The sequence below is a fragment of the Leucoraja erinacea genome, chromosome 2, assembly GCF_028641065.1.
Source record: "Leucoraja erinacea ecotype New England chromosome 2, Leri_hhj_1, whole genome shotgun sequence".
Classification (NCBI taxonomy): Eukaryota; Metazoa; Chordata; class Chondrichthyes; order Rajiformes; family Rajidae; genus Leucoraja; species Leucoraja erinaceus.
Window position 1 is genome coordinate 91036917 of NC_073378.1, and position 72089 is coordinate 91109005.

The following is a 72089-nucleotide window of genomic DNA, read 5'->3' on the forward strand; positions in this document are numbered from 1 at the left end:
CATTGCATCATCCAGTTAAATTTCAAATATCTTCTGTGAAAGGAAATGATCACATGGAAGTTATTTAGAAATGTCTATACTGAACATGCGGGTTGAGGCTGTTGACACACAGAGAGTGGTGAATCTCTGGAACTCTCTGCCACAGAGGGTAGTTGAGGCCAGTTCATTGGCTATATTTAAGAGGGAGTTAGATGTGGCCCTTGTGGCTAAGGGGATCAGGGGGTATGGAGAGAAGGCAGGTACGGGATACTGAGTTGGATGATCAGCTATGATCATATTGAATGGCGGTGCAGGCTCGAAGGGCCGAATGGCCTACTCCTGCACCTAATTTCTATGTTTCTATGTTTTTATGTTTGACATTGATCAGTCCACATCCCATTTTTGTGAGCCTGCCTTGAAAGGCGAACTCCACCATACCTGTTGTGCAGTATAAATAATCTTATGTTATCCCAAACCAGTGTAAATATTCAAACCAGTTTAAGCATTACCAACTTGTATCCGTGACAGGAGATGTCATCGATGTGGCTCCATACCTTTATCCGAATGGGAGGACTTATGCAACCCAACCCAGGAGCTGCCTCAACCATGTGTGCATGATTTTGTACTTCTGCTCCTGGGAGGTAGAGGAGCTCGAGTACGGGGTTGGCGCATCTTCCAGGAAGGCCGTTCTGGGCTATGGCCTAAAAAAGACCTTTGTCCTGGTTGTATGGCCTTCAAGCTTTCACCAGCTTCAGTGCATCGTGGTTTGCTGGTGGGTGCATAGGTGCGCTGCCTCCGGAGATGTGAGGTCTTGTGTGATGATGTGGCCTTCCTGAGCCCGATGGCCCTCATCAAGCTCCTGCTGCTGGTTGTGTTATTCCTGCACCCCCTGCACACTTGTGGTTTCTTCAGCCAAAAAAACCCTGTCTTCAGAGTCAGCCCAGAAGTGACTCCTAATGCTCCCCTCTGTCGAGGGAAATGCATTATGCAGCCCTCAATAAGGTGCTGCCTTGGGCGTCCACCCCATGGTGACTAGACTTCATATACCGGAGCATGCCACATTGGAGCATCTGCTCCATCAACCACTCCATGCGGGATATGCGATCACAGTGCTCCCGCCGGTGGTGAGTCTTCACAGCCCAACTTGTCCGAGTCTTCGGGCCTGTCCGACTTTGCTTGGCCTTCCCGTCAGTCTGAGATGTCGATTCCGACTGTGCAGGTGCCAGGTCGGAGACTGATGATCGATTAGCGATCCAGGTGTAGCCAACCGCTGCTGACTGCCCGCACTCCCGCAGTCCTCCGCAGTCAGTCTCCATTTGGACTTAGTCCATGGTTCCTTTCCTGTAACACATGCTCACAGATATAGAACTAAACAACCTGAGAGTAAAGAATTTACCTGCAGGTCCTGTTTTAAACCTTCTGCTGCGGGGGCAACGCTCCACCCCTCTTCGAGCTTGGTCTCGAGGTCCTTGTATGCAGCCGGGGTTCCATAGTAGTCAGGCCTCAGCAGTAACTCAGCAGGACAGGCAGCATCTCTGGAGAGAAGGAACAGGTGACGTTTCAGGTCGAGACCCTTCTTCAGACTGAAAGTCACAGGAAAGGGAAATGAGATAAAACCGATGATGTAAAGAGATATAGATCAAATGAATGAAAGATATGCAATAAAGTAACAATGATAAAGGAAACAGGCCATTGTTAGCTGTTTGCTAGGTGATAAGCAGTGAGAGAGGATGTCCCAGAGCTCTCGTCGGAGAGAGGAGGAGAACTTCTTCAAAGTAGACATACCTTGAGGAGATTTTGCAGTGGAGCAGACCAAATGTGTAGGAAGGAACTGCAGATGCTGGTTTAAACTGAAAATAGACACAAAATACTGGAGCAACTCAGCAGGACAGTGAAACATATAAGATTGTTAAGGGCTTGGAAAAAACTAGAGGCAGGAAACATGTTCCCGATGTTGGGGGAGTCCAGAATCCGAGGCCACAGTTTAAGAATAAGAAGTAAGCCATTTAGAATGGAGATGAGGAAACACTTTTTCTCACAGAGAGTGGTGAGTCTGTGGAATTCTCTGCCTCAGAGGGCAGTGGAGGCTGGTTCTCTGGATGCTTTCGAGAGAGAGCTAGATAGGGCTCTTAAAAATAACAGAGTCAGGGGATATGGGGAGAAAGCAGGAACGGGGTACTGATTGGGGATGATCAGCCACGGTCACATTGAATGGTGGTGCTGGCTCGAAGGGCCAAATGGCCTACTCCTGGGGTAATTTACCTATGCTATATTTAAGAGGGGGATGATGTGGCCCTTGTGGCTAAGGGGATCACGGGGTATGGAGAGAAGGCAGGTACGGTGCAGGCTCGAAGGGCCGAATGGCCTAGGCTCGAAGGACCAAATGTTTCTATGTTTCTATGTTTCCTGCACCTATTGTCTATTGTCTAGAGTCTATTGTCTATACATGCAGCATTTCTGGAGATAAATAACGTGACATTTACTAAGGAAAAGCTATTTGTAAATAAGAGATTGCAGAAAATACACAGTTGAGGACAAAATATTGTTTGGATTTGCACTGACCGCTTCATGGAAATCACATCTTTTCTGATTGAAAATGATATCCAGATATGGAAAGACTGCTTTTATTTGTAATTACAGTCTAGGCAGACTAGAGAAATGATTTTGTTATAACATCTTGGTCGTAGGCTCAGCAACAGGTAGACAATCACGTTCGCAGAATGTGAACACTGGTCTTTTGAGTATCTGACATTAAAAGGAAAGATTATGAATTTTTGGTGTGTCCTTTACATTCTCAGAAAGTCTTGTAGCATTTCACATCTAATAAAGCGCAATCATGAATAGTTCAATTGGTTTCAATTCAATGGTTCAATTGTGCTATTATCGTCACATATACCAAAAACAGTGAGATTCTTTTCTTACAAACAGCCCAGTAGAGTATTGCCATAACTAAGCACATCCCCGATTAGCAAATTGTAATATCATCAATTTTCTGGTCCCAGTACAGACCATCAGAGAGTGTATGTCCTGGAACTTGAAGCTGCTGTGTCTCTGCACTGCTGTCTCACCAATGAAGACAGGTTCATGGTCTCACAATTTTCCCTTCCTGAAGTCAATAATTAGTTCCTTGGTCTTACTAACGGTGAGTGCAATATTGTCGTTCTGCCACCATTCAATCAGATTACCAATCTCCCTCCTGTACTTTGACTCGTTATTACCCATTGTATGGTTGTATTGTCGGAAAATTTAAAGATAATGTAGAGGATGTGCAGACTACACAGTCAGGGGTTTAGAGAGAGTAGCGCAGGGGACTGAACACACAGCCTTGTGCTGATGGTCAGCGAGCAAGAGATGCCATTGCCAATCTTTTTTACTATAATATTCATAAGTCTAATAATATTTTGAGACATAGCTCTCAATGTCTGGGTCTTAAATATCCTTGAATGGAATCACTCCACTATGGTCAAGGTCTGAAATCCCCTTTATAAAACCTTTGGTCTCAGCGCCTTCATTATTTGCTTTCAAACATTACTTAAAACTTTCTAGGCTTCCGCAAGATGAAGTAAGTTCAAATTATCATTTGTGAGCATCATATATTGCATTGAGGAATGTAAAGGACATCAACTTTTTCATAAAGGGAAAGAATGTATAATGGTGTGGCGTAGCTTCAGCAGGAGGGGCGAGGTAGCAATGGTGAGTGGGGCTGGTGGGATTTTCAGCAAACGAGTCTAATAATAGTGCCGTTCACAGTTTGAAACCTATTTTGCTTGCACGGCATGTAGCCTTGATATTAAAGTTTTGATGACCCACAAGTTTGTTGCTTTAAAAAAGATGAAAAGAAAAGTTGATTGACCTTATTTTCCATTTCAAATCACACTGCTGTGGCAAATGAACTTTTACAAATGGTGCAGAATACCTGGGGAGATTTTCTTATGCTCAGCATGGATGCTCAGAGCGCTTCCCACTCCTTGTTAAACCACTATCAAAGTAAACAAAAGTCTTCACAGAATAATACAAATTCCTCTATTGAGGCCAAAGAAACCATTGTGATACATGCACTCACCATTATTCACCACCCTTTGTATCTTTCCTACTAGTTACATCATTTAAAAGTAATTCATTTTCATTGAAACTGCTTGCACCACAGACAATTGAAATCCAATTGAATAAAAATAAATAATTGTGTACTATCTGTTATCCAGCTCAAAGCATGTGTACTTTGCTTTCCAGTCTAGCAATGTTTATTTTTCAGATTCGTTAAGCTTGTATTCAGGACCATTAATTGGTTTCCCTTCCCCGCTCACTATTCTCTTTTAACCTTCAAAATATGGTTTGCTTCAATTCTGGACTGGAAGATACAACTTTCAGTGTTGCATCATGAATTCCTCAATTTCATTTGTATAACACTAATAGTCGTATCTTACTAGGGGGGGAGGGGGGAGGGGGGAACCGCTTTCAGTCACCTCCTCGACTGAGAGGCGACTTTTTTCCATGTTGACTCCCTCACAGCCTAACAGCATGGATTAGAGCAGCGTTTCCCGGAGTCGAGTCCGGACCTTCAGCAGCAGGCGCAGCGTGGACTTTTCCATCGCAGACCGGGCGAACCCTTGCTGGGGGTCGCCAGAGAGGAGTGCTCCGATTGCTGGCCTGGTGACTTTGGCATCGTGGGGCTGTGGTCTGTGGAGCTTCTAGCCGCGGGCATGGCGTGGACTTACTGCGGAGTTTCTAGCACGGGTGGTGGCATGGAATCTGGCATCCCTTGCCGGGGATTGCCGGGGAAGAGCTCCGACCGCCGGTCTGCGACCTATAACATCCTGAAGCCGCGGTCTCCGGTTACTCACTACAAGTACCTCGTGTGACTGCCAATCCCACCACCCCCCCCCCCCCCCCCCCCCGGACACTTATTATTTTTTTAATTCAAATCATTTGCTATGTCGCTCTTCAAGGGAGATGCTAAATGCATTTCGTTGTCTCTGTACTGTACACTGACAATGACAATTAAAATTGAATCTGAATCTGAATCTGAATCTGAAAGTGCCGGTTTGGGCACTCCAAGCTGCAGAGTGTGTTTGACCATCCCAACGTTGGAGGTTTGATCATCCAGACGAGAGGGCCTGTACATTGGGCTGTCTGTAGCGGCGACTACAGAAGGTTTATGGCCCCGACCACGGTTGAACAAAGGAGAAGGACTGACTGAACTGTCGCCTTCCACCACAGTGAAGAATGCTGTGGTGGATGTTTGTGTTAAATTCCATCGTGTATTGTGTGTTCTTTTTAAGTGTTTCGCTGCTGGCAAATTAGTTTCACTGCACCTTCAGGTGTATGTGACAAATAAAATTGACTTTGACTTTGACATTGACCTGAACTCTGGAACTGTAGCCTCAACTTCTGTGATTCTCTTTCACAGAGCTCTCCCCATGAAACACACCTCTTATTCCCTGCCGCATCCATCAAGAGGGTGGATGTTGGGGATGGGGAAGTTGAAAAGTGTTGATTGTTGCAATATTGTTGTTCTGCCACCATTCAATCAGATTACCAATCTCACCTGTTGAGCTGTGGGGAAACACTTCTGCTCCTCATAAAATCACACAGTAGATTGGCAATACTCTCTCACTGCAGTGCTGCTAACTCATTTATGTTTTTTTGTGTAATCATGTGATATTTGTCCAGTCTTTGTAAATATACTGCTTTTTTCCTTGGTCTAATGTCTTTCTATAATCAAACCTCAACTGAAATGCTTAAACTTGTTTATTTTCTAGTGAGATGGACAAAATGCATTATTAGGAGAGAAACCGAATGATATAAGTATAAATAACTTTGTAATGAAAGCTTTTTCTAAAATGTGTCTGTGCTATCATTCACAATAGGAAACCCTGCAAATACCACAGATTCACAAAAATATCAATATGATCGATTTCCAGCTGGAGCTTTGCACAATTTTATGACCTTTTACAACAATACAAGTTATAGAAAATATGCGAAATGGAAACAGTCTCAGTATTTTTCTCTTATTCACTTGCTAAGGTATTGGAGGATGGATGATAAGTTAAATTGATAAACAAAGATATTTATTTATTAACAAATTCAGAGGGTTCTTGGGGGGTGGGGGTGTTAGTCTGGAACAGATGGTGTGTGGGTCACTTGCAAGGCAGTGTTTCTTTAATTTTAAGTAACCCACCTCCACCCTCCCATCCCTATCTCTCTTCTTCTGATCTACCCAGCAACTCGCCTGCCCCAGCCTCCTATCACTCAGTCTTCTCCCCAACCATACCTATTCCATCTGCCAATCACACACAGATCATTGGCTCCCCTCCCCCATCTCCCACCATTTCCATATTGCCACCATCCCTCTCATATCTGGTTGCCCTCTTCCTTCCCCTTCTTTTCTTAACAAGTTCCACAATCTGCAGTCCTCTGTCTTCTCCACGTCTCTCAGCCTCTTGTCACTACTTCCCAATCCTCCCCTCACTTACCTCCATTTGCCAATCAAGCCCTCTTCACTTGTCAGCTCTTGCCCACTCCTCACCCTCTCCCTCACCACTACTCCTGCTCTCCACTTTCTTCTTTCCGTCCAGATGAAGAATCTCAACTTGAAATGTCATCTGTCCATTTCTCTCCACTGAACTGATGAATTCATCCAGCAGCTTGTTTTTTGTTCCATAATGAAAAATGTCTTCTGCTCCAAGTTAGGACAAAATAATTATTTCATAGGTTTCACCCTCCACCATTATTTATTGTGTCTATTCAAAGATGACCAGAGCTAGTTTGTTTTCTGTTCACACAATGGATTTGTATTCAATGTACTTGAAACTGACTAGCTGATTTTTCCCACAGAGGTTTTATTTTTCTATTGTATAAAAGTAGTATTTTCATAGTGGGGAAGCATTATTTAAACATGCTGAGCTTAGAAACAATCCGTTTTCAACACGTATTGCTATCACTTCTTCCAACAGTTTTGTAATATCTCAAATTGCCATTATTTGCTCTGACTGTAAGTGCCATGCAATGCTTTGAATTGTTTTTACATGACATGTTTTTGACTGAAATCTCTGTGGAATGAATGCTGTGTTCAGGATAAAAACCCAGGCAATTTATCTGCACTATGGCATCTACAGAAGAGATGTGTTTCCTACCTTCATTTCCCAAAGGAGACACTTTGTGCTAATGTGCCCATGTTTAATTAATTATTTCCACCCTTGAGAATTGTCACATTTTAACATCACTGAAGGGGCAAAATGTTTAAAAGGTGATTAATGGATTAAATAATGACTTCCAGTAATTTCTAAGAAAAAAAATTGCCTAATTTAACTTGAGAGAAGCTATTTTTTTGTTAAATTTGAGAAATGGTAATGGCTGGAAACAGTTACATATTGCAAATATGTAGAAAACTGCTCTCTTTGATCATGAAGGAGTTGTGAGTATTCACAAAATCACTGCTCGTATAGTTGTCAAGTGCCAACTAGGCGTGAGTGCGAGAACTTCTGATTTGATCACAAGAATATTTAGTTTAGTTTATTTTATTGATTGTCACGTGTAAAGAGATGCAGTTAAATGCTTATTCTGATGCTAACCAGTCAAATCATAGCATCATACAATCATAGAGAGTCACAGTCATACAGCATGGAAATAGGCCCATCGGCCAAACTTGCCCTTATCGACCAACGTCCCATCAACTGGCTGTGTTTTGCCCATCTATCTATTTTCTATCTATCTATACTATTGCTAAAATTCTCATCTTGATCACTCCTGCATTTTTTTAAAATTTGCAGAAAAATGCTACCCTATATCGCGAGGATTACTCTTCACCGTACTCATCGTTCTCCTCTGCTCCAAGCTCACCAAGTCTTGTTCCGATCGGTGGGCGATTACAAAAGTTTTGAAGGTTTAATAAATCATGAGATCAGCAGATTGGTCTTCCCGTCTGTCAGTCAACATGAAGGTAATGCCCCTTCCGGCACTTGCTATTAATTTTTGTTGTTAATCACCGGGCGGGGCGGGGGGAATAAATTCCCGGAGGCGGGGCTGAGTCCACAAACCGTGCAGAGGAGAATGATCAGCACCCGCTGTGAGTCCCCATCGCACCCCCACCCCCAACCCCTTCCCCTCAGGTCCTCCTTGCTGGCTCCAGCCCCCTTCCCCATAATAACGCACATTCCCCAAGGCTCTTTTCTCCAAGCTTGCTCCCCCCTCCTGCCCTCACACCCCTCCGCCCCCCCACACACACACCCCTCCCCCCCCACACACCCTCCCTCCCACACATCCCTTCCTTCCATACAACCTTCCCTTCCACACACCCCTCACACCCCTCCCCCTGCCCACACACACCCCGAGCTCTCTCCCCCTGCGTCTTTACTGCAGCTGCAGGTCTCTGGATGACCCGCCCCGGCAGACCCAGCCCAGCCGAGTCGGAGACTCTGGGCAGGGGAGAACGACCAGCAAAGTGGCCAGCGCCCACTGTGAGTCCCCATCGTACCCCCAACCCCTTCCCCTCTGGTCCCCCTCACTGGCTCCTGTTCCCCTCCCCCTCCCCCTCTGCCCCCATGGCTCTTCCCCGTCTTTTCTCTCTCTCTCCCCCCTGCCCCCGCACCCCTCCCTTCCCACACACCCCTCACAACCCTCCCTGCCCACACACACCTCTCTCCCACACACAACCTACCCACACATCACTCTCTGCACAAAACCCCCTGCCCACACAAACCCCCCTCGCTCACCACCCCCTCCCACCCACAATACTTCCCCCCCACAACCCTCCCCCGCACAACCCTTCCCTGCCCACACACACCCCTCCCACTACCTCCCCGTCAACAAACCCGCATAATGCACCCCACCCACAATGCTCCCCCACAATGTCACACACACCTCTCACCCCCACAACGCCTCCCCCCACCACACACCCCTCTCTCCCACAACCCCCCCTCCCTACAACCCTCCTCCCTACAATCCTCCCCTCAATCCCCAACTCATCCTCCACAACCCCCCCCCCACCCCCCCTTTCCCCCCACACACACCCCCCCCTCCCCCCACACAACCCCCCCTCACCCCACCAACCCCCCTCCCCCCACCCCCCTCCTTCACCAACAAACCCCTCCACCACAACACCCCCCTGCCCACAACCCTCCTCCCCCACCCCCCCCCCCCCCGTGTTGACTGGAACCCATGGGTCCCCCTAGTATTCTATAAACCTGACCAATCCATGTACCTGTCTAGATGATTCTTAAACATTGTGATAGAGCCTGCCTCAACTACTTCCGCCAGCAGTTCATTCCATACACGCACCACCAATGCTAAACATGAGTACCCCCCCCCAGCATGGGAGAGTTGTCCCCCCAGCATGGAGAGAGTTTGTCACATTCCGCCCTCATGACCACATTCCTCCTCCTCCCCCCCCCCTTATGCTTTTCCTCCTACCCTCTGGCAGCTCATTTCCCCCCCCCCACTGAAAATGGACACACTGGAGTAACTCCAGGCAGCATCGGTTCCCTTCTTTCGACCCAGGGGTAAGGGAAACGAGAAATATCACTGTCTATATTATACTATGTAATGAACCGGATTTGATAAGGGAACTCAAGATAATGGAACCATTATGAGGTAGCGACCAGAACATAAGTTTTAATCTGCAATTTGAGATGGAAAAGGTGAAATCGGGTGCTGCAGCTGAGCAAAGGGGAAACAGAGGCATGAGGGCGGAGCTCACCAAAGTTGACTGGAAAGGGACCCCAGCAGGGATGATGGTGGAACCAATAGCAGGAATTTCCCCCCCCCCCCCCCCCAAGGACCCCCCCCCCCCCCGTGATGACTGGACCCAAATGGGCTTTTAAAGAACAACAGGTAACTAAAAAAGCCCACAGAAATTTGTATCCTATAAAAAAACCTGGCCAATCCATGTACCTGTCTAGATGTTTCCCCACCACCAATGCTAAACATCAGTACAATATATACTCTTCTGGAACAGCATGGAGAGAGTTGTCACATTCGGCGCCTTATGTCAGCATTTTACATGAGCACATATTCCAGGTTAACTCAGGGTGCATTCAATTGTTGGAAGTTCTGTCCTTTCAAAAAAAGTTACTCACCAACCTCCTACCTATTCCCCCCCCCCCCCCCCTTCCCCAATCATATGGCACTAATATATATTTTCATAATACATTTTATGTACAGCTTCTTATTTTTTTTGTTATAATAAAGAAAAATAAGAATAAGAAAAAGAAATTAGATAGTAAAGGATAGAAAGACGTGAGATATATAGTGTGTGATGAAGAAGAAAAAAGATGAATGGATGAAAAAAGTTGAAGAAAACAAAATAAGAAAAAGAGAACAAGACATAAAGAAAAGAAGTGAGGAGATCATTGTTTATAATCTTGACCATCCCTCGTCCAGTCCTGAAACAGTTAGTTTTTACAATTGTGTTGCACCATATGATTCCAAAAAGACGACAAATGGAGACCAACTGGTTATGAATTGGTCTGATTTATCCATTAGGAGGAATCGCATTTCCTCAAGATGTGCGGTGTCCAACATGCTTGCAATCCACATTTTAAGCGTTGGTGTTGATGTATTTTTCCAAAATTTAAGTAAAATTAAAAAAATAAATTTTGAGATGAGTTCAATTTATTCCCATCTTCCATTACTCCAAATATAATCATTTCAGTATTAGGTTCCATGCCGGATTCCCATAATGTTAAATATGTCGAATCAGTAGTAAAGAAAGCAAACTCAATGCTAGCATTTATTTCAAAGAGGCTTGTATACAAAAGCAGGGTTGTTACGCTGAGGCTCTGTAAGGCGCTGGTAAGGCCTATTTGGAATAATGTGAGCAATTTTGTACCCCATTCCTGAGGATCATTCCTGCTGGCTCTGTAGTGGGTCCAGAGGAGGTATACAAGAATGATCCCGGGAATGAGTAGATTAAACTATGATGAGCGTTTGTTGTCACTTGGCCTGTACTCGCTGGAGTTTAGATGAATGAGGACGGACCTCATTGAAATGCAAAATAGTGGAAGGCTTGGATCGAGCGGATGTAGAGAGGATGTTTCCACTAGTGGGAGAGTCTAGGATTAGAAGTCATAGCCTCAGAATTAAAGGATGTTCTTTTTGGAAGGAGATGAGGAGAAATTTAGTCAGAGGGTGGTGAACCTGTGGAATTCTTTGCCACAGAAGGCTGTAGAGGTTAAGTCAGTGGATATTTTTAAGGAGGAGATAGATAGATCTTTAATTAGTATAGGTGTCAGTTATGGGGAGGGGATCATGACAGAATCCTCCTCGTGGTGATTGCCGGAAACGACGATACGATGCGATGCACTCTGTGACGTATCGGGCGACCAATTCTGTCAATGTTGGACGACGACAGAAGCCAACAGCGAGCTATACGTCGCCTGACATACAAGCAAACGGGTTATGGGGAGAAGGCAGGAGAATGGGGTTAGGAGGGAGATATAGATCAGCCATGATGAAATGACGGAGTAGACTTGATGGGTCGAATGGCCTAATTCTACTCCTATCACTTATGACACTGCTTTATGTAGCAATGTTACAAAATTTTGTGATTTAAAAAATCAAGTCTGCAATTTATCCCATCAGATAAAGCATATCAATAAGTTTAATTTGACACCAAATTCACTTTCATATCTCAAGTATTAAAAAAGTTATGACCATTTTCATACTCGGAAATTAGCATCTTGTTCCCTATTGATTTTCAATGGACATTACAAAAAAGCTGTGATCTTGGATAATCAAAAGCCCATTTCTTAAGGAAAGATTAACATTTTTAAATAGCCTAAGTGTCCAAAGATTATTCACAAATAATTCACAATATAACATGATTTTTATATCTAATTTACATTAATTTATAGGCCAAATGGAAGGAATTTAGTGTTCAATTGCTGTAAATAAATGCCCATTTAAATCGGCTTTCTAGTGGGTTCATGTGGAACGCGCTGGTTTAGAACGTTGACATAGTGCTGGATTAATGCCCTCAAATGCCGAGAAAAATACTGCGGGATATAAAAAGCCCAAAATGAGCTACTCGCTATAGATAACTTGATATATAGGGTTATATATATGCCCCATTTAATGTAAAAATAAGGTACATACCTTTAATTGTTTGCTCTATAAAACCCTGGGGCTGCGAGAGGTTGCAAAATGAAACAGTAATTTTAAAACTATTAGAACTATATTATCGAGGCCTATAAAACTAATAATACCTTTTGCGACCGGGTCTTGCAGCGATTTTTCGTTAATGATTTACTAGGCTGAACATGTGCGATTAGTACAGCCTAGTAAAAATCGCGTTTTAAACCCGCCCCCTCCAAACAGCGCCAAAATCGCGGCCATGGCTGAGGGCAGATTCCCAATGACGATTCAGGTAGGTTTTGTAACATACCTACTTTATGATATTTTCAGTAAATTTGTATGTCATTTGTAGTACTGTGTGAAGACATTTTGAAGGCGTGATGTCTGAGAAATCGATAGGATATCATGGATCAAGGCTTGATTGACATTATCCAAAGCTATGCTTAGGAGAACCTTCACAGTACAAGTTTGTCAGAATTTTCTAGGAATCTGGAGAAATATTCATCATTAGTTTAATCAATTAATTTAAGAAAGTCAGAGCAGAAACTGTGGCTATACAGCCCATTGTGTTTGAGATGGCTGAAGTATAACTACCTGTTACTTTCTTTTTTTGCAACCTTTATGGATTTGTGGACATTCATTCCATGGGTCCTCCTTTCCCAGGTATTTCCCAAGTTGTTCATTTTATTATGTTATCATTTTATCCCTCCTCAGATAGAGTCATAGAGTTATACATACCCATCGGCCCAACTTGCCCACGTTGACCAACTTGCCCCATCCACACTAGTCCCACCTGTCTGTGCTTAGAGTCAGAGAGTTATAGAGTCATAAAATGTGGAAACAGGTCCTTTGGCTCAATTTGCCCACGCCAACCAATAGGACCCATCTACACTTGTGCCACTTGCCTGTTTCTGGCCTATATCCCTCCAAACCTATCCTATGTATCTGTCTAAATGTTCTTAAATGTTGTAATAGTACCTGCCTCACCTGCCTCCTCCAGCAGCTCAGTCCAAACACCTAGCACGCCTAGTTTAAAATAGTTACCCCTCAGGTTCCTATTAAACTTCCCCCTCCCCACTTCACCTCAAACCTATGTCCTCTGGTTCTCAATTCCCCTGCAAGAGACAATGTGTTTATCTGATCTATTCCTCTCATAATTTCGTACACCCCATAAGATCACCTCACACCCTTCTGCATTCCAAGGAATAGAGTCCTAGTCTGCTCAAACTCCATATAGCGCATGGCCTCGAGTTCTGGCAACACCCTTGTAAATCAAGGATTTAACACCTAATGTAACATTTTACATTAAATGTAACACCTCCTCTTTGGTATGAATTCCACTTGTCACTTAATCCACCAAAAACTTGAGGATGAAAGATTTTTGTCCCACATTCAGCTACATGGCCAAATTACTCTACCACATGTAAATGTCTATCATGGCTCCTGCATTTACATCTAAGTTACTTATATAGTGTAAGTAAATGACATGGCACTGGAGAGGGTAGTTTCCAGACTCAAGATGAGTTACCAGACTCTAACATAAAATTACAAAATGGTTACCAGCCAAGTCCCTTGTATTATTTTTAGCAGAAAATAATTCAATTTCTCTTCCGTGTATTACAACAGTTTGAAAGGGATTTTTAAAATTGCGATTACATTTACCAGGTTATAAAATATATTTAAATGTAGAAATCAACTGTTAATTACTGGGAAATAATTAAGGCAATATATGGTTTTACCTTAATAGTTACTACATTATTAATGATTAATTAGATAACAAAAGCAACTGTTAATGTAAATACTTTGCAACTTTAAATCAAATATGTATCTAATTAATTTCAAGCAGATGCTTTTGATCATTTCCTTATTAAAGACAAATCAAAATTATGTTTACTCACTGGATATTTAATATATTTGACATTGTTTTGTTAATATGTAACTCAAGTCCCTTCCTGTGCATTTTATCTAGTGCAAATATAATATTTACAAGGAATATCATACATAAACCAGAGCGGTCTGAGCTACTATCTACCTCTTTAGAGGCCCTTGAACTATCTTTAATCGGAATTTCTAGACTTTATCTTGCGCTAAACGTAATTCCCTTTCTCGTGTATCTGTACACTGTGGACGGCACGGTTATAATCATATATAGCCTTTCTGCTGATTGGTTAGCATGCAATGATAAGCTTTTCACTGTACCTGTCACCGATACGTGACAATAAACTAAATTAAGGAAGTAAGGAAAATATAATAGACCCTACTTAGCCTTAGGTCACAATTTGACATAATCATTTCCTAACTGGAGCTCAGCATTCCACGTATGTCATTATTTCATCTTCCACATCTGACCACATGTTCAGTGACGTAACCCCATCCCCTGACCCATACCTCCGTGATATTGAAAGAGATCTTTAACAAGTTGCAGGAGAATTTCTAATTGATTTCTGTTGGATGTGGCTATTTTATATACAGTTCATAGTTCATAACTTTCTTTAAAGTCGCTGAACCTAGTGGTAACTGATGACTATTGGTATATTCCGCAACTTCTGCGTAAACTTGTTTCTCACATCTAAGGGTGCTGGGAAAGGCGTCCCCCAGGGGTTTGATAGCATAAAAAACTGCAGATGCTAGAAAACGGAAACAAGAACAATGCTGGAAACTCTCAGCAGGCCAGTCAGCATCTGCGGAAGAAGAAACAGAATTAACATTCCACGTTGAAGACAGGGATTTTGGCAGTTTCTATTCTCCTTGAGATTAACTGGGTGCCTAGCTGGCAGACAGGATAAGGTAACCTGCTGCATGAAAGCAGGTGCGCACAAGAGCATAAGAAAACAGAAGCAGAAGGAGGCCACCTGGACTTTACTGGCTTTATCTTGCATTAAATGTGATTCCCTTATCATGTATCTGTACATATGAATGACTTGATTGTAATCATGCATTGTCTTTCCGTTGACTGGTTAGCATGCAACAAAAGCTTTTCACTGTACGTGATGATAAAGTAAACGGACTGAACTGAATTGCCCTTCAAGTCTGTCCTTCCATTCAATATGTTTATGTCTGAAGTGGCGGTGCTGCCCAAGCAGCTACGGCTCACCTGCAGTCCGCCTGTCTTTTCTTTTTTTTTTTTTGGCCTGTTGTTTAGTTTATTTCATTTATTTTAGTTGTGTATGTGTGGGGGGTAGGAGAAACTGTTTTTAGTCTCCTCCTTCGGGGGGATGTGACCTTTTCTTGTCGTATCCCCTGTCTCCTTCTCCGTCTGCGCTGAGGCCTAATCATGGAGCTGGCGGCCTTTCCAACGCGAGGCTGGCCAACTTCGGGGCTGTGGTGGTGTTGTGGCGCCGGCGACCCAACTTCAGAGCCTCGGAGGCTCGGCCGCGGGCCCAGTGGACGACATCATCGGGAGCTCGCAGGTCCCAGGTTGGTGACCGGTTCTCCGGAGCTCCCGCAATGACAGCTTCATCCGATAGACTGGACTGGGTGGCAGCTTCAGCTTCGGCCATGGAGTTTTCACCCGCAGCTTCGGCCGCTGGACCCTGGGCCACATCGGAAGAATGGAGTTTGAATCAGGGACCCGTTCAAGAGACAAGAGATCGGATGCGGAGGCCTTCCCGCTGGACTTACCATGTTAACATTCTATGTTATGACTGCAAGGGTTCAGACTGCAATGTCTTATGAAGAAAGATTGGATAGACTTGGTTATAACATCTAGAATTTAGGAAGAGAGGGGATCTTATCGAACCTTACAAAATTCTTCAAGGCTGGATGCAGAAGATTGGAGTTGGGGAAGTCCAGGGAGGGAAGAGACAGGGGACTTTTCCGAGATTCCATCACAGAGTGGTGGAGGGCCAGAGGGTAGTCGACTCACTGGCTATATTTAAGAGGGAGTTAGATGTTAAACTAAGGGGGTTAACTGGAGAGAAGGTGTACGGGATTTGTTATTTTATTCTCATGTTGAATGACTGCAGGCTCGAAGGGCCGAATTTCGTTCACCTAATTGCAATGTTCTGAATGATGTCTGAATGATATAAAGGATACTTTAATTTACTTTACTATGTAATTCCTCTTCAGTGCCATTTCTCCATAACCCTCTCTTCCTGTGTCAACCATATATTTACCCACCGACATATTAAATATTTCTGATGAACCACCGTCCAGCACTTGCCGGGGTTAATTCATGGATTGTGAGACAGGTGACATTGACCTGCTGACACGTCACTCCCACTGCCTGCAGTTGTTCTCAAGGAGCACTGACATATTCAGCTGAGTAGGTTACAACTTTTATCAGCTATAAATTGCACAATCTTGCAGTCATGTGCATGGAGCGTTGCCACCAATGAACGGCCTGCGAGAGGGGAAGAGAGGCAGGAAGTGGAAGAAGTGGATGAGGAGCGAAGAAAGGAGCAGACAACTCTCCATCTTTATTGGGACACAAGAAATGCAGATGCTGAAATCTTGAGCAAAACACAAAGTGCTGGAGGAATTCAGCGGGTCAGGCAGCATCTGTGGAAGGAAGGGACTGACAAACCTTTGGGTTGGGTCTAATAAAGAGACCCAATTCCTGCCATTGTCTGTCGCTTCCCTCCATATATGCTGCCTGACCTGCAATGTTCCTCTAGCACTTTGTGCTTTTTCCTCACGCTTTGTCCCTGGCGATGCTGTCTGAAAACATTTCTGATGGTGATTGTGATGGCATTACACAGGTCCTAATTTAGCTTGGTCAACAACCACATGTCTTATTTTCCTATGCAAAATCAAAGTCAACTCAAATTATACATTCCAGACCAAAGTTAAACCATGTTAAATTGCAGAAACATCTACTAAAGCCTTGTGCTTCCTTTTAGTGATTCTTCCGTATTTCTTAGAAGGTTCAAAGGTTCAAAGGTTCTTTATTAGTCACATACACCAATTGGTGTAGTGAAATGGTGTATTGCCATTGCAGCACATAAAAGGAATACAACATAACAATAATAAAGAAATGTAAACATAAAAAACATCCCCCCACAATGGTTCACATTATGAGGGAAGGCACAAAGTCCAGTCCCCATCCCCATGTCCACCCATAGTCTGGCCTATTGAGGCCTCTGCAGTTGCCTTTACGGAGGCCCAATGTTCCAGGCCATTCTCGCCGGATGATGGTGCTCCGGCGTCAGAATTCTCTCAGCGGAATGGGAAACCTGGAATGGCCACTTCCCTACTGGAGACTGCGGTTTCCGAAGCCAACAGGCCGCGCTGGATGGAGCTCCACCACTGGCGATCTTGGCAAGAGATCCAAGGCTCCCGATGTTAAAGTTCAGCGCCGCCGCCCGCAGCTGGCCGCTCCGCAGACCGCAGCTTTGCGATGTTCATTGGAGATCTCAGCATACTTGAGTTCCAGCGCGGTGACCCAGGCAAGGCATTGCCCGCTCCACTCCGCGATAGCGCTCCAGCGCTGTGCCGCCGCCGAAGCCGAAGTTCTGGCCGGTCCCCTCAGGAAACGCCGCTCCAGGCCCGCTGGTAAGCCGTGAGGACGGATTGAAGGTGCTGCCTGGTGAAAAGCCACCTCTCTGACCAGGTAGGGAGCCTGAAAAGCAGTTCCCCCCTCCCACACATTAAAAAGACTAGAGCTCCGAAAAACAAAAACTCAACTAACTAAAATTTAAAAAAGAAGTGAAAAAACGGACAGCTGCAGGCTGGGCAGCCATACCCGTACAGGACGGCACCCATAGAAACATAGAAAATAGGCGCGATAGTAGGCCATTTGGCCCTTCGAGCCTGCACCGACATTCAATATGATCATGGTTGATCATCCAAAATCAGTACACCATCCCTGCATTTTCCCCATATCCCTTGATTCTGTTAGCCCGAAGAGCTAAATCTAACTGTCTCATGAAAACATCTAAATCTCTCTTTGCCTGCGCTGCACTTTCCCAGCACAGATGTTTACTGTCCCTCAAGAGATTTGTACATGGCCTTTCAGAGCAGCTTCAAGCATTATTAAATCCAGATCCTTGAACCTTAACTATTCAGCATAAGTGGAAACAGTCTGGGCTGCTGTCTGAGATGCAACAACAATAGCACGGAGGGGATTCAGTGAGAGGAGGGTGGTGAATACAATGTTGGTTTCATTGATGTTTCCATTCTGAGGGAGAACAGCTCTAGGCAACAATACTCCACCAGAGCGATGAGTCAGAGATTATTGCTGATTTGGTGGAGGACAGATTGCTGCAGTTCTGTCAAACCCAGCAAGTCCCTTTGAACATCTGCAACCAGGGCCATGATGGTCAGTCCTTGAGCTTACATGAATGAAGTCCACACTTTCATTTCTCACCCAGAGATTGAATAGCTTCTGCTTGTCCTGCAATGAAAGTTGTTATTGGCCATTAGCTATCACCATGTGTTTGGATCTGGAAGTGGGCTAATGGAGCTCTCTCATGGAGTTACTCACCTCGTCACTACTGGAAAGAATGGGCTCCATAGGATGCAAAATGCACCATGTGTGGGCTAGTACTGGACCCCTCCACATGCCTTGATGTTGCACAGAGATTATTTTTTGCCAAGCCTTTGGTCTACCATGTATTTCTGTATTACGCCTTTTGTCAATTGTCCTGCCATAATTGTTGATTGACTGCTCTTAAGAACATTGCTCCCTTTTCCCTGCCCCAGCTGCAGACCATTCGATCACTTTTACAATTGCAGATCCCGATTCTAGAGATGGGCTCCTGTAAATTATTGCCAGTCCGTATCCAAAATGATTGTTAAATGTGTTAAGTGTCTTTGTTTTCATTGTTATCTCCTTCTTCCACCATCACATGGCCTGCTTCCAGTTCTTGCTCTATGAAAGTCGTGTCATGCTAAATGGTTCTGAAGACAGACAGGAAAGAAAATGTTACATGCTTACATGATGTGCATATTGTAAACCAGTAGAGTGAGGGCTGAAGAGTATGCAGGATGTGGGAAAGAAGATTAAGCTTCACCCTGCCCCTGGCCATGACCTTTATCATGGTGAGTATACGGTAATTAATGTGAAATATACTTTCTTCGATGGTGATATGGTGATACAGCCAGAGTTATCCCAGGTCAGTCTCCTGCAGGTTCACACCAACGAAGGAATGAGGTGTGTCAGTGAGTGCTGGAAATGCATCCATAACAGTTGAACAGTGGGGCTCAAACTGTGTGACGCAGGTGTTATGCCTGCAGTTGTGCTCCATGTAAAAAGGTGTATAGGGGGGGGGGGCATACATTTTACATCTTAATTCTGATTGAAGGAGGGTGTTGGGCTTGGATTGCAGGGAGCGTTGTCTGAGGCTAACGGTGCTGTTGCTGCGGTGAGGGTTTAGAAGGCTTATCCACTGAGTTTAACCATGTATGACAAATCCTCAGTATTTGTCTCCAGGCACTTTCCTGCACATCATCATCTCTCACTGTCTTTGCAGAGTGCCTGGACTGCCAACAGGCCATCCTAACTTATAGCACATCTCTCACTTTGCATCCCCTCCTCCTGTTTCCCCAGTGCAGCATTAAAAAGCCATGGACCTCACTCCCCCAGATGTTGTGCTTTTTGTGAATGTCTCCCAGGCATAAGTTACGGAATGCCTGTTAACAGCTGCTGCATTCACAGTGCACCTCTTTAAATGTTGCATTGGACGTTAAATAACACAGTCAAGCTTTAAGCGGTGCCAGACTTTGTAGAACCTTGGGATCTTATTGATATGATAAGTTAATGAATAGTGCAGTTAGCACAGGCAGCTGCAATCATTTTTTTTTTAATGGGAGCAGGCAGCACAAAGATAGTTTGTTGCCTGCACAGGAAATAATGTGTGTGTACTATTTGTACATTATAATCCCCGTGCTTATTTCTGAGGATGTCAAATTTGCTCCACTACCATTTTTTTATTTTGTTAAATCTTAGAGTTTTTATCCTTGGACTATATAATATTATTTTACTGTTTCAGTTCAATATTATTAGGACAATATCCTGTAATTCACTGTCCACACCTGCTATCATTGCTGGTAAGGTAAAGAAAACTTTCAGAATTGTTGTTGGTGCAAATATGATTGTAAAAAAACATGAATAAAAATAAACATAAAGTATTAGAACATGCAAGTACTCCATCATATTTGCTTCTGCTCCTCTTCTTTTCCTAACTCTTTCAGGATATTGTGTAGGAATGAACTGCAGATGCCAGCATCTTCTTCCAAAGGGCCTCAATCCAAAACGTCACCCATCCCTTCTCTCCAGAGATGATGCCTGTCCCGCTGAGGTACTCCAGCTTTTTATGCATATCTTCTCTTTCAACATATTATTTTCTTTCTTATTCCCTCATGTGCCTTTCCAGTTGACCCACCGTTGCCACTGTTCCCTGTGTCAGTGAGTCTAGTCTAGTTCCCTGTGTCTAGTTGCAGGGACATTTGCTGTAGATATTCCCTCTTGTGAGTGTTGCAATGGCAACACCGACCAAAGTTTATGTTTGATGTTTGCTTATTGTAATAAGTAATAGAAACCTACTCCCAGCATTTAATATTTTTAGTATTTAGTATTTAGTATTTTGACATCCCAGCAATGTATGTCCTGGGGTGTTAAAATACAAAAATGAACAAATATTAGAAATATTTCAGCTTGTGACATTGTGGGAATTGTCAGAAAAATGTGAATACATGTACATCTTTTGCCTAACAATACATATTGGGAGTTTACTTCTCAGAACAGAAGCAGCAATGCTTTAGGTCCATCTGCTCTTTAACACATGCTTGCCATTTGCTAGACTTCCACATTGAAACGACGGGCACCTTTATATGTGACAATAGTAAACCAATACTATACCAATGCTAATGCAAAACAACAAATGATTGAGGAGATGGGGGGGGTGGGGGGGTGAATCTCATCTTCCCATCCATCATATTCTGGTTCCACAGCCATGGCAAGGTCTCACAAAGTGACATTAAGGCAAATAACCAGATGATCTACTTTATAATATTGTTGGTTGAGATAATTTTACCGTTTACAATAAGTCTAGAAATGAAAATCAAAATGTTGGAAATGGAAATGCTCAGTGGCACTGCCGGCATCTGTGGAGAACTCATAATAGGTTTAATTTCAGCTTCGTGGTTTTCAGATGCTTGTAAGTAAAGGGCCTGTACTTGATTATGCCTGATGTCATTACCACACAAGAAACTGCAGATGCTGGAATACCGAGCAAAACACACATTGCTGGAAGAACATAGCAAGCCAGGCAACATCTGTGAAGGGAAAGAGACAGATTAAGTTTCTGATGAGTTGAGTCTGAGCATGAGCCCTGACCCAGACTGTAGTCTGATCTTTTTCCGCCATAGATGCTGCCTGGCCTACTGACTTTCCCTTGCAACCGCAAGAGATGCTACACTTGTCGCTTTACCTCCCCCCTCAACTCCATTCAAGGACCCAAGTAGTCGTTCCAGGTGCGACAGAGGTTCACCTGCATCTCCTCCAACCTCATCTATTGCATCCGTAGCTCTAGATGTCAGCTGATCTACATCGGTGAGACCAAGCGTAGGCTTGGCGATCGTTTCGCCGAACACCTCCGCTCAGTCCGCATTAACCAACCTGACCTCCCGGTGGCTCAGCACTTCAACTCCCCCTCCCATTCCATATCCGACCTCTCTGTCCTGGGTCTCCTCCATGACCAGAGAGAGCACCACCGGAAATTGGAGAAACAGCACCTCATATTCCGCTTGGGTGGTCTGCATCCTGGGAGCATGAACATTGAATTCTCCCAATTCTCCCTTGCTGTCTCCTCCCCTTCCTATCTCTCCCTCAGCCCTCGGGCTCCTCCTCCTCCTTTTTCCTTTCTTCTCCCCGCCCCCACCCCCCCATCAGTCTGAAGAAGGGTTTTGGCCCGAAACGTTACCTATTTCCTTCGCTCCATAGATGCTGCTGCACCCACTGAGTTTCTGGGTCTGAGATGCTGAGTTTCCAGCATCTGCAGTTCCTTCTTAAACACTTAACATCATTATTAGCATTTTTGAAAGTGCATGTAAATGACAAGCTGTAGTTGTGAGAGAATCATTATTCAGCATTGATTCATCTGCAAGATCCTTAAAGCAACACAAGTATCTAGGAGGCCTGGTTAGTGCTTGATATATATTTCAAAATTACAGATCTTTGTTATTATTAAATGAGCTACATCAGCAGTGAGGCGTGAGTTCTGTATCCATTATCTCTAGGAAGGTATTTTTCTTCTTCTTGTGTATGGCGTGCACAGCCTAAAGTTGAAAGGCAACTTGTTCTATTTGTTCTTATTTGATTGTGCATGCACGTGAAGGTTGCAATCACACCCCTATAGAAAGGTGGTGTTGTATCAAATTAGTAATTAAAATGTTACACTTTGTTCTAATACCGTCCTTGTGAAATAATGCTCGACTGATCTTTATTGTTTTCTGTTCTTTCTGACTTTACTACAAAAAACATAAATGAGAAAGCACTAGTTCCATAAAAAGAAAAAAAATCGTTGGATAGATGATATAGAAATGACAACCTATTTTATTCCTACAGGGAATGGTTATAAGGATCACACTACTCCATTTTTAGGTGCAGTGTTTGTGTTAATGAATCAGTGTTCCCGGCTCTGCCAATACTCCATTGGCCCTGACTGCTCAGTACTATATCAAGTGCTTTGGAGTTCCAGCGCTACTGTAAAATTTATAATATCAAATTATAGCATTCGGAAGGAGGTCAGTCAATACATCACATTCACTCAGGAACTCTCAATGAGAAATCTCATTGCTCCACTATCCCCTATCATTATCCTTTTTCCTGAAAAATCAAGGTCATTGATCATCCATGAAGTTCTCTTCTTGAAATTCTTGCTGACGCCTTTTCCTGTTCTATTTCTGTGTAGGTGACCTTGGCAACTGGTTGAAGCAAACAACAGCAGGTGCTACCAAACTGAATCAATAAAAGAAAATACTGTCAATACTCAGCAAGTCAAGGAACAGAAGTGAGATTATGGGTCAAGGAAGATAGACACAAAATGCTAGAGCAACAGCGGATCAGGCAGCATCTCTGGAGAAAAAGAATAGGTGACTTTGGGTCGAGACCCTTCTGCAGACCCGGGTCAAGGAACTTTGATCACAACTGGAAAAGTGGGCAGATTGGAAGGAATTAACCAATGTATGAGTGACATTTTAAATTTCTGTCCTGGAGTCGAGAGGAACCAGTGTTGGTCAGCAAGGCCAGAGATGATAAGTGAGTGAAATTTGTTGCAAATATGATATGAAAAGCACATTTTTTGATGATTTCAAGTTACAGGAATGTGAATAAAGAGATCCTTACATGAGAACCAAGTCCTCACATTAATAACCAAGTCTGGAGGCTACAAATGGAAGTGTCGGCAGCAGATCTCCTAACGTAAGACTTGAGCGATGTTATTAAGATGAAAATAAACAGCCCTTATGAGATGGATGATATGAGTCGGAAGCTCGGCTGCAAGTTGGATAGGAACCCACATCTCTCCCTTCCTTACTACCCTCAGCTTATTTGCAACAGGAAATAAATTAAACCTCCCTCACCCCTTCTCACACACAAATGTTATGTTGATTATTACTTAGAATCATAGAGTCATTCAGGATCTTTCCCGAGATGCAGTAAACATTGACGGTCGATCGCACACACATCGATTTGCTCACTTTCAAGGTGCGCTGACAATACCAAGCTGGAGCCCTCTGCGGGTAAAATCCACAATGTAGGTTACTGTAGAGAACAAATTGTCCTGGGTGATTTTCTCGGCAGCCAGAGGCAGAATCCGGAAGGTATGGCTGTATTCCAGGTACTCTCCAGTAACGCATGGTGCCCTGTGACAGATGCCTTAACTATTTCAACATACACTTGAATGTGGAGTCTAGTTTGAAGTTTGATTGACTGAGAAATACAGCATGGAAATAGGCCATTCTGTCCACCGAGTCCACGCCAATCATCAATTCACACTAGATCTTTGTTATCCCATTTTTGCATCAACTCCATATAGACTTGGGTCAATTTACTGAGGCCAATACCAGTTGTTCTTGATGTGGACATTTGAAGCAGAAGTCTGCTTTGACAAACATCTAGTTTATAGTGGTTCTTCTCACACAGTATCTGAGCTCAGGCAGAGTTATGGAACTGGGGAGAGAAATTGAGTCTATTAATAGCAGCATGACTGGGTTGCCTGACCACATTTTGAAGAGAACACCGTTTCCATGTAGAATTGTGCAATACTTGGTTGTACCCTTTGGCTGTTCCTTCTTCACAATGAATTCACCAAGTGTCAGAGTTATAACAAATAAGGGTTATAAACAATCAAATAAACTCTGAGGTGTTATATATCTACAACTAACACATAAAATACTGGAATTACCCAGAAGGTCTTTCGAGAAGATGGAGGAATTAATATTTCAGATTCTCTTCATTTTCTGAAATTTGAACTCATGGCAGCTGAATGTTTACAGGAATTAATGTTTTTCACAAAGGATACATGAAACATAGATCACAGGCAGTCAGTACTAACTTGGCACATTTCCACAAAATGGAAAATGGTCTCATTTCATCCATCAAAGCGAATAGTGCACTTTTTTAATAATGACCAAATCAAGGTGAGTGTGTAACTAGTTATTCAGTTCCAGTACAATTTAGGCAAAATCCTGAATAACTCTTTGATTCTAATTGATAATACACATAATGACTGGGAACAAAAGAGGGAGGGGGTGTCATTTATTTTCAGGGATTTTTTTGTTAATGGCATTCATCCTCTCAGAGTACATTCGATTATCCCCGCTTAGTTATATGGTTACTTCCCTGGAGCCTATTCTTGCTCATATATTCAACAACTCTCTCTCTGATTCTCCCAACACTCACCTACATGAGGGGCAGCTTAGTTTAGTTTAGTTTGGTTTAGTTTAGTTTAATAATAATAATAATAATGTTTATTTATATAGCACTTTTCAACAAAACCAGTATTTGAACCAAAGTGCTTTACAGAGATTGATTAAATTAATTGAACAGATCAAATGTCAATAAATCCATAAAAAACAAAAAAAGAGAAAAAGAAAAAAAGACACAGAACAGTACACTATAGAAATCAACATGAAACGTCCCCCCACAGCAGAATTCACTGTGAGGGAAGGCACTAAAAATATCCAGTTCTCCCCCTCAAAGTCCACCCGAGGTCGGGGTCTATATGTGGCCGCCTCAGCCAACTCGATGTTCTCAGGCCCTCTGCCACGAAGCTGGATCATCGTTTAGTGTTATTTAGTGTCACGTGTACATAGATACAGTGTTGAAGCATGTTATTCTGTCAAATAATACTATAAATGAGTACGACGGATCCTTTTCTAGAGCAGCACACAGAGAGTTGCCATATTCTGGTGTCATCTTGAAACTTCCAAGTCTCTGAAACATCTGATCTAGTCCCAACCAGATATGCAATTTCTTATGTTCTCACCTTCAGGCCCAGTGCCCGGGCAACAACGGATCTAGGCAGTGGGGGTCGGCCTGGCCCAGCACAATGCTGTTGGCTCCTTCCACCACTGCTCCTTGCAGTCGACCACAAAATAGAATTTATTGTATTTATAGCTACTTTTGGATGTTCCAAACAAATCAATGAAAGATTTTGAAAAACAGCCACTGATGTAAACTTAACAGCCAGCTTGTACAGAACAAGTTTTTAAAACAGTAATGAGATAGTAAGCAGAAAAATCTGTATCATCACTAATGTTTGAGAGAAGAATGTTGGCTCAAGACTTAAGGGAACATTTTGTTGAACTTCTTCCAAACCCCACCATTGAATCTACTTAAAGTAGTCAGTGAATCAACCAACACATTGTGGAACACAGGAGGAAAATGGAGCATGGGATGAAATGAGCAGATAAGGAAGGAAAACGTGCATTTGATCTTAAATGACAATGTGCTTTGTTGAGCTGAATCAGCAAGGTTAAAACAAAGACAATTGATGCCTAAGTTTGAAAATGCAGCAACTTTTGGGTTCTATCTGTTGTCCTTTAAAACATAATTGAATTGAATGATGGATCTGCTGAAATATCACAATTGTTCACAGTGAAAACGTACAATTACAGTTCCCACAGTATTACAAACCCACAGCTATTTTGGAGAAAATGAAGCCCTTTGAGAGCGTTCGCAGCAGATTTAAAGAGATACCAGGTTTTAACCAACTTACAAAATGAAAGTAGGATGAACCCACTGTGATAAAAGTGTGATCCATTTAATAAAAAATTGAGGTGATCCATATAACGTGCTTACTTTTAAGCTGGATGAGCACGATAAAATGCCCTTGGGGAAGACATGACAAAGAAAAAGACAAAACGTGATTTAATTCACTGCACTTGAGTTTTTAAGGCAGTAAAAAATCTAAAAAAAGGTTTGATAGTGGTCAGTGGTCAATTAAGTATCTTTCAGAAACAGTTCTGGCCAGATGGAAGTAATTTGCTGAAAGTGGTGAAAGAGGTCGAAAAAGAATTACCCTTCGTTCTGTTTCTAGTTAAGTTACCGAGTTGGTTGGAAAAATCTCAAGAAACGTGCATTTTTCTTGAGGTTTTGCGGATAGCCCTCAAATTGTTGGACTGAATATTTTGCACAAATGTAAATTGACAAATCTGAGGATCAAAAGCACTGTTCAGAGACTGGAGAATGTGACAGATGTGAGTAATGCATTAATCATCATTCACAATAAAAGAAAAGAAGAACCATATGTGTTTATCACAGTCCACAGGCTCGCCACTTAGAAACATAGAAACATAGAAACATAGAAATTAGGTGCAGGAGTAGGCCATTCGGCCCTTCGAGCCTGCACCGCCATTCAATATGATAATGGCTGATCATCCAACTCAGTATCCCGTACCTGCCTTCTCTCCATACCCCCTGATCCCACTTCCATCTAGTGTATCTTCAGGGTGTGAAGTATCATCAATGGCTTATCCATTTATTAGCTACTACCCTCTGATGGAAGATAAAGGAGCTTGAAGGGCTGGACTTCCACACATCAGAACAGCTTCTTTCCCACTGCTATCAGACTCCTTTCTTCACACACTCTTCCCACATACTCTTAATTCTACATCATTTGGTTATTCTGTTATTGTACCATGGTATTAGAAACATAGAAACATAGAAATAGGTGCAGGAGCAGGCTGATCATCCAACTCAGTATCCTGTACCTGCCTTCTCTCCATACCCCCTGATCCCTTTAGCCACAAGGGCCACATCTAAATCCCTCTTAAATATAGCCAATGAACTGGCCTCAACTGCCTCTGTGGCAGAGAATTCCAGAGATTCATCATTCTCTGTGTGAAAAATGTTTTTCTCATCTCAGTCCTAAAAGATTTCCCCCTTATCCTTAAACTGTGACCCCTTGTTCTGGACTTCCCCAACATTGGGAACAATCTTCCTGCATCTAGCCTGTCCAACCCCTTAAGAATGTTGTGCGTTTCTATAAGATCCCCCCTCAATCTTCTAAATTCTAGCGAGTACAAGCCGAGTCTATCCAGTCTTTCTTCATATGAAAGTCCGAAGAGCCATTGCAAATACTCAGCCCCAGGTCATTAACTACATTCAAGAAATATTTGACAGTGTTTCTTTTTTATACTGTTAAAGTTATAGGTGGTCACTTATAATAATTCCAAAGGAAAATGTTTGAAAGCTCCCAGGCAAACCTACAACCTAAATGTGGAAACTTGCTATAACCTATTGGCAGAGAGGTGAACAAGGTAAGAAAGTTCAGCAAATGAGCATAATGGCTTCACAATCTAAACCTTAATGTTGGTTCTGTTCAAATGGGAAATATTTCCACAATCAATCATTCTCAGTGGGGAGCAACACTCGATAGAGGGGCAGTTCAGCCAATTGTAGGCCAACAGCTTGTGGTCTTCTGCTTTGGGTTAAATGGAAAACCTGGGATGTCTGTTTTGGTCTAGCCATAAATGTCTAATATCAACCACATTGGAAATGCTAATGGCTGATCTTAGAATTTAGTGCTCTTAGTGAAGAGGAAGAACGCATTGAATGCTGGAAAATTACAGGCCACAAGTCTATACACCCCCACCCAGTGCTTGCTGACACCATTAGCCCTCTCAGAGCATTGACCCTCTCCAGAGCTGCTTGATTCAGGAATTATTTGTGTAGGAAGGAACTGCACATGCTGGTTGACACAAAATGCTGGAGTAACTTCTCGGGTCAGGCAGCATCGCTGGAGAAAAGGAATAGGTGATGTTTCGGGTTGAGATCCTTATTCAGATTGAGAGTCAGGGGAGAGGGAAATTAGAGGTACAGAACAAATCACAGCCAACACTGATGATTCAAGAATTACCTCATATTTCAAATGGGCAGCTAACCCAATGGTATGATACTGATTTTCCTAATTTCAAGAAATCCTTACATTCCCTGTCTCTCCGCCCCCCTCCACTCTAGTTGTCTTGCTAGTTTCACTGTTTGTATCCCTTCATTAACACCTCTTCTGACATTTTATAATTTTGTAAGTGGCGGCGCTGCCCTGGCAGCAGCGGCTCGCCTGCAGTCCGTTTGTTTTTACTTTTTTGTGTTGTTTTTTTTTTCGTTTTGTCTAGTTAAGTTTTGGGTTTTTAGGTTGTGTTTATGTGGGGGGGGTTTGAAACGGGGCTCGCTGTCTCTCCCTTCGGGGGAATGCGACTTTTTTGTCGTATCCCCCTTCTCTGCCTAATGGTGGAGCTGGCGACCTCGAGACTCCGGAGGCAGAGCCAGTCAGTACGCCCTGGGCTCGCTCCCGTGAGAGCTGTCCGGCTCTGGGCTGGAACGGCGCTCCCGTGAGGGCAGCCTGGCGTGGGGCTGAGACTCTCCCATGAGGGGCTGTGGCGCTCACGTCGGAGCGGCCCAGCTCGAGGGAGGAACGGCGCTCCCGTCGGAGCGGCCCAGCTCGAGGGAGGAACAGCACTCACATGAGGGCGATCCGGCTTGGGGCTGGAACGGTGCTCCGGTGGCTGGGACGGCGTTCTGGCGGCGGTGACCTGAGTCCGGGGTTCAGCCGCAGGCCAGCGGCTGCGTCCGCTGGATTGGAGGGCAGCAGCTTCGACCACCCCGGGCCGCGGAGTTTGAGCCGGCCCGTTTGCAGGGTTCGGTGAGCTGCGGAACTGTTTGTACCATCGCCCGGTGGGGTATCGCCTCAGTGCAGAGGGAGAAGAGGAGGGAAGAGGCTGCAGCCCTAAGATTGTTGCCTCCACCACAGTGAGGAGGTGCTTGGAGGATACACTGTGGTGGATGTTAATTTGTGTTTATTGTTGTTTATTATTGTATTATTGTATGTATGACTGCAGGCACGAAATTTCATTCAGACCGTAAGGTCTGAATGACAATAAAGGTAATTCTAATTCTAATTCTATTCTAATTCTCTTCTACAGCCAACAAGGAACCATTGTGGGCTCCACCTTTATTGAGCATCGCTGCGAGCTGTGATTTGTTCTGTAACTTTTCATACCTCTGGTTTCCCTCTCCCCTGACTCTCAGTCTGAAGAATTATCTTCAACTGAAACATCACCAATTCCTTTTCTCCAGAGATTCTGCCTGATCCTCTGAGTTACTCCAGCATTTTACATTTATCTTCTGATATCGGAATCAGTTTTTTTCTATCAATCGCTGCTTTATATACTGCTGTTAGAAGATAATGAGCTTTTCTGGTCTTCTTTGCAAACATGGTTTTATTTGAACCTTACAAAGTTTTTTTTCTTTCATGATCAGCCATGATCATATTGAATGGCGGTGCAGGCTCGAAGGGCCGAATGGCCTACTCCTGCACCTATTTTCTATGTTTCTATGTTTCTTTCCCTTATACTAAGTAAAACAATTAAATAAGTACTGGCAATTGAATAATCACCAAGATGATTAGACAAATAAATAGGGTTTTTTAAAGGTGAATTAAATTAGCTGAGGTCTGGCATAATTGTGATGGGTGAATGGTGTCAGAATGTGCTTCTATCTTGTTGAACTTCAGTGTAATGAAGACTATCATTTGATGAGGTGTATGTCCTACATCGGATAGACATGCTTCTTAATGCCTTGCAGGATTGCCTTCCTCTCCACTTTGTAAATAAGTTACTGGTACTGTTATTGGTCACTGGTCACTAGGGCTGGTCACTTTTCTGTCTTCTTTCACTTCTGATTTAGGATCTACATCAGCCATGGATTAAATCATGTGTTTTACTGTGGTAGAGAAATTAAGTCACATCGTCACCAGCACCAGGCTAGTGCTACACTAAAATAAGCCCCTAATGGTTTTCTAAGCTTCAGGGCACCTACTCTCCACCACCAACACCCATTATTCTAAACCTCCTCCACTCACAAATTTCATATCCCATTCCCCTCAGGCCTGATGCACGACTTCTCCTTGAGTTGACCCACCAATCCCAAAGCTCTGACCCTTCAATTACCCAAGGACCAATCTCTCCCTATCCTGAATTCCCAGCCCTCCAATTTCCAAATGGACCTGACCCAATAAATATCCATTCACTGATAACAAACCTCCCTAATCTGAAGATTTCTGCAGCCACCACACTCACCCCAGGCCCTGATCCTCTACCCAATCCTTCCTTCCAACTGTTGATCCTTCAGTGGTTCTCAACTGCTGGTTCTCTTCCTGTATCTGTCTGTAAAATCTGGAAGTGTGTATGATTTACTTCCCCAAACAGAGATAATGCTATTGAAAAAAAAATTGGATGATGTGATCCAAAAATAAGCTTTGATCAAATTGCATATTGCAATATCCTGATCAGTGTTTAAAAAGTGAAGTAATTTAATTTTTCTGCTCAATGTCATCCTTGTATAAATCGCACAGACTTTATAAAGTCTTGTTATTTCATTATGTAAAACAGTGTCTGAGAATTCCCGTTGTTATTTTATCCCATTACTGAAAATACGACGATTCAGTTGGTTTTCAACTGATGGACACTGCGATTTGCTTTAGACAGGCTAAAGTTATTCCTTGCCTTTTTATGCTTGAGATGTTAGGCTGCTGTGGTAAAGAGTTCATAACAGTGTGTGCGTTAACATTTTCAAATGCTTCCCTGAAGGGCTTATAGAAAAGGTTACAGTAATAAATTGAATTTTAAACACATGACTTGACTTTGGGGCATTTGTATGGCCATGGTGCACTTGGACGACATTCTGTCAGACAGGATTTTGACTTAAATGTGTTTTCCTTCCAGTTCCACAACATTTACAGATGTTGCGCTATAGGTCAGGCTGACCCAAACAGTTGGTTACAATCATATGTGCCTATTTAATAAACAAATCATTAACAAGCAGCATATATTTCAGAATGGGTATGTATATGCTAAAATAGAATCACAGTTAGCACACTATTAAATAGAAATAAAACGTGCTGCCTCTGTGCATCTTAGCCAAGGAAAAGGATAATGAATGTTTCTGATTAACCTCTGTTAATGTCCTCATACCCACACTAGCAATGATGACTGCTCTCCACCTTGACTCTCCATCACAGATTTCCAAGATCATGAAATACTGTTACCACAATCATACAACCAAACTATTCAGAATTAAATAAAAACATTTCCAACCATTTTTGGAGGGAAATGCAGAAACTGAATCCCCAGTAGGGCTTTCAGAGGAGCATAAAAGAGTCCCCCTGCTCCGTGTGGAAGGTTATTTATCCCTCAAATAATAGCACTTAGTTTAGATTGCCTGATCATTGTAGCATTGCTGCTTTGATTAGAGAATGATGATTTGGGGACACTAAATGCAGCATGAGGATCTGATAACATCAAAAGTAAGCAGTTTAGTAATCAGTAATGGAAACTTAAATAACAAATATAGTCCTAGCTCTAGCTGAGCATCCTAAACGGCAAGCCAAGGGCTCCGTGCATTATATTATCTACAGTTTTCATGCATGATATTATCTACTGTTTGATTGATTGATCGATAGAATTTATTGCTACACAACCAGGGTCGGTGGAATTTTCGGTTGTCAGCAGCGGTACAATAATAATAAACACACAAACACAATAAAAAATATAACACAAACATCCACCACAGCATTCATCACTGTGGTGGAAGGCACAGAACTTGGCCAGACCTCCTCCATTTCCCCCCGTGGTCGGGACCTCCACCCTCCGCAGCCGTTGCTGCGGGCGTCCAGATAGATAGGGACAAAGTCAAAGGCAAGGTAAGTTCAGGATCGGCTCTTCCCCACCGGAGACCGCGGCTTCAGGCTGGTGTAAGTTTCACTTGTGTTAGTTTCACTTAAGTCTAAGTAGATTAAGACCAGCTTATCTAAAAACCAGTGCATCAGCAGATGACCCAGTACCAGAGTCCTGTTTAACACCTGCTGACTTCAGGTCATGACAACAATGTTGTCATCAATGCGAGTGTTTAGGAAGAAGTGAACCTCCAGCCTGCACTAGGAAAGATTCCACTTGCCTCAACTATTCCATTCCTTTTTAGTGAACCCCGAGGCATATTCTTTACACAAAGGCAAGTGTTGGAGGAAAGGTGTGAGGTGTTCAGAGGCCATGACACGACTTATCTGCCTCTTGTAGGAATGGGTGACATAACCTGCTGGCATATTCATCTCCCAATTGTTAACTGGTTTGGCCTTGTGTTGCCACAGGAGGAATTGGATGGACCAGAGTCAATCTTTTCACACTGTTAAACTACTGCCAGCTAAAATTCACCCTTACCAGCAATATCTTCACACGAACCTAGAAATTTGATAATATGGTGCTATATTTATAGGAACTATATGGTCAAAAATTTATTTAATCCATAGGGGACTTCATTTAAGATGAAATTGTGCCCATTGCAAAATTGGACAGTACACATCCATGCACAATTTAGACCAGTGCCCCAAACATTCCTCCATATGAGGCACAAACCGGACAATATCACAATGTCGCTGCATGGTGGTGGTGCAGCTGCCTTCCAACACCAAAGGACCGGGTTCGTTCCTGACTACGTGTGCTGTCTGTTAGGAGTTTGCACATTCTCTCTGTGACCGTGTGGGTTTTCTCCAGTTCTCCGGTTTCCTCCCACATTCCAAAGACTTCTAGGTTCCAAAGGGTTATAGGTTAATTGACTTTTGTTGTAAACTCTCCTTAGTGTGTAGGATAGTGCTTGTGTATGGGGATTGCTGGTCAGCATGGACTCGGCAGGCAGAAGGGCCTGCTTCCACGCTGCATCTCTAAATGCTAAACTAAACTCATGCTATTTGTGCCGAACCTTCCTAAATGAAATCTCAAAGCTCCATGCTATGACTGTCATGGTCCAGTCTTGCTTCAACTGGAAGCATATCATGATTTGTTTTTGTTTCACTAGTTATTTAAAACGAGAGACTCACTGCTGGCATCGGGTGACATATCTGGTAACTTGCAAGGGACTGCAGGCTAATCAAATATGTACCGCTGAGTTACTCCAGCATTTTGTGCCTAACTTCAGGTAAACCAGCGTGTGTAGTTCCTTCTTACACATGTTCCAAGTTCCACTGCGTTTACTAAATTTTTCATTGAGTTTTTTTTCTCTCTGGCATTTAATTGCTGAAACAATAATCCTATGGGAATTACTAGTGGAGTCTTCACTAGTTACCAGTTATTACTAAAGGCATTGTCAGGGTTACAGCAAGCCACTCAGAATAGACTGGGCTCCTCAAGGCAGGGAAAAAAAACAAAGAGCTTGCTTCCAAAGAGTCTTCAAAGACACCACATGCAACCTGGACTCTTTTCTAATGAACAGTATTCCCAAACTCAGATTTACCAAGGCAGTAATCTGCGAAGTTTGCAACACTGATGGACGACCTTTTCCCATGCCATCATCCCTGACTACACTTTCTGTGGAAGCCAAGGTCATTCTAACTCTCAACTTCCTTACCACAGGACGTTTCCAAAATGCTGCACCAGAAAGGTCAGCAAGGCACTATAGCGACAAAGGAATTATTTCAATCACTGATTCCAATGAGGTCTAGGTGGCATCAAGGACACTAAGATGCAGCAGTGTTGATGGCCTCATATGAGTACAGGCAGCAAATGTTTCCACTCTTTCAATGCACCTTGTGCCTGTAGATCACTCAACAAATTTCCTGGCGGGGAATGCCAGGTTTCTGGGAATGCACACCTGAATGCCTACATATTCAGCAGCCTGCATTGATCCTGGGTGATAAGGAATGCATCGTTCATCCCTCACATACTGCTTTACAACTTCACCTGTGCCGATTGTTTAGAGATATTGCATGGAAACAGGCCATTCAGCCCACCTAGTCCATGTTGACCATCGATCTCCTGTTCACACTAGTTCGAGTGGTGGCGCCATCGAGTGTGCCAGCCTTGCCAGCAGCTGTTCATCCTTTCATCTTTTTTTTCATTTTTAGTGTGTTTAAAAGTTTTGTTGTGGAGGTATTTTAGTCTTTTTTATGTGGGGGGGGGGGGGGGGGGGGGAAGGTCAATACTTCAGTCACTACTTGGTCGAGGATGGGTCTTTCCTCCGAGCCGCATCTTCGACCCCTCCTCGCGGCCTACCATCCTCGCGGCCAGAGCTTCAGCACTGAAGTACCATCGCGGAGCGGGCGTTGCCTTACCGGGATCGCCGTGTTGGAGCGCCGGAATGTTGGGACTGCCGACTTTAACATCGTGGAGCTGTGGTTTGCGGAGTTTCCAGCTTGCGGGCGGTGCTGATTTTAACATCGCGGAGGCCTGGGATCCTTGCCGGGATCGCCAGTGTTGAATCTCCGCCCAGCTCGGCCTGTCGACTTCAGGAGCCGCGGTCTCCGGTAGGAAGCAGCCGATTTGGAAACTCCAAGCTGCTAAGAGTGTTCTCCGTTCCAATGCTGGAGCTCCATCATCCTGGCGAGAGGGCTTGAAACATCGGGCCGCCGTTAGCGGCGACTGCGGAGGCCTCAATAGGCCCCAACCATGCGTGAACGGGAGGAAGATGACTGGACTTTGTTGCCTTCCCACACAGTGGGAAACGTCGATTCCACTGTGGGGGGATGTTTTAATGTTTTATGTCAATGTCTACAGTGTTGTGTTTATCTTATTTGTGTGCTGCATGGCAACTCAAATTTCACTGCACCAATTGGTGTATGTGACAATAAATGTCCTTTGTCCATGTCATCCCCCTTTCTCATCCACTCCCTACACACCAGGGGCAATTTACAGAAGCCAATTAACCTAAAAACCCATGTCTGGCATGTGGGAGGAGATGGAGCATCCGGAGGAAACCCACCCAGTCACAGGGAGAACCTACAAACTCCACCCAGACAGCACCCAACATCAGGATTTAACCCGGACCCCTGGCGTTGTGAGGCAGCGCCTCTACCAGCTGCGCCACCGTGCCACTAGCACATAGATTAATTATATGAAGATCATATTACTTAGGTTGTTTGCTAACCAATCAACTCATCTCAGTATTTCCAAAAGAGAGGCACCTTCAGATTCAGATTCAATTTTAATTGTCATTGTCAGTGTACAGTACAGAGACAACGAAATGCATTGCACAAATAACTCACAAAATACACTTTCCTCAGAGGAGCAGCTCAAGTCATTGTTAGAAGTCACAATTCACTAATACTCTTTCACCAAATCCTCACCATTGTTAAGGATCCCCATGTTAAGGAAATCTCCATGAAAAGGAGCAACATTTGATGCGTGGTTCATCTCACATTGGGACCTTCTCCATTTTAATTTGCTTTTTTGGGTGACCCTCCCTCAGACATGGGCATAATAAATATTGTAAGGGGCATAGAATTGTGAGATTGAATTAAATGGAAGTCCCTTGTGGCCATTGCTAGAACAGCACATCAGCTTAGATAGGGGTCAATGTTATAACACAATTATGCTGTCTGCTGCAGTGACCTATAAATTCTAAAGGGAAAGCATCACTCATGTCTCGTGGGCACCAAGTTGATACTCAAAGGTATTCCCCTTACAGGTATGGATTTAACAACCTGTATAAGGGTACATAATACCAGCGTTTGTAAGTACACCAGCAGCTAGCACTCTTGTTTCATTTAATGAAGGATGGAACTCAAAAACAAAAAATGCCAAAAATACACAGTAGGCCAAACAACATCTAAGAGAGAAACAGAGTGAATATTCCTGATCAACATACCCTTTGTCTGACATGTCAAAGACTTCAAAGCCGACATGTTTTGAGTTGTGGTAAAGGGGAAAGTAATCAGCAGGTCAAGCAGCATCTCTGGAGGGAGATAGTGAATTAACATTTCAGCCAAGGATGCTTCCACAGCCGAGGCTGTGGGTTAGTGTGAGGGTGTTACCCGAGAGTCTGTAATGAGAAGTAACTTGAGGTCATCTGGAGGCGATCATCAATGCCCTGGACCTGTACACAAGGCCATCTTTCAGAGGTCTCTGTAGGAAATGGTCTGATAATTTGCAATCCAACAAAAGAGTGTTCTGCCTTTGTTTCAGCCTCAGGACAGGGCTGAACTGCCTGACAGATTCACAATCACTGGTGTTTGGTTCTTTGTGTAATTATGCTCCTAGAGCTAAGCCCCCATAGTCTAGTTCAGTAAAACACTGAGTCAAGCACTGGACCACTAAACTTTATTTTATGAAACAATAACAAATCCCCTATACCATACCTAACCACCGCGGGTCCGATCCTTGTCTCTGCTTGTCCAAGCCCTTTAGCCTCGTGCAAGCAGATACCTCCAAAAGGTTACACAGTCCCAAGCGCTCCTCCAGAAGATCGACAACTATCATCTTGGGGGTTACTTTTTATAGGTCATCGAACCCTGTGGGGCAGGACTACATGGGGGTGGTAACCCCAACAAACCAATCATAGATATTGATTACATTAAAGTGTTATTGACAGTTCCCCAACCCAATTACAAAGCACCCCATTACAATGTTTCTACAGAAACTTCTGGAAAGAAGTCAGTTGACCCAAGTAATGCAACATTCTCCTGGGGAGTATAAACAATTCAAACAAGGCTTCACACTTCAGCCAATCATCAAACAGTAACTCAAACACCTTGCAACATTATTAACAGTATTTACAACCCTTCTGCAGTCAGCCAATCCTGCTAATGCATCTGCAACACCTTTGGGTTTCTCTGCTAAGTCCTCATACATTTTAACAATAGAGAGGACATCTCGACCTCACCCTATCTGATATTTCAATCTAGGATCTAGACTTCCTGGCACCGGCTCGCAGCTTGCAGCTTTACACAGAAATTGACCAAGCAGGCACTGCAGATGCAAAGATCCTCCATTTTATAATAGCTGTATTTTGGCCAATATTAACACTTGCTATCTCCACTCCTCTGCAGAACAATCTGGCAGAACTCTGCTCCCAATGAAGAGGCGTGTGAGCAGAGGAGGAAGACCATTTCGCTGTTCCTGCGGAAAAATCCTTTATTTAAAATATCTCTGCGATCTGTTCATGTGTGACATATTTCTGTTAACACAAGAAAGCAATTTGTGGACCTGTTGTGTTTTTTTCTATTCTGGGAGAAGTACTAGACAACTCATATTCAGCATTCCTTTGTCTCTGGACATCAGCAAGTAGTTCATGGGTAGTATCTTTATGAATAATGAGAACATCAATCTCCATGCAGATGGTACCTCACTGCTCAGTGGTGACATGAAGCTGCTCCCTGGAGCATTCAAAAGAGAGTTAGATAGAGCTCTTAGAGCTAGCGGAATCAAGGGGAATGGGGAGAAGGCAAGAATGAGGTACTGATTATGGATGCTCAACCATGATCACAATGACTGGCAGTGCTGGATCGAAGGGCCGAATGGCCTACTCCTGCGCCTATTGTCTATGTATCTATGTATCGATGCTCCTCGGTGGCAGAGACCAGAATGCTCTGGATCAGAGCGAGTCTGCCTGGAAACAACAAGACAATGTTTGGCCTTCATCCATGACATCTCGGGCAAGGGACTAGGACTAGAGGTCGTCGACACAGAACTAAAGGATGTTCTTTTAGGAAGGAGATGAGGAGAAATTTCTTTAGTCTGAGGGTGGTGAATCTGTGGAATTCTTTGCCACAGAAGACTGTAGAGGCCAAGTTAGTGGATATTTTTAAGGCAGAGATAGATAGATTCTTGATTAGTACAGGTGTCAGACATTATGGGGAGAAGGCAGGAGAATCAGAATCAGAATCAGATTTTATTCACCAAGTATGTTTTGCAACATACGAGGAATTTCACTGGCCAGGTCAGTCATACAATTAAAAGCAACAGACTCAAAAACACATTTTATCATGAACATCCACCACAGTGATTCCGGCACATTCCTCACTGTGATGGAAGGCGAAATAAAGTTCAAGTCCCTTCCCTTTGTTCTTCCTCGGTTGTGGGCCTCGAGCCTCCTTTGACGGGATGGCCTTAACTCCCATAGCCGGCGGCGTTCGGGCCCTTTGCGTCAAGGCGATCAGCTCCCGCATCGGGGGGATGTCAGCTCCCCCGCGCTGGATGATCAAACTCGCGTTGGGGCTGGACGAACCTTCTGTGGCGTTGGCGCTCCCGACTAGCCCCTCCCGAGATTGTGAGCCTTTGATGGTAAGTCCACAGTGGGAGCGATCCCAGGCAAGGGATCCGCTCTGATGTTAAGTCCGCGCCCCACGGTGGGGCTCATGACAGTCCGAGGAGGCCTCCAGCACCATGGTAGGCCGCAGAGACCGGAGAATGTGATCCGAAAATTACAAAAAGGTGAAAAAACGAACAGGCTGCTGGCAGGGCTGGCTATCTCCATGGTGCCCCCGGTGGTCAGAATGGGGTTAGGAGTGAGAGATAGATCTGCCATGATTGAATGGTGGAGTAGTCTTGATGGGCCGAATGGCCTAATTCTACTCCTATTCCTTATGACCTTATGACCATATCACTGCACCTATTATCTGGACCAGAGGGAGAGTTTGATGGGATTGCTGCCGATCTCCAGCATGGTCTCCACAGTGGAGTTGACGATCTCCTGCCCCCACTCCAGGGAGAAGGAGAACTCCATGCTTTCCAGCATTCTCATAATTTCAACACCAAACTAACCATTTCAATGCATCTGCAACAACGTGTGTTGGCAAGAAAGTATCCAATGTGGTCCGCATCTGAGTTTTTTGGGGGTAGGATATATGGGTGGGAACCTTCAGCCAGATTCTTCCCCCAGCAACTCAAGCAGGGCTCCTGTCTCTCTGATGTACCAACCCCCCTTCCTGACATGTATTTTCTTAACAAAGGCATTTACCTCTTGGTATATTTGGGGATCTCTCTCCTTTTCCATGCCAGCATCTCATTCCACCATTGTAGATGTAATATTTCTTTCAGCTGTCCAGCTGATTGGGGAATTTCTTTTAGAATTGATATCATCCTTAATTGGTGTGCAACTAAATGTTGACAGTTACACTCAGTTGAGTTTAAGTCTTATTGGGAACTACACATGTATTTTTTCAGCTTTTCATTCTGGTTTCCAAATGATATTATAAACAATATAATTTTCAATATTTTCAATGGACCAAGATCTGGTGAAGATGCATAATAGATTAAAGCCAGTTTTTTAAGCTACCGTTCTTTAGACTGAATAACCTAGTGATTGTGTAATTGATTGATATGTAGCTCAACTGGTTTTGAAAGTTGAGGTGAAAGTTGCAAAATGAATGTCAGTGAATTGAATTGACTGTGAATTGGCTGATGTTGATGATGCCATCAAAGCAGCATTACATAACATGCTTCAAATAATCTGCCTTCCCAGCAGATAGGCTTGGTTTAAATTTGTTTCCAAATATAATGTTTTATCTCCCTCTGGAATCCATTCCTTGCCTTAATGTAATTCAGAACACTAATAAAATGATGGCACCGTTAGTCACTGTTAAGCCTTTCCATTGGGAGATGAATTCAAAGCAATCTTGGATATTTTCAAATGAGGTGGGGAATAAAAACTGAGCTGGTTTCATCTTGATGCTGCAAACGTTTGAAAGAAGAAATGTTCAAAAAATATTAAACATGCTGTCATTGTATCCACATGGAATAAAGGCTCTTAATGTAATTTGTTAATTTGTTCTATACATGTACAGAAATAGAGGAGCATTCCCCTCAATGATTTACCAGACATTAACTTGATGTTGAATATTCTGAAAGAACAATGTAATTCCAAATATGACAGAAATATTTCCAGTCTGAAATATATTGGTAAAACTTGCCCACACTAAAAACGCTCAGCAGTCAATGGCTACAAATGCTTACCACTCTGATTTAATGGTAAGTGGTGATGAATAGTAAGATTCAACGAGAACTTACCAGTTCGAAGTTTGATCGTCATTTTATGAGGAGTAACATTGAGGGATTACGTGAAGAACCCGCCAGGATGCATGCGTGTCATTCTTCAAAGCAGCGGTGTGAAATCACAGATAACAGTAATGACTGAATATAGTAAGATTAGAGAAGAGGATACCAGTTGAACTTTATGATCAAGGGTGGGAGCGGAGGGCACGTTACTACTCATAAAATGACGATCAAACTTCGAACTGGTAAGTTCTCGTTTAATCTTACTATTTTACTTCGGAGTCACGTGAGTGACTACGTGAAGATTTCAAAGCTCTGTGATTTCATGCCGTGGAAACGAGTCCATGCATCACATCTGCCTTAATTGACTAAGGGAGGAATTGTGTTAACATATTTAAACATGAATCCGACATTGAAAACCCATGATAAATTTATTAACAACAAATTATAGCCCCTATTTCATGGGGTGAACTCATAATACAGAACTTAAAATTGTTTCTGCAAAAGTTCCAGGTTTAACCACTGGTTTATAGTAGAATTGTTGGAACGTTTTTTCCCTAGACCATCCCGCTGTCTCCACGATTTGGTCCATCGGTACGTCCAATTCCATAGCTGCCGATGTAGCTGCAGCCCTGGTGGAATGAGATTTGAATATGTTAGAATCCACCCCAGCTGTTGTTAAAACCTGTTTCAGCCATCAGGAAATAGTTTGAACCGACACCTTTTTGTGGGTTGTTTGTGGCTGATTAGTAGTGCCATCTCATTGCCTCTGATATTTTTGGTGTTCTCTATGTATAACAATAAATGTCTTATTATACAGAGACGATCATCTATAGGGTAAGCCCTAAATTCTATTTTGAGGCCTGATGATCCCGGTCTGTTCTGTTTGACTAATTCGTGAATATGAAAAATTATATTTCTTGTTGAAGAAGTCATATTGTCCAGCCTTAACTTATGTAAAGACTGTACCCTTTGTGCTGAGACCAAAGCCATCAGCATTACCGTTTTATGCGTCAGTTTTTACAGGGACAGAGCTGTTGCTGGAGACCAGTTCCTTAGCAACGTTAGGACAATACTCACATCCCATATATGAGAGTACCTGGTTCTTGGGGGATTGGTATTAAAAATTCCCCTCATAAGTTTGGTTACCAGGGGGTGAGTCCCAACAGAATGACGCTCTGATCCTCGCCACAGATATGCTGAAAGGGCACTTTTGGCGCAGTTAATGGCACTATAACTGAGCTCCTCATCATAATGGAGGCCTGCCAGGAATTCCAGAACAGACGTTATGTTCATCGTGCTGTAAGTGATGTTGTTTTTGAAACAATATATCTCCCTTTTCCTGATGTATACCAGATATTGTTTTTTGGTGGACTGCCTGTGGGCCGCTGAGATAATGTTCAATGTTCGGTCCGTCAGTCCCAGTTCCAGTAGAGGTTTCTTTAGACTCTACAAATTAATAAGTTTGTCGTATTATGACATGGATGGCTATCCCCCATTACGGGATGAACCAACAAATCTGGTCATTTCAGGACGGTGATACATGGTTCTAAGACCATGTCGAGAATCACAGGGAACCATGGTTGAGTAGGCCAATCGGACACTACCAAAATACCAGACGCCGAGTCTTGTTGTATTTTCCGTAATACCCGACTGATGAGGCAGAAAGGAGGGAATGCATAGAAAAACAATTTCCCCCAATGCAGCGAAAAGGCATCTATCGCTGATGCCCCAGGGTCTGGTTCCCAAGAAACATTGTTTGGTAACTGGTGATTGAGTCTAGATGCAAATAGATCGATATCTGGTGTTCCGTACCGTGCTACAAAATCAGCAAATACTTTTTGATTCAACATCCATTCAATGTTTTCATTCAATTTGCGTGACCTGGTGTCTGCCACTGAATTGAGGTTACCTGGTAGGTAAGTAGCTGATATCCAAATATTTTTCTGAATACCCCATTGCCAAATTGTTTTAGCCAGATTGTCACATGATGTCGATTTGATTCCACCCATATGGTTAATATATGCCACCACGGTGGTATTGTCAATCTACAGTCTAACATGCTGGTGATGCATTCCAGAACAGTATGATTTTAAGCCATAGAACGCACCCAACATTTCCAGGTAGCTTATGCCAAGTGTCTGAAGTAATGATGCCTCCTGTGCATTCCATCCACCTCCACAGCTAGAGATGGAGTTGGTAGCACCCCAACCAAGCGCACTGGCATCAGTCTGTTGCACCACTGAGGGGTTGCTGACAATGATAGGGCTGGAACAATGCCAAATGTTATCCCTCCTCCATTTTAATTCCATAATTGCTTTGATTGGTATCTTCATTGGTCTGTCGAAAATACAAGCATTAATTTTGGGTGCTTGTATTTTTGCCCTTTATAAATGTTGGTAATACAAAGGTCCAAATTGTGTGGCTGGAAAAGCAGCCACTATTTTGCCAAGTACCCTTGCTACCAATCTAATAGATGGTTCATTGATGTCAATGAGGTTGTTGCTGGCCTCAGTTAAGACTGTGGCCTTGTCCTTTGGTAAAGTCACTGACATGTGAACTGAGTCAATTGTGAACCCCAAATAATCCATTATGATGGAAGGTGTTAGTTTAGATTTAACTGGATGGATGATAAACCCTTGTTTCTCAAACAATTGTTTGGTGGCTGATACAGCTAGTTTAGCTAATTCAAAAGTTTTGCCCACAATTAATATATCATCCAGGTAGGCCATGACCATATGTTTTTGTTTCCGAAGAAACGCTAGGGCTGGTTTCAAAATTTGTGTAAACAGCCTGGGGGCTGATGTTAACCCATTGGGTAGAGCTCTATACTTCCAGGGCTGCCCCATCCAGTTGAATTTTAAATAACATCTGTGATCAGTCTGTATAGGCACTGAATAGTAAGCATCTTTTAGGTCAATGCTGGCCATGAAGTAGCCTGTGGAAATCAATTGTTTGGCAGTAACTAAGGTTTCCATTTTGAAATGAATATACTGCACAAATGTATTCAATTTGGTCAATTCTATGATGATGCGACAACCACCATCTTTTTTGTTTTTGGTAAAGATATTAGACACAAATTCCAGCGAATCGTGTTGGTTTTTTTCAATAACCCCCTTAGCGTGGAGTCTCACCAGTTCAGCATGTGCTTCCAATTTTTCTTTTCGTGAAAGTACGAATGTTCCGTTCGGTTCGGTACATGCTGAACTGGGGGGCTATTTTTGTGCACAAATTCAATCGTATATCCCTGGATACTGTTTAGGATATAAGTGTATGTTGTTAATGCACTCCATGCCTCCCAAAAGAAGTGTAATCTCCCACCGATATGTGTATTATTCACACTTCCTATAATTTGTAAGGGACCAGACCCACCTACCTCCATGGTTACCAGTGGAAAATTTACTTCTTCCTGTGTAGTCTTCGAGGAGGTTGAGGCGCCGGTGTCTGGGTTTGGGTTTGGGGTTTGCGCATTTTCCACAAAGGCCGGTCTGGGCCATGGCCTAAAAAAGACCGCTCTCCTCTATGTCCGGCCTTTGAGCATTCACCAGCTTCTGATTGTCTTGCTCTGCTGGTGGGTGCGTAAGGGTGCTGTCTTTGAGTGTAGGAGGTCCTTCCTGTTGTCACCTTTGTAAGCCCCGGGGTTTTTGCCTCCTCATCGAGCTCCTTAACCTGTTTAGACAGGTTGCCCCCAAACAATACTATTGGTGGCTTTGTGTCTCCAGGTTTGCACTGGCCTGCGAACTTTGGATTTAAGGCAGGTCGGATGACATTCTTTCTGATACTATTGATCTCATACTGCATATTGCAGAATAGTGCCAGTGCATCCTGTTGTTCTTACGACATTTCTTTCTCATCCACTGTGCGAGCGAATGCTGCGATCCCTGCTGTTAGTAATTTTAGTACTTTCTGGAGTTTTACATCCAGGCTTCTAACTCCTGCTCTGACGTGTTTCCAAATACAATTGTTCACCACTGGAACATTCAGGGATACACAATTTCCTGGTGCCAAATATTTGGCAGTGGTGTCCATCACAGCCTGTTCCTGTAGTTGCTTGAATTATTGGAAATCAATGCTGGATGCTAGTTTTTGTTCTAGATTTTTTCCAGTCTGATCTGGCTGTATGTAATTGGACACCATGTCCAGTAGGTTTTCTACTTCCTGCACCCCCTGCACACTTGTTGTTTGTTCAGCAAACCTCCCTTCAGGGTCAGCCCAGAATTGACCCCCAGTACTCCCCTCTGACGAGGGAGATGCACTGTGCAGCCCTACGTAAGGTGCTGCTGTGGGTGTTTTATATAACCCATGGTGACTAGACTCCATCTCCCGGAGTCTGTCACGTTGGAGCATCTGCTCCATAAGCCGCTCCATTCGGTTCCAGCGCTCACGGATAACTGAAGGATTGGCGTAGTTGACGGAAAAACATGGTCACTGATTGGCGCAAACTGGCGGGCCTGTTTTCATGCAGTATTTCTCCAAGCATGCAAAACAAAGGCAAAGAATGCAATAAATAGAACTCAGTGATCCTAAAACAGATCGAAACTGAGTGCCGCTTCATCTACTGCTGAATGGCAGTGGACAATTAGAACAATTCCAATAAATATTTCCATCTTCAGCAATGGTGGAGCAGGCATACGAGAGCTTAAGACATGGTTCACATATTTTCAGTCATACCCGGAAGCTGGAAGTACCAAGTGGATAACTTATTTCTACATCAGATCACCATCACTGAAGGCAGTTTCAGCCAATACACCTAATTTTATGACAAGAAATACCGGAAAGGATTGGGTACACAAACACTGTGGGACTGGCCTATAGTATTGAAGATGTTTTCCAGAACCAGTTGGCCCTTGAGCCAAGTTGTTCCAGTACAGTTACAACATTGGCATCTACCGAACAACATGCAAAATTGCACAGTTGCACTAATTTCTTTCATAACAAGTAACAAAAGTATCTAATCTGGCATGTAAATGCCCAATTTGTGCACTCTCAAACATCAGAAAAGTGATGAAAGGCATAGGGCAGCACAGTGGCACATCAGTAGAGTTGCTGCCTTACAGCGCCAGAGACCAGGTGCGATCCTGACTATAGGTGCTGTCTGTATAGAGTTTGTACGTTCTCCCTGTGACTGCGTGGATTTTCTCTGGGTGCTCCGATTTCCTCTCACACTCCAAAGACGTACAGGTTTGTAATTTAATTCACCTTCTGTAAATTGTAAATTATCACTTGTATGTTGGATAGTGCTTGTGTACGGTGTGAACACAGGTCAGCACAGACTCGATGAGCCAAAGAGTCTGTATTCACGATGTATCTCTAAATTCTAAAGTTTAAAGTGAGTGTATGTTCACCAAAGTGACTGCAGCAGTTCAAGCAGGCAGCTAATGCTACATTTTCATGGGCAATTTGGAATGGGCAATGAATTTTGGTCTTGCCAATGATGCCTGAATCATGAGAAATTAATGAATAAAAAACATTGTAAATTTCTCTGTGTACTCTTAACAAATTCCTAATAATTGAGTAACTTAGTGTGTTTGGTCAAAAAGATATTGTCCAAACATCCAATCTCAGTTTCGCTCCAGTTGCCATCTTTCCTAACTAGAGATACAGCGAAATAATTACTGAGTCGAAATACATTAGCCCTGCATTTCTCTCTGGCTCGAGATTTGGTGCCCAAAATGTCTGATTGATCTTTGTGTTGATGTAAAGGACCAGTACACTAATCCAGGGAGGTAAAATAAATCTTTACCTGCAGTTGAAGCAATATGCAGGAAATTGTTAAAAAAAAGTACTGAGGTTAAGCTGAACAGAGACATGACCCACATTACGTATTTATACCTTGTTATTTTTAACTGGCTAGAATTGACAAATTATCTTCCATGTGAGAGTGTTCTGTTCCATTCTGTAATTCCATTACAGGGATGAAGGAGCTTGTATGAAAACTGAACCAACCCTATATAAATTGTGTTGTCAGCGTTTGCAACAAGCGAGCACCTGGTTTCAACAAATACTTTTACAACGTTTGGAGAATAAATGGGGTTGAATAGAGAAAGAAGCAAACATGCCTAATGTCCACACTAACATCCATTCTTTTTTCTACAAACATAGACAATAGGTACAGAAGTAGGCCATTCAGCCCTTCGAGCCATTCAATAGGATCATGGCTGATCATCGTAAACAAGTGCCCCATTCCTGCTTTCTCCCCATTTCCCTTGATTCCTTAAGCCCTATGAGGTACAGTATATCTTAAGGCCCTGCCCCACTTACGTGTCCTTGGCACGCAAATTATGCGACCTCGATGTCGCGTTGACGTGCATGGGCATCGTGTGCCGCGCGGGGCCAGTCTCACTGAGAAGCGGGGATTGGTATGGAGTTGTGCACGGTATCGCACAGTGCTCCGGGATTTTGTACTGAACGAAATCTAGGCACGTCACGGGCCAGTCGCGTAACTGACGGCCAAAGTGGGACACGCCCAAGACCCTGGCGCGACGCAACGTCTCACCTCCAACAGCAGCAGAAGCAGGCAAACGATCGTCAAACTCAGCCTGGGGCTCATGGCTGTTGCGGATCCAGTCCGCCCCCACTTCTACTCCCAGAGCTGGGCCAAGAAAATTGAAGATGGACACAAAATGCAGGAGTAACAACAGGACCGGCAGCATCTCTGGAGAGAAGGAATGGATGACGTTCTGGGTCAAGACCGTTCTTTCAGACAGAAGAAGGGTCTCGATCCGAAACATCATCCATTGCTTCTCTCCAGAGATGCTGCCGGTCCCGCTGAGTTACTCCTGCATTTTGCGTCCATCTTCAAATGGCGTCACGCGCTCCAGACGGCTGTGCGGGCGCATGAAGGCACACGTGACTCTCGCGGGACCGTCGCGCCTCAACTCGACGACGAGGTCGTGTAATTAGCGTGCCAAGGACACGTAAGTGGGACAGGGGCTTAACTCTCTCTTGAAAACATCCAATGAATTGGCCTCCATTGTCTTCTGTGGCAGAGAATTCCCAGATTCACAACTCTCTGGATGAAAAGATTTTTCATCATCTCAGTCCTAAATGGCCTACCCCTTATTCTTAAACTCTGACTCCTGGTTCTGGACTCCCCCAACATCGGGAACATTTTTCCTGCATCTGGTCTGTCCAATCCATTAAGAATTTTATATATTTTTATAAGATGCCCTCTCATCCTTCTAAATTCCAGTGAATGTAAGCCCAGTCGATCCATTTTTTAATCATTTGTCAGTCCCGCCATCCCGGTTGCACCCTGAAATGGAACAGTAGCTATTCTGTTTAAGTATTCCTCCCAAAGAATTATTTTGTGTCCAAAAAAAGGCGAATAGGCAATCAAATATTTAAAAATTTTAATTTTAAAAATATTGTAATTCTTTTTTATAAAAGAAAGACAGACCTGTGTACTATTCATTTCTCTAAATTATATTAAACTATGCTCACGTAAGTATCTGAAACTCCCAAAAGAATAAAGTTTCCAAATTTAGAACAGTTAAATAACATCTACTACATATTTTGGAAAGGAGGAGAGGAAGAACTTCTATAGTCAGAGGGTAGCTAATCTGTAGAAATCATTGCCACTGAGGGCTGTAGAGGCCAAGTCAGTGGATATTTTCAAGGCAAAGATAGACAAATTCTTGATTAGAACGGGTGTCAAGGGTTATGGGGAGAAGGCAGGCAAATGGTATTAGGAGGCAGAGATCAACCATGGTTGAATGGCAGAGTAGATTCGATGGGCCGAATGGACTAATTCTACTCCTATAACTTGTGAACTTGTGAACTATGATGGTCTTGATCCAAAGCCTAGGGTGAGCCCGAGTGGTTCAAACAGTAATCACTGAGTGTACGTTAAGTTTTGCAAAACAAAAATAGATCATTATTTTAGATGGGACCTCTCCTGGGGACTTCCTGCTTTCTGGTTCAGATGTTCACTGTCTGCTGTGGATATCAACAAGTTTTACTTTTCTCAGTGGCCTCTCTCAAGTCAAGTCAAGTCAAGTTTATTTGTCACATACACATACGAGATGTGCAGTGAAATGAAAGTGGCAATGCTCGCGGAACAACAAAACAACCAAACAAATTATAAACACAATCATAACACACATATTATTTTACATAATAAATAATAGAAGGAAAAACGTTCTGTACAGTTAGTCCCTGGTGAGAAAGGCGTTTACAGTCCGAATTGCCTCTGGGAAGAAACTCCTTCTCAACCTCTCCGTTCTCACTGCATGGCAACGGAGGCGTTTGCCTGACCGTAGCGGCTGGAACAGTCCGTTGCAGGGGTGGAAGAGGTCTCTCATGATTTTGTTTGCTCTGGAGTTGCACCTCCTGTTGTATAGTTCCTGCAGGGGGGTGAGTGAAGTTCCCATAGTGCGTTCGGCCGAACGCACTACTCTCTGCAGAGCCTTCTTGTCCTTGGCAGAGCAATTCCCGAACCAGATGGTAATGTTCCCGGACAAGATGCTTTCCACCGCCGCTGCGTAGAAGCACTGGAGGATCCTCGGAGACACTCTGAATTTCCTCAATTGCCTGAGGTGGTAAAGGCGCTGCCTTGCCTTACTCACCAGTGCTGAGGCGTGTGATGACCATGTCATATCCTCAGAGATGTGGACTCCCAGATATTTAAAACAGTTCACCCTATCCACAGGATCCCCATTTATACTCAATGGAGTGTACGTCCTCGGATGATGTGCCCTCCTAAAGTCCATGATCAGCTCCTTCATTTTTTTGATGTTCAAGAGGAGGCTGTTCTCCTGGCACCAGAGTGCTAGATCAGCCACCTCCTCCCGGTAGGCCCTCTCATCATTGTCTGAGATCAGGCCCACCACCACAGTGTCATCAGCAAACTTAATTATTGAATTGGAGCTGAACCTAGCCACACAGTCATGTGTGTACAGGGAGTACAATAGGGGGCTGAGGATGCAACCCTGGGGCGATCCTGTGCTCAGGGTGAGGGACTTCGATGTATTCCCTCCCATCTTGACTACCTGGGGCCTGGCGGTGAGAAAGTCCAGGACCCAGGCACACAGGGAGGTGTTGAGCCCCAATTCCAGTAGCTTCCCGGCCAGTCTGGTGGGGACTATCGTGTTGAAGGCTGAACTGTAGTCTATGAACAGCATCCTCACGTAGCCCCCCTTCTGGCTGTCCAGATGGGAGAGAGCGGTGTGCAAGACCTGGGAGACCGCATCGTCCGTGGACCTGTTCGGACGGTATGCAAACTGCAACGGGTCCATGTTCCGAGGGAGGAAGGCGCAGATGTGATTCTTCACCAGCCTCTCAAAGCATTTCATGACTACCGAGGTAAGGGCCACCGGACGGTAGTCATTCAGGCAGGCTGGGGAGGCATTTTTTGGTACCGGTACAATGATGGATTTTTTGAAGCAGGCAGGGACCACGGACTTGTCCAGGGAGAGGTTGAATAATGTAGTGAGCACTGGAGCTAGCTGCGTAGCACAGGACTTGAGTACTCGCCCCGAGATGCCATCGGGGCCTGCAGCTTTTCTTGTGTTCACCCGTGTCAGTGCCCTCCTCACGTCGTGCTCGGACAGCGAGAATGTGTGCATATTCCTCCCTTCAGCTTCGGTAGCCAGCCCGCTGTCGGTATTGTCGATAGTCGGCAGACCTGGAGTGGTGTTGCCCCTCTCGAAACGAGCGTAGAAGGAGTTCAGGTCGTCAGCTAGGGAGGTGCCAGCACATGCGGATGAGGGAGCGGTGCTTCGGTAGTTGGTTACAATCCGTAGCCCCTGCCACAGGCTTCTGGTGTCCTGCTGCTCCATCTGTAACTCCATCTTGTCCCTGTACCTTCTCTTTGCGTCCTTCACCGCCCTTCGCATTCGGTAGGACTCTGCCTTGTAGACGTCCATGTTTCCTGATGCCAAGCCCGAGTTGTAGGCAGCGGTATGAGCATTCAAGGCCACACGAACAGATCTGTCTACCCAGGGTTTTTGGTTCGGGAAGGTGCTTACCCTTACCGTGGGGACGATGTTGTCGGTTATTGTTGCGATGAAGTCCATGACTGCTTCCGCGAACTCACTGACGTCACTGGAACTTGCTTCGAACATATTCCAGTCGACATCACTCAGTGCATCTTGCAGCATGGCCTCTGACTGGTCGGACCACCGCTTTACGTCCCTCGTCTCTACCGCTTCCCGAACTATCCTCTGTTTATACTCCGGCAACAGGAAAATAGCAGCGTGGTCAGATTTTCCTAGGGGAGGGAGTGAAACGGCCTTGTAGCCTTTCCTGAACGGTGTGTAGCAGTGGTCCAAAGTTCTCTCCCCCCTGGTGGCACACGTGATGTGTTGGTAGAAGTTCGGCATGACCTTCTTGAGATTTGATTTATTAAAATCTCCAGCCACCACCATAGCCGCTTCCGGGTACTTGTTTTGATGTCGACATAGCACATCGTGTAGGGAGTATGAAGGAAATGCATAGGCAATATTTTGGTTTGGGACCTTTCTTCAGTGATTGCAGTAGTGGGGGTGGGGGGGGGGGTGGAGAAAGAGGTGGAGCTCGGACATATGCTGGTAAGTGATTGGTGGGTGCAGGTGAGGAGGGTTTGATTGTTAGATGGATTGAGTAAGTGACAAAGGCTGCAGATGAAAAGGAAACAAAAAAGGTGTCAGATAAGGAGAGAGGAGGAGTGAAATTGAAAGCCAGAGGGAGGGATATAGGTGGCAGGAGGCAGGGGGATGAGGGGGAAAGGGAAGGGATAGTGGAAGAAGTGGAGGGGTAGTGGGAGAAATGGTCTAATTGGGGACTGCTGCTTGAATGGATGCAGGCTGCGTTTCATTTTAAAGTCACTTTACTTTTGTAACCGACAATTCATTCAAAATCCCCTCTTTCAAATTGCGGCGGTATCATTTGGCCAGGTTTTTCCAAATAACTGATGCATCCACCTGTCAGTTTAAAAGTTCTTTGGCTTTGTAGTGAAGATAATTTCACTGCAGGATCACAACACAGTTAAAGACTCGTAAAGATAATGTTATTTTTACCTAATCACTACTGCAAATCAAACACTAGCAATGTCATCTGAAAGTTATCATTAAGCACTAGGTCTCAGAAGCGAACTTGAAATAAAGCCAATAGCCCATCTGCAGTATAATAGATGTTTAGGCTTTTGATGGGTGATAAGAGAACCTTAAGGTCACTATCAAATTCCATGGGTTATGTTTATTGTCTGGCATTATAAAATATTATGGAAAATCTATATTTAAAATTATAATACACACATTGTATGTATTATCTTAACAATCATTCATGAGAAACGCTCTCAGTATTTAATTGCTCACAAAATAAATGGAATTCTGATAATAGTGTATGTTGATGATCTTAGATCTAATTTGTTAATTCCTCTTATCTTCGGGGTATTAAGATATGAACACCTGATATAGGTGATAAAAATGGAAATCATAAAAATGCCATTAGTTTTTTTAAGTTTTTAATTCGTAGATACATTTTGATTATTTACTGGTTGCTAGAATTTTTAAAATTTATTATTTGAACATTAAGAAGAATGAATCCACAATAAAGATAATAAAAGAAAAACCATGAAGCCACCATCAATTGTTTTCAATCATTCCAATTTAGCTGATGTAATAGTCTTTGAAAAACACTTGGTGCAAGTTTTCCTCACCTTGATGAAACAAAAGAAAAATAATATCTCAATTTCCCACTGTTTTTGGATGAAGCTATGAATGGTTTTCCTCTGAATTGCTAATTTACAAGACACTTGATCAAGTACATGGAGTAAAATGAGTTCTGAGAAGCCACTTGTTCAAATAGACTGCAAAACAATGGCTGGTATTATCTTCCAAAATAAAAAGACAAATTCCTTTAAATACCGTATTGTTTAAGATGCTCTTCGTCGACTCCAGGACTTCCATTTTCTAGGCCCCCATTTCCTCATCTTCACAATGGATGTCCAGTCACTCTACACCTCCATCATCCACCAGGAGGGTCCCAAAGCCCTCTGTTTCTTCCTCGACCGGGGAACTAACCAATCCCCGTCTACTGATACTCTCCTCCGCCTAGCGGAGCTGGTCCTTACCCTTAATAACTTTTCATTTCACTCCTCCCATTTCCTACAAATACAAGGCGTAGCTATGGCCACGTGCATGGGCCCCAGCTATGCCTGCCTCTTTGTAAGGTACATCGAACAATTCTTGTTCGAGACGTACCGTGGCCCGATCCCCGAACTCTACCCCCGCTACATCGACAACTGCATTGGTGCTACCTCCGGCACCAACACACAACTCACTGACTTCATCCATTTCACCACTAACTTCCATCCGGCACTCAAATATACCTGGACCATTTCCGACATTTCCCTACCATTTCTTGACCTCACTATCTCCATCGCAGGTGATAGACTCCCGACTGACATCCACTATAAACACACTGACTCCCATGGCTATCTGTACTACACTTCTTCCCACCCTGCTTCCTGTAAGGACTCCATCCCCGATTCCTCCGTCTACGCCGCATCTGCACCCAGGATGAGGTGTTCCACACCAGGGCATCGGAGATGTCATCATTCTTCAGGGAACGGGGGTTCCCCTCTTCTACCATAGATGGGGCTCTCACCAGGGTCTCTTCTTTACCCCGTGACTCTACTCTCTCTCCTCATCCCCCCACTTGTAACAAGGGCAGAGTCCCCCTAGTCCTCACCTTTCACCCTACTAGCTGTCACATACAACAAATAATCCTTCGTCATTTTCACCACCTCCAAAGTGACCCCACCACTCGCCACATCTTCCCATCTCCTCCACTGTCTATTTTCCGCAGAGAATGCTACCTCCGTAACTCCCTGGTCAATTCGTCCCTTCCCACGCGAACCACCCCCTCTCCGGGCACTTTCCCTTGCAACCGCAAGAAATGCTACACTTGTCGCTTTACCTCCCCCCTCGACTCCATTCAAGGACCCAAGCAGTCGTTCCAGGTGTAACAGAGGTTCACCTGCACCTCCTCCAACCTCATCTATTGCATCCGCTGCTCTAGATGTCAGCTGCTCTACATCGGTGAGACCAAGCGTAGGCTTGATGATCGCCTCGCCGAACACCTCCGCTCGGAATCGCAATAACCAACCTGATCTCCTGGTGGCTCAGCACTTCAACTCCCTCTCCCATTCCGAATCCGACCTTTCTGTCCTCGGCCTCCTCCATGGCCAGAGTGAGGACCACTTTGGATTGGAGGAGCAGCACCTCATATTTCGCTTGGGCAGTTGGCACCCCAGCGGTATGAACATTGACTTCTCTAATTTCAGGTAGTCCTTACTTTCTCCTCCCCTTCTCAGCTCTCCCTCAGCCCACTGGCTCCACCTCTTCCTTTCTTCTTCAATAGACAATAGGTGCAGGAGTAGGCCATTCAGCCTTTCGAGCCAGCACCGCCTTTCAATGTGATCATGGCTGATCATCCACAATCAGTAACCCGGTTCCTGCCTTCTCCCCATATCCCCTGACTCCACCATCTTTAAGAGTCCAATCTAGTTCTCTCTTGAAAGTATCCAGAGAACCGGCCTCCACTGCCCTCTGAGGCAGAGAATTCCACAGACTCACAACTCTCTGTGTGAAAAAAATGTTTCCTCATCTCCATTCTAAATGGCTTACCCTTGATTCTTAAATTGTGACCCCTAGTTCTGGACTCCCCCAATATCGGGAATATGTTTCCTGCCTCTAGCGTGTCCAAACCCTTAATAATCTCATATGTTTCAATAAGATCCCCTCTCATCCTAAATTTCAGAGAATACAAGCCCAGCCGCTCCATTCCCTAAGCACATGACAGTCCCGCCATCCTGGTAATTAGCCTCTGCTGTACTCCCTCAATAGCAAGAATGTCCTTCCTCAAATTTGGAGACCAAACTGCACACAATACTCCAGGTGTGGTCTCACTAGGGCCCTGTACAACTGCAGAAGGACCTCTTTGCTCCTACACTCAACTCTTCTTGTTATGAAGGCCAACATGCGATTCACTTTCTTCACTGCCTGCTGTACCTGTATGATTACTTTCATTGACTGATGACAAAGGACCCCCAGATCCCATTGTACTTCCCCTTTTCCCAAATTGACACCATTCAGATAAACATCTGCCTTCCTCTTTTTGCTACCAAAGTGGATAACCTCACATTTATCCTCATTAAACTGTATCTGCCATGCATCTGCCCACTCACCCAACCTGTCCAAGTCACCCTACATTCTCGTAGCATCCTCCTCACAGTTCACACTGCCACCCAGCTTCATGTCATCTGCAAATTATGGTAGACATACCCAAACATGATATCAAGATTCAGAATACCAATTGGTGCAGATGTGCTTTACCAGAATGCTGCCTGGATTCAGTCACACAGAGAGGTTGGATAGACTTGGATTGTTTTCTCTGGAATATTGGCAGTTGAGGGGAGACTTGATAGATGTACGTGAAAATTGCGAGAGGCATAGATAGTCACAATCATTTTACCAGAGTGGAAATGTCCAACACTAAAAGGCATAGCTATAAGGTGAGAGGGGGAAAAGGTTAATGGAGAAGTGTGTGGCAAGCTTTTTCACATAGAGAGTGGTGGGAGCCTGGATTGCACTGTCAAGGGTGGTGGTAGAGGTGGATATGATAGTGGCCTTTAAGAGACTTTTAGATAGGCACGTGGAAGTGCAGGGAGTAGATGAATACGAGTCATGTGCAGACGGCCAAGATCAGTTTAACTTGGCATCAAGATTGGCACAAACATTGTGGGCCAAAGGGCCTGTTCCTATGCTCTACTGTTCTTAAGTTCTATGTTGACATGCTGGGTATACTAACAGAGTAAGCTTACAATAAGAATTTTGGTTGTAACATGCTTCACTAGAGATTATAATGCTCAGCAAGACAGTGGCTGTAAAAAAATTGTAAGTTGCTATCAAATTTGTAATAATGCTCATAGAAAGACGGACCAGTTGTTTACAGTGGCATGGTAAAGACATCCAAATGCTTAGGGACATTAGAACTCTGTTGTAAGACAACTGAACCGTCCTCCCATAAGCTCGGGTGGAGTCCCAATCTTCCAACCTACCCCATTGGGGACATTGGAGTTCTTCTCTAGAACTGTAATGCTGCAATGCTGTAAATTATATTCTGCATTTCCGTATCTTTCTCTTTGCCTACCTGTTGTACTTGTGTGTAGCTTGATTGCACTCATGAATAGTATGATCTGATTTAATTAGATAGCATGCAAGCAAAAGCTTTTAATCATACCTCGGCACGTGACACCAACAATAAATCAATACTAATTATTGGTGCAAATGTATTATATAAGGCCTTCAGATTGTGGACCAATTGTGGGCAATAATTGCATGTAGAAAAAGTCTGAACTGTTATACTCACCCACCTATGTCGCATTTAGATTTAATAAAAAACGACATTGTTAACAGGATCCACATGAAAGTTTAAGATGTTGAATATTTTTGGAGTTATTTCTTATTACTGCCATTAAACATGGGAAAAATTCCAAGTTTTGAACTCGTAACTCACAAGGACTTAACTTAAAACAATGTATATAAGTTTGCTTTTATCTATCTGCATTCTTTTATTAAGTAAACTTTATGCCATACTTTTCTTGAAGGTGGTGATAGTCGTCAAGGGTTATTGAACAGGTCACGATAATCTTCTACAACTAGGAGTATTACTGTCATCTCTTCAGCCATATTTGTGGAAAAGGAATTGTCTAGTGTTTCTCATGAAACGAGAATGAGGATGCCTCCAGATAATGGTCACAGATATATGTGCATTTTGACATTTCTGTGGTCAGATACAAGTGAATCATTAATTTATCACTCAAATACATCTTACAAATTAAAGAAATATAGAACTGTGGATATTCATAAAGTGCTGCAGTCCGAAGAAGGGTCCCGAAACATAACATCACCTATCCAGATATGTTGCATGACCCACTGAGTTGGTTCAGCACTGTGTGTCTATTTTTGGTGTAAGTAGTTCCTTGTTACTACAAGGAACTGCGATGTTAGTTTTACCAAGGAAAAAATCAAAATGCTGGAGTAACTCACTGGGTCAAGCAGCATCCCTGAAGAACATGGGTGGGCGATGTTTTGGGTCGAATTCCTTCTTCAGGCTTCAGCATTTTATATATTTCCTCCTGTGGGCTGTGTGCTCAGCCCCCTCCTATACTGCCTCTACACCCACGACTGTAGTCCGGCCCACAACATCAACCGCATCGTCAAGTTTGCTGACGACACTACAGTAGTCGGACTCATCTCAAGGGGAGACGAGGCAGCCTACAGAGAGGAAGTCCTGAAGTTGACAGCCTGGTGCTCAGAAAACAACCTGGCTCTGAACACCAAGAAAACAAAAGAGCTCATTGTCGACTTCAGGAGGCACAGCACCGACTTAGCCCCCATATCACCTATACATCAACGGCGAGTGTGTGGAGAGGGTCTACACCTTCCGGTTTCTTGGCGTCCTCATCTCCGCTGACATCTCCTGGACAGACAACATCACGGCGGTTATCAAGAAAACTCAGCAGCGGCTGCATTTCCTGAGGGTCCTCAGGAAGCACAACCTGGACTCCAACCTGCTGCTGATCTTCTACCACTCGTCTATTGAGAGCCTGCTGACATTCTGCATTACAGCATGGTACGGCAGCTGCACCATGGCAGACAGGGAGAGGCTTCAGAGGGTAGTTAGGGCAGCACAGAAGATCATTGGCTGCCCTCTCCCCTCTCTGATGGACATTTACACCTCCCGCTGCCTCAGCAGGGCGAAGAACATCATCAAGGACAGCTCCCATCCTGCGTTTGGCCTGTTCGACCTGCTGCCCTCAGGGAGGCGCTATAGGTGCATCAGAACAAGGACAAACAGATTCAAGAACTGTTGCTTTCCAAAAGCCATAACCTCCCTGAACTTACACATGTATTGACTTCACAGCCAAACCCCCGGACTTCCATCTACCCACCTACTGTAATTTGTACTGTAACTGTAATTTTTTTTTTTTTTAATTATGTGCAATAACCCATACTGTATATAGGAATCCTATTTATTCACTCTATTCATCCATTGTCTTTTTATAGATATGTATATAGCGCCGCAGAACTGTGCCCCTATCCCCCCCCCCCCCTCCCCCTTTGTTTTGTTTTTTGATTAATTACATGTCTGCACTGAGTAGGAGCTGCTTTTAATCTCATTGTACATGTGTATAGTGACAATAAAATGGCATTCATTCAAATTGATCCTGCTTCCAATTACTGCACCCTTTATATGGAAAGCTGGGTCAGAAACCAAAACTCAATAACTCATTCCAGGAATACACAAATCATTCCAATGTATGCAGTCTTGAGTTGCCTTCAGCAGTGCAAGTGTGTGGATGCAAGTGTATGTGTGCTCTTGCCTTCTATCGTGGTCCATGTCTCTCCATATTCTGTCTGTAGAACATGGTACCATATCTTTTTTTAGGCTTACAAATTGAGCATGCATTTGGACAACAAAATAGATTCCACCCAACTGCTGAAAACTATGATAGAAGGCGTACATATAATCAGTACTGCAACCCAGCAATTAACATCAAATATATATTGGGCATAGCAGTACCATCTATTAATTAAACCAATTATTTTTAAGTCAGCTCCTTTAATCACCAGAATTTTAATGAATGTTCTGATCTAGTTGAAGATTTCTTTTGGTTCTCTGCGGTTTTGAAAAGTTAGGGGAGTCAATCTCCCCTAACGTTTTAAGAGTGATGTGTCATGTGTTAGGGGAGTTACACTTAAAACTCACTGAAAGTCAATTAAATTTAGTATTAAAAACACTTCAAGGTTAATTAATTGATCACCTCCAAAATTGTGCTGGTAACATAATTGCAGAATGTCAGCTAAAGATAAAATGCAAATTAATCTTGTGGGCATCGTTCCTCTGTGAAAACATCAGTAATGTTGTAATCTGTCATGTTTTTTAGTCTTATTGGGCTTTTACATTTAAAAGAAAAGCACAAATTACTACAGTTACGCAGTGGGTCAGACAGCATCTCACGAGGTCATGGATAGATGACGTTTCAGATCTCCCTTAAGACTGAAGAAAGGTTCCAACCTGAAATGTCACCTATCTATGTCCCCCAGAGATGCTGGCTGATCCACTGAGTTACTCCAGTGCTTTCTTTTTTGTTTAATTAACCAGCATCTGCGGGTTCTACGGCTGCTTGTCTGTACAGAGTTTGTACGTTCTCCCTGTGTCCTGCATGGGTTTTTCTCTGGGATCTCCGGTTTCCTTCCACAATCCAAAAACGTGCAGGTTTGTAGGTTAATTGGCTTGATATAATTGTAAAAATTGTCCCTAGTGTGTGTAGGATAGTGTTAGTATGTGGGACAGTGTTAGTGTGTTAGTCTGATTGGCGCACTCAGTGGGCCAAAAGGCATGTTTCCACGCTGTATCTCTAAACTTAACTAAAACTAAACTAAATCTATAATTCCCTTGTTTTTCTGATCTTTTATAATTATGGTGTAAAACACACTGGCCTAGAAACTAGGTGCTGGCTCGAAGGGCCGAATGGCCTACTCCTGCACCTATTGTCTATTGATAGAGTTGCAAGTGTCCTATCATTGTTTTCCTCATGTCCAGTTTCATCAACTGACGTCAATATTACTGCAATGTTCAAAATTCACCTCTGGTGACCACATTGGTCTCAATGCCAATTTATGCCATTCATTCATAGAATTTACTTAAAGAACCACACTTTAACAAGGCTGATGGCTCAACATTCATTATTTAGAGGGGTCAGGCTCTTCTGCTGTCCCTGAAACACAGTAGTCCATTTGTACTGTTTTGCATTTGGCACGATTGAATTTTTGGGAGTCGTTTCGCTGGCTTTTAAAAAGCAACGTTAACCAGGTGGCTAAATCTAGGGAAATGACACAAACACATTTTTGGCCATTTTATTTCCTGGCCTCTACCCTATCACAGATCTTCTCTTTTGCTCCATCCTCTTCTTACCACAATCCCCTTCTCCATTTTGAACTTTTCCCAACTTTTTCTCCACTTTCTTGGGAAGTTGTCAACTGAAAAAATAACTGTCTCTCCCTCTGCAGATACCAACTATTTGCTGAGAATTTAAGCATCTGTAATTTCTTGTGTCGGTCTTCTCTCTCCTCTCTTTAAGCAGATTTGTGGTAATGTTCTGCAGTAGGACTATAGAATCTGGGGTGGGACTGAAGCGATTATCATCCTCAACATTCCCAACTTTTCCCTTTCACTTCTCACTTTTTGTTGATTGGTATGTCCGTTTTCTCTGAAGTTTTTTCTAATCGAGCTCTATTCTAGAGATAAAACAAATGCATGTTACAGATTTTTGGAATCTGACCTTGAGCCTTGATTTTTCTTTGAGGATAAATGACGCTGCCCTATGGAATTTAAGAAGCATCTGTTGTAAGTAAAGAAAGAAGAGAATATTTCACTTCATCTGGATTGAAGCCCTGTAATATAGTAATGAAAAAGCAACTCAACTGTGTTTAGAAGTGTTTGCTGGTCTATAGTGATTGTCCTTTCTGTAAGCAAAGGTTGAACTGGTGAGTTGCAATTTCCATCTTCTACACAAAGTTCAAAGCAGTCAAATTCAGCTGCGGGAGCTGTCCCCGGGACAGAAAGTTGCGTGGGTGAATAAGAGGAACATTGGAATGCTTTACGATCCAGGGGCCTGCCTGGATCAGGCGCAGCTTCATAAGACCTAGTGCACGACTGTACTTTGCTAATGACGCCAAATCTGGTGACTCAAAAAATATTTTCACTGTGCTTTGCATATGTGACAATAAAGCACAATTGAACTGTTGAAAGCACTAAATTATTCGGCCAAATAGCATCACATAGCTCAATATATATATTGATGAAGATAGGTTAATTTCCAATTTTCGGTACGATTTCAATTTAATCATCCAAAATTATTATCAAAAAATTCCGATCAATTTTGTCTCAAATAGTGAGCTTCAATATGTTTATGATTAATTTGTCTTCCTATGCTCTTTTGGCATCATTAACTGGAGGCTAATTGTAATTCGAGACAGAGGAAAGAAATTAATGCTGCAATTTTATATCTATTTACTAAGGTTTCCTGTGAAATCTCACACCTGCTAAACACACTTTTACAGCCCACTACCAATAGATCTGTAAAGTCTTGACATTTCCGGGTGGATTTAGCATCCAGATGCTCTGGGAATAATGGATAAAGCATTTGACATTTTTGACAGCACTGTGGTCAAAGTAGCTTAAAGTCAGCTGCTCCATTTAACATATTATTTCCTGGTGTGGTGCGTGGGTCTCAAAAGGAAGCACGAAGTCCAGTGTTTTGAGAGGCACCTTTAATTATGTTCCTCCTGGTTGTAGGGAAGACCAAACAAGAGAAAGATGGCACCCAAACCCCTGCCTTTAAACCCTCTGGCTAAGGGCCGCCTTCGGACTGAACCACTCCCGTGCCGAGGGGTTCGACAGTATGATGGCACGACCCTTGGGAGCCGCCACAGGACCCCCCCCCCCCCCCCCGAGAACCAGAGGCACGAAACACACCGGCGGGCTCACGACCTGGCCGGCCCGCGTGCGGAAGTCAGCCGATCGTGGGGCTGGCGGAGGCATAGGTGGAGGGACAGGTCGAGGGAATGGTCGAGGGACCAGCGGGAGGACAGGTGGAGTGACAGGCGGAGGGAGCCGTGAAGGGGGGCGGGACGTCGGGACGGGTGCGAGCCTGCCAACTCGCTCGCGAAGGCACTTTAGGGTGGATGAGGGCCTTCCCTGCTGCCCCGGCGCCGACGGCACGAACTCCCCGGGCACCGTGAGTGGCGACCCGTACACGAGCTCCGCCGATGATGCCAAGTCTTCTTTGGGAGCGGTCCGGATGCCCAGCATGACCCACGGCAACTCGTCCATCCAGTCCGAGCCGGAGAGTCGTGCCTTCAATGCCGCCTTTAGCTGCCGGTGGAACCTCTCCACCAGACCGTTAGCTTGCGAGTGGTAAGCCGTGGTGCGGTGTAGCCGCACCCCCAGCAAGCGAGCCATGGCTGACCACAGCTCAGGGGTGAACTGTGGCCCCCGGTCCAAGGAGATGTGTGCCGGCACCCCAAAGCGAGCAATCCAGTGCGCGGACAACGCACGAGCACACATAGCCGTTGAAGTATCAACCAGCGTAATGGCCTCCGGCCACCGCGTGAAGCGGTCCACCATTGTAAGAAGGTGGGCGATGCCCTGGGACGGCGAGAGAAGCCCTACAACGTCTATGTAGAGATGGTCAAATCGCCGGTGAGGTAGACCAAACTCCTGGAGAGACGCACGGACATGGCGCTGGAATTTTGCCGTCTGGCACGGAATGCAGGTGCGAGCCCAATGGCCAACCTGCTTGCGCAGACCGTGCCACATGAAACGAGCGGCCACTAGTGCCGTTGTCGCTTGGAGTGATGGGTGAGCCAGTCCGTGGATCACCTCGAACACCCTCCGGCGCCAGGTGGCAGGGACGATAGGGCGCGGCTGACCGGACGACACATCGCACAGGATTGTCACTCCCCCAGGACCGAGAGGGACATCCTCAAGGCGGAGGCCGGAGATGGCAGTCCGGTAGGCGGGCACCTCATCGTCCGTGAGCTGTGCCTCGGCCAGAGCAGAATAGTCAATTCCGGGCGCCATCTCGAACACGGCGTTGACAGCGGGCCGGGACAATGCGTCGGCCACCCGGTTCACTTTCCCCTCGATGTAGCGGATAGATGTCGTATACTCCGAAAAGTAGGCCAATTGCCGCTGCTGTCGTGCGGACCAGGGGTCGGAAACCTTTGCCAGGGCGAAAGTGAGCGGCTTGTGGTCCATGTAGGCGGTGAACGGGCGGCCCTCCAGGAAGTAGCGAAAATGGCGCACTGCCAGGTACAGAGCCAGGAGCTCGCGATCGAACGCGCTGTATTTCGTCTGCGCACGGTTGAGGTGCCGGCTGAAGAAGGCCAGGGGCCGCCAACCTCCGCCCGTCAGTTGCTCCAGCACAGCACCAACCGCCGACTCCGAGGCGTCCACAGTGAGAGCAGTCAGGGCATCTTCCCGCGGGTGCACCTGCAGTACGGCCCGAGCAAGGGCCTCCTTCACGCCGTCAAAAGCTGCCTCCGCCTCATGGGTCCATTCAACACTCTTGTGCTGCCCACCCGCCAGAAGTTGATACAGAGGCCGCATGATGTGGGTCGCGGATGGCACGAAACGATGGTAAAACGCCACCATGCCGACAAACTCCTGCAGGCCACGCACCGTACGTGGGCGGGGAAACCAACGGATGGCGTTGACCCTGTCAGGCAGGGGAACCGCGCCTTGCGCAGTCATGCGGTGGCCAAGGAAGTCAATCTCGATTACACCAAAACGGCACTTGTCGAGGTTGATGGCCAAACCATGCTCACTGAGCCGCTGACAGAGCTGCCGAAGGTGGGCGCAGTGCTCCTGCTGTGAGCGGCTGGCCACCAGGATGTCGTTCAGGTACACAAACACAAAATCGAGGTAACGACAAACCCATGTCCATTAGGCGTTGAAAGGCGTGCGCAGCATTCTTGAGGCCGAACGGCATCCGCGTGAACTCGTAAAGTCCGAATGGCGTGATGATCGCCGTCTTGGGTACGTCATCTGGATGAACCAGGATCTGGTTATAATCCCATACCAGATCCACGTTTGAAAATATTGTGGCCCCTGACAAATGGGCGGTGAAATCCTGGATGTGGGGTACGGGGTATCGATCCGCTGTTGTTGCGGCGTGCAGCTGTCGGTAATCCCCGCAAGGTCGCCAGCCCCCGCTCGACTTAGGGACCATGTGGAGTGGGGACACCCAAGGGCTGCTCGAAGGGCGGACGATCCCCAAGGTCTCCATTGTGCGGAATTCCCGCCGTGCCAGACGCAATTTATCTGGCGGCAGTCGGCGTGCTCGTGCCTGGAGAGGTGGGCCGGTAGTCTGGATAAAATGTACCACTCCGTGGCTGGGGGTCGATGATCGAAACTGTGGGGTCAGAATTTCTGGGAATGCTGCCAAGATCCGTGCGAAGCGGGAGTCCACGGACGCCAGGGGCCGTCCCGCCGATTGATACAAATGCAACGTGATCGGCTCCATCATAGCGGCGTTGACCAAACGCTGATGCCTGACGTCCACCATGAGGGAATGCGCCCGGAGGAAATCGGCCCCGAGCAATGGCTGGGAGACGTCGGCAATGGTGAACCGCCACGAGAAATGGCAGGAGCCGAGCACGATGGGAACCATGCGCAGTCCATATGTGCGGATGGGGCTGCCATTCGCCGCGGTGAGGACGGGCCCCCGCTTACCGGAACGAATGTCGGCCAGCGAAGGGGGCAGGACGCTGAGCTCCGCTCCAGTATCAACGAGGAAGCGGGTCCCGGAGCGCCGATCCCAGGCGAAGAGACGGTGAATTTGGCCGGTCGCCGCGGGGACTATTGGCAGCCGGCCCAGGCGTTTCCCGGGAACGTGCACGGCTGGCAGCATTGTCATGCTGCAGCACCCCAGCGCTGATGGAAATAGCACCAGCGCCTCATGTTGGTGTTACTTGGAGCTTGCCTGCTCCTGCTGGTGGTGCCTGCAGCTTGCTGGTGCTGGACTGCAGGTGCAGTACCCCTCACTGCCGCTGGGGTGATCGTGCAGCCCGTCGGGCTGGAGCTGTCACTCCTTCCACAGCTCCCACGCCCCACCGGAGGAAATCAGGAGCTGCCAGGGTGACGTCATCGGCGCGCATGCCGATGGCCAGCGCGTTGACGTCATTAGGGCGCGTCGGCCTCAGAGCGACCCCATCTCTGCTGACGGCCAGTGCACTGACGTCATCAGGGCGCACCATCCACAGCGCATCGGCGCGCCTCCCGAGGGCCCTGAGGTCAGCAAAGGAGGCGTCTGTGAGCTGCAGACGAATGTAGGCCGGCAGCAGATGCAGGTAGGTGTACTCGAACAATAGGCACGGCGTGTGCCCATCCAGTAGAGCCACCATCTCCTTTAGGAGGGTAGATGGCCGCCGGTCGCCCAGGCCCTCCATATGCAGGATCCTAGCAGCACGCTCCATCCTGCTGAGGCCATAAATCTGGAGCAGGAGCTCCTTAAGGCCGAGATATTTATCAGTGTCCAGGGGGGCTGCGAGGAAGTCCGTGACCTCTTCAACCGTGTCCTGGTCGAGGGCCCCCACCAGGTAATAGAAGCGGGCGGCATCGACCGTGATGCCCCACAGGTTGAACTGGGCCTCCGCCTGCTGGAACCAGATGAGTGGCCGGGTGGTCCAGAAGTTGGGCAGTTTCACCGAGACCGCGTCCAGAGACAGGGCCGGGCCGGGCCTGTGAGGAGGAGGCTTTCTCTTCTCTCCATCATGACGCCAATGGAGCGTCGGGGTCACCAATGTGGTGCGTGGGTCTCAAAAAGAAGCACGAAGTCCAGTGTTTTGAGAGGCACCTTTAATTATGTTCCTCCCGGTTGTAGGGAAGACCAAACAAGAGAAAGATGGCACCCAAACCCCTGCCTTTAAACCCTCTGGCTAAGGGCCGCCTCCAGACTGAACCACTCCCGTGCCGAGGGGTTCGACAGTATGATGGCACAACCCTTGGGAGCTGCCACACTGGTATTACTATAAATTGGGCCCGGTAAGCGTGACAACTATGTAAAGTCACATTGTTGACATTGCAATTGATGGATTCTGGAGTCATTTGGAAAGGATGAGAGGAACATTGACAGTAGGGCAATGAGCATATGAGTTGGGGCATCATGTCATTGTTTAGAGTTTTGAGATACACAGTGCAATATAGAAAAAACATGCATTCATGTTGTATAATGGTGCAGTGGTAGAGCTGCTGCCTCACAGTGCCAGAGACCCTGGTTCAATCCCGACTACGGGTGCTGTCTGGGTGGAGTTTATATATTCTCCCTGTGACCTTGTGGGTTTTCTCTGGGTGCTCTGGTTTCCTCCCACATTCCAAAGATGTGCAGCTTTGCAAGTTTTAACTGGCTTCTATAAATTCACCCGAGTGTGTCGGGTTTGTTTCCACGCTGTACCTCTAAACTGAACAAAAACTGTTCATTGGTCTGTGTCAATATTTGAGCCATTGCACTGAATTTAGATTTTCCACAATCTATAACAATGTTGATATTATACATACCTTATACATCCTTCCATTGCCATGAAATCTGATAATGGAACTGACCCATTAAATTAATCTCCCCTTTTGAAATTCATGCTTTAGTTAATGCTGCTCCCTCTATTTGATATTCTTTCCAGTAATAGCTCCCAAATTTGATTAGAGCCTCTGAAGCAAATTATAATTACAATTAGGGAATTGTGCACCACTGTGAACAGCAATTATAATATCCTTCAGTTTCTAATCAATTTCATGATCACTGCCATCTAATTTCTTTTTTATTTCCCTTAAAAACAAGGTTCAGGTTTGTTCCTACCTTCCATAGAAAGATTTGTTTGCCAATGTACAAAATCAAACTCCTGCAGATCCTGGCAATCTGAAATAAAATAGGACATGGTGGGTCAGGCAACATCTATGGAGAAATAAGATGGGTAATGTTTCACGTCGGAACATTTCTTCAGACTTCAGACTGTGTCTGAAGAAGAGTTCCAACCCAAAATGTCACCCATCTTTTTTCTTCAGAGATGCTGCCTGACTCACTGAATTACTCCAGCACTTTGTGTCTATCTTTGGTATAAATCAGCATCTGCAGTTCCTTCCAATACATTAAATAGACCATGTTGTAAATATCTTATTGAGTATTAGATCATTCATCGTCGTTGAAAACATTAGCGACGCAGTGGTGCTGGTTTCCAACGGGAATGGTGACAGACGCACCACACATCTCTGTCCTCCATTTACTGTGGACTTCCGCCGCTGGAAGTATAGGATATTTGTGTGTTTGCTTTATCATTATTCCTTACAATGCTATGTACGACAGAGATCGCAACTTCTACTGAAGTGTGGATGGCCGTTGGCTCGCTAGAAGCTCATCCACCCTTTGACAGGTCTTGTTTTTAGTTCAGCTGGGCGTCCACAGCCCTCTCCTCACCTGGCAAGCCTGGTTTAGTCGCCAACTATCCGACCATGGAGCAGGTAGCATGGGATTACATGGTACCCGCGGGGGGGGGGCCACTTCCCCCGACCTGACCTGAAAATATCAGGCAGCATCTAGAGAAGCTGGGTTAATGTCTCAGATCAATAATGAATGGTCCTGATTTAAAGACGTCACTGTAAAATGACAACTCTGTCCTCAGATACTGCCGAATCCACTCTTACCACATTTGCAGCTTTTATTGCCAACAGGTTCAGATAATGTTCAGATTAGGTCTTATAACTACAGGTGACATTGGGTTTAACACAGAACTAGAACACCATCTTCAGCTCACTATGTCAATGCCAAACATGATGCTAAATTAAACTAATCTCCTCTGCCTGCATGTGATCCACATTCCTCCATTCCCTGCATATCCATCAGCCTATTTAAAAGCCTCTTGCAACCATCTATACAACTAAAAGTCTAATCTTGATCACTTCCTGTCTGCGCTGTATATTGATATTAGAGAAAACGCTACCCTATATCGCTAGGATTTTTGGCCATCTTACTCACAGTCCTCCTCCTCAAGGCAGCCCTGAGGATTTTTCAGATCGATGAAAGATAAAAAAAGTTAAGAGTGTTTAAAAAAACTTGAGATCAGCTGATTGGTCCTCTCACCTGTCAATCACCATGGTGAAGGTGACGCCCCTTTTGTGGGGTGGGGGAGCAGGACTATAAAACTCTGGATGCCTGGACATGAGTCAGTCAACTTTGGAAGATCACGTGGGAGAGGCCACACCTGTGATTCTAAGCTGTGAATCAACTGATCTGTGAGTCTGCAATTAACTTGCAATAAATTATTTGTTAGCCCTTAATGAAAATGCAATGAATTGTTTGGCCTGCCCGGTACTTGAAACTGCAATGGAAATGGAAATGAAATGAAAATGCACTTAGCTGTTTGGCCTGCCCTATGCATGAAACTGCAATGGAAATGGAAATGAAATGAAAATGCAATGAGCTGTTTGGCCTGCCCTGTGCTTGAAATTGCAATGGAAATGGAAATGAGATGAAAATGCAATCTGTTTGGCCTGCCCTGTGCTTGAAATTGAAATGGAAATTCAAATTGAAATGGAAATGAAATGAATTGTTTCGCCCCCACACGGCCCCTTTTAGCTGAGAAACCAGCCCCTTTTTCCCAAAAAGCCTGTATTAGCCCAGGAGGAGCATTTTGGCCCAAAAGGCCCATGCCAGGCCAGAAAAAGTGCAGTTCACTGAGAATTCACTCTTTTTTTTAATTTTTATAAAGAGCCCTTACGGCCAATCAGGCCTGTACTAGCCCAGCAAGAGTCCCTTCAGCCCATCAAGAAGCATTCCCCCTGCAAGTATTAAACTTCACCCAGTAGTTTTCTCCCTCCCTTCATTGGCTCCCTGTGAGATCCAGGCCAGGATAGACTTTTTTCCTTCGTTGCTGTAATAACCATATAACCATATAATCTGCAGATAAAGATTAAAAATGTCTAAAATTGATTTTCCACCCTCTCCCCTTTCTCTCTCACAGAGTCTCTCACCTGTTTTGGGAAGAATTTCTGGCAGTTTATGGGCTGCCAGCCCACCAGCCCTGAGTGACTGAGCTGCCAGTTCACCAGGTCTGAGTGACTGCCAGCCCAATAATCCATTTGGCCCACAATGTTCATACTATCCCTTTGGAAACCAGTCCATTTGTTCCACAACACCCATACTATCACTCCAGAAAGCCCCCCCCCCCCCCCTCTAGGGGGGAGGGACACTGCAATGACTGCTTGAAACTGCAATGGAAATGGAAATGAAATGAAAATGCAATGAGCTGTTTGGCCTGCCCTGTACTTGAAACTGCAATGGAAATGGAAATGAAATGAAAATGCAATGAGCTGTTTGGCCTGCCCTGTTCATAAAATTGATATGTTTGGCCTACCTAAAAATGCTAATTTTGGCCCACATTTTGCAGTGCAGCATTTCTGGAGCACTGGTATGGGTATTGTGGGCTGAAGGGACTGGTTTCCAGATAGCTAGTTGGACATTGTGGGCCAAATGGATTCTTAGGGTGGCAGCTCAGTGACTCAAGCCTGATGTGCTGGCTCACTCACGGCTGGTGGGCTGTCAGTTGACTCATGGCCATTCTTTGAAATTCCAATTCAAGCAGGGTGCAAAGTCACCGAATTCAAATGCAGTTTCCTACCATTTCAAGCAGTGTGCAAGGCCACTGAATTCGAGTGCAGTTCCCTACCACTTCAAGCAGGGTGCAAGGCCACTGAATTCGAGTGCAGTTCCCTACCATTTCATGCAGGGTGCAAGGCCACCAAATTCAAACGTAGTTTCATACCATTTCATGCAGGGTGCAAGGCCACCACATTCAAATGCAGTTTCATACCATTTCAAGCAGGGTGAAACCACCATAAAACCACCATAAAACCACCACAAAACACCACACAAAACACCACACACAACACCACACACAACACCACACACAACACCACACACAACACCACACACAACACCACACACAACACCACACACACACACCACACAATATACCACACTCACAGTTCAGTAGACATTCAGTTTGTTCAGTTGATTCACAGCTCAGACAGTCATGACATCTCCCTCCCCCATCTTGCAGAGACTGAGCCACAACAACACTTCTGGATTTTATAATCCCTCCCCCTTCACACAGGGAGGGGTGTGGCCTTCATGGCGTGATTGACAGGAGAGATATTCTCAACATTTTTTAATCACTAATAACGCTTTTATTTTTCATTGATGGGAAGAATCCTCTGCACTTGATGAGCAGAGCGGGACTGAGTAAGATGGCCAAAAATCAGAGCCGTAAGTGGTAGTGTTTTATCTAAAATCAATGTACAGTGGAAACAGAAAGTTGTCAAGTTTAGACCAACAACCATTTGCAGTGCAGCATATCAAAGCAACCTCCCACCAACAGCCATTTTGCAGTGCAGCATTTGAAAGTAGCCCCCCCCACCAACAACCATTTTGCAGTGCAGCATTTCAAAGCAACCTCCCTCCAACAAACATTTTGCATTGCAGCATTTCAAAGCAACCCCCACCAACAACCATTTTGCAATGCAGCATTTCAAAGCAACCCCCCACATGTGTTCAATGTAGCGGTGTAGAATGTTAATATTTTTAAACATTAACAACTCTTCTTTTTCATAGATGGGAAAAATCCTGCGTAGCGGAGGGGGACTCTGAGTAAGGTGGCCAAAAATCACAGCCGTAAGTGGCAGCGTTTTTTTCAAAAATCATGAAACAGAAAAACAGGAAGTGGATAAGATCTTACTTTTAGTAATATAGATACCAGCATTTAAAATACACATACAGTTACATAGATAGGAAAAGTTTAGAGGGGTATGGGCCAAATGGCCCATTGGATATGGCCCACAATACCTCAACTCTGGTCAAGAAGGCTCACCAGCGTCTCTTCTTCCTGAGGAGACTAAAGAAGGTCCATCTGTCTCCTCAGATTCTGGTGAACTTCTACCGCTGCACCATCGAGAGCATCCTTACCAACTGTATCACAGTATGGTATGGCAACTGCTCTGTCTCCGACCGGAAAGCACTGCAGAGGGTGGTGAAAATTGCCCAACGTATATCACTGGTTCCTCACTCCTCTCCATTGAGTCTGTCCAAAGCAAGCGATGTCTGCGAAGGGCGCTCAGCGTCGTCAAGGACTGCTCTCACCCCAACCATGGACTGTTTACCCTCCTACCATCCGGGAGGCGCTACAGGTCTCTCCGTTGCCGGACCAGCAGGTCCAGGAACAGCTTCTTCCCTGCGGCTGTTACACTACTCAACACTGTACCTCGGTGATTGCCAATCACCACCCCCGTCCCGGACACTCCTTCCACCAGGAAAAAAAAAAATAATAATAATTGCACCACTATGATTGTATCGTAAATATATTTATTTATTGCTCATATTCTATGTGGCTCTTCTAGGGAGATGCTAACTGCATTTTGTTGTCTCTGTACTGTACACTGCACAATGACAATAACGTTTTAATCTGAATCTGAATCTGAAATGTAGGTAAATTGAACTAGCTTGGTTGGCATGGACGAGTTGGGCCGAAGAACCTGCGCTGCATGACTCCATAATTCTATGACCCATTTTCACTGCGTCCCCAGAAGATAATTTGCCCTGGTACATTAGTTATTGCTCGGATTCTTCCAGTTGGGAAACAGCAAAACCAATGATGAATTTAAACTTCAAAAACAATATCCTAAGAAATGTTAAAAGCTGTTGAATCCAAAAACTTTAAAGAACTCTGGAACTTTTGACATTCTAAAGTTTCATGACATGCACATGAGGTCTATAAGTAAAATCTGACAAAAATATTGATTAAAAAATATGCAAGTGGGTGCAACGTTAATATATCGGAAATATTTCAGCTATATCTTTCAATTTACAATCTACAGGTACTGCCAAAATCTATATCTGTACAAATAAACAATTATTTTACATGTGCCATTCAGGACTTATAACATAATGGTTTAGTTAATGAACTCATAACTAGGGTTTGGACTATTGATCAGGGACTTGTGTGCTGATGGCAGCTGGGGAATTTATTTTGAGTAATTAAATATATCTGACATTTAGACAGAAAGCTGATCTCAGCATGGTAACCTTGACACCATCGCATTGCTCTTCGAACACTTTTGGCTCACTATTGTCCTTCAGAGGGCGAGAAATTGATTGTGCTTATCTGGCCAAATGTGACTCCATGCCCATAAACATGGTCGACTTTTTAATGGTTCCTCATTGCAGGAACAAATAGATATGGATATAAAATGCCAGCATTACCAGAGATGCCCATATTCTGTGAAGGAATAAATTAAAACACAAAATCCTATCACAATTATTGTCTAATTTTGAAATGTGATTATTGCTGTCAATCTGATATCTCAGTGTACTTAACATATCTGGAGCTCACATTATCATTTTGCTTAATGCCTTTTGAAAGGCAGAGATGATGCTTAACTTTCTTGTACATAAAAAAACACATTTCCTTTTCATCTATTCAGCGAAGATCTGATCAGCTGGGGATATCTTGACAAAAATATCTTTATAAGAAACGTAACTTTTTTTCTTCAGTCTTTGTTTCTTCCTTCTCAGTTCCCTCTCCAATGTAAGAAGCTCAGTTAATGTAGTCTATCCCTGTAGCCTAGTATTAAGTGTCAAATGTTAAATACTAATACTTGGCTTGTCTCAACAATGTTGATAAGGGTAGAGCGAAAAGCTTGAAATCACTGCTTAAAATATTTACCTAACATATTAATTTAAAAAAGATTAGAAATAAGTTTGGTCACAAAATAAATTTAGAATTGGGGTGTGTTATTGGCGATTAGTAAAAGGCTAGCAGGGATTGTGGAGTGAATCTCCACTGGCCCCTTTGGCTCATTACTGGATCAGAAGCCTGGGCTACTTGGAAAATCAAAATCTGAACTAATTGAGAGATTAGTTTGGGGAGATAATTGAGCATGAGGTGGACGAATGAAAGGTAAGGAGAGATATATGGTGCTTAACTTGGTGGGTGCAGACTGGTGTGATGCTAGTAAAACTCCACTGTCCTGCGAGTGCACAACAATGACTCTTTTCAGGACAATGTGGACTAATTTTCCCACAAATGCTCCAAAAGCTGTGTTGCACAGGGATAAACATAATTCAATGCATGTCTGACACAGTAAATATATGTTACAGAGTGATCACATAGGACTCACGAGTGCATTAATCGAAAATCGCAGTTGAACTTCCAGAGTGATGTGAAACAATGCAAAAATGTTAT